Here is a 72,089-nt window from a genome sequence, read left to right as displayed (position 1 = left end):
CAAAAGGCTGGACTCGATGATCCTTGTGGGTCCATTTCAACCCAGGATATTCTATAATTCCTATAAAATTCCAGAAATCCTGTGCTTACAGAGACTCCCTATATTGCACATCCAGAAACTAAAACACATTATGTAGAGGTAATAAACAGATTTGTAACGGGTGTCACTTATCCCTGCCACCAGCACTGACAAATAACACTGTTAACATGGATCAGATCACCCACCAACCACAACCACAGGCTCTCCCTGCCCAACAGCCAGGCAACTTCTCCAATTAACCACTCACAACTAATTGTCAGATGCAATTTTCAGCCAGCAGTTTCTTCTCTCCCCATCCTTGATGTGCTCTGATTTTTTTGCAGGTACTGCTCACAGCACCAGCCTTGCTCAGCCACATCCCTTCCCTTCCCTTCCTTTCCATGTCCCAGCCCTAATCTGTGCTCACAGCTCTTCTTCCAGGCTGCTGACATTTAAATAAGCTCTGTATTGACTTTCCCCTGCTGTACCTCCAGTCCTCCTTGTGTTTTCCTTGTGTTCATATTCCAACTCTGCTGCTCTGCAGCTCCTTCTGAAGGTAACAGGAGTGGAGCTGGACTGATAATCAATAAATACCTTCACCCTGCAATTCCTCAGAGGTTCAGGAGGAGATTTCCCTTCTCTTCCCATGCATATTTTCACTATATTTTGGATAAACTTTTAAAAGGAAAAAAAAAAAAAAGGGTTCTTTCCCAAATCTGCAGCGTGTTCTCAGACGAGGCTAAGCCTGTGAACTTTCCTTTTAAAACTCGCGTTAAACCGATACAACTTTTAATTAAAAAAGTAATTTTGAGAAATTGCTCGTGCGCTGCGGAAGGTGATGTTCAGACAGCATCACTGATCCCTGGAGTTCTGCAGCCTTGAGTTTAATAAACTGAATTTTCAAAGGTAAACACAGCTTGCATCAGCACCAACCTTCTATTTTAGCCTTGTATTTTCCATCTTTTCCTTGCTTAGCCAGAGGAGGATGTTTTTAGAGCATTGAACACTGTTATGGGTGTCACTGGACTGGAAAAGGAGAAAATTCCACCTGCCAGGTGAGGAAAGATGGAGCAAAGGAGGAGGGTGGGACATCTCCTCCCCAGCCCAGAGATGAGGAATGGACTCACAGCCCAAATTCTTTGGTGAAGGAAATCCCAGACACAAGGACTGCCCCTAAAATTCACACCTGAGCCTTTGTAATGTTACCCTCACTCCCACCTGGGAGCCCCAAAATAGCCCCAAAATGTGCCAAAAATATCCCAAAAAAATTCCCACCTGAGAAGCCAAAATGTCCCAAAATTTCCCCGAAATGTCCCCAAAAAATTTCACCTGGAAACTCCAAAATAGTCCCAAAATGTCCCCAAAATATCCCCGAAATAGCCCCAAAATTCTCACCTGGAAACCCAAAATTTCTGCCAAAACACCCCAAAAATTTCCACCTGAGAACCCAAAACATCCCAAAATTTCCCCAAAACATCCCCAAAAATTTCCCCTGGAAACCCCAAAATAGCCCCAAATGTCCCCAAAATATCCCTGAAATTCACATCTGGAAACCCAAAATTTCCCCCAAAATACCTAAAAATTTCCACCTGAGAACCCAAAACGTCCCAAAATTTCCCCAAAATGTCCCCAAAAATTCCACCTGAGAACCCAAAATAGCCCCAAATGTCCTCAAAATATCTCCAAAATTCTCACCTGGAAACTCAAAATTTCCCCCAAAATACCCAAAAATTTCCACCTGAGAAGCCAAAACATCCCAAAATTTCCCTGAAATGTCCCCAAGAAATTTCACCTGGAAACCCCAAAATAGCCCCAAATGTCCCCAAAATATCCCCAAAAATGTCCCAAAAATTCCACCTGGGAACCCAAAATTTCCCCCAAAATACTCCAAAAAATTTCCACCTGAGAACCCAAAATGCCCCTGAAATGTGCCCAAAAATTTCACCCGAGAATCCAAAAATATCCCAAAAAATTCCCCACCTGGAAACCCCCAAATTTCCATGCAGCATCACCTGCCTCCTGCAACTGTAATTCAGGATTTATTTTGCCTAATTTGCCATTTCCTGCAGCAGGTAATCCAGCAAAGGGGGAGGAGCAAAGGGCAGAACAAAAACAAAATAAAAAACCAACCCAAAATGTCTTGCCTTAGGCAGAAACAAGTTAAAAACACTCTCAGGTTTCATTCTGTTTGTTTTTATAACCATTCACCTGATGGGGTTGTTGCTTTTTTTTTTTTTTTTCAAGTTCTTTTAGAAGAATTATTTAAATTATCTTTACTCCACAACTTCAAAAAGATGCTCTATGAGAGTGGGGGGCATTTCTCCTTTTTCTCTCCTTTTTTCCCCTTTATCAATTTATCCCAATTATCCCATTGCTCAACCCAAATAAGGGCTGAGAAGTCAAAATTCTTGGGTTTATTTATGCTCAAATAAGGGCTGGGAAGCCAAAATTCTTGAATTTATTTCCCAAGTGCATTAATTTCCCTGGGAGCTGCTTTGCCCCTCTGCAGGACAGGGAGAGATGGGTTGTGCAGCTTCATCCCTGTTTATAAAACAAAATACTCAGAGAATCCAGGCAACACTGTGCTGCTCTGAAACACCAGGCATTCACTCATTACACATAAATAAATATAAATATAAATACAAGCAGCTACCATTTCCACTCTTATTTGCATTTCTACTATTTTAGAGCTTCTGATGTTCTTAGAAATGCCAAAAAGGAGATGATTTCATGTTCTCATGCCTATTCCACCAGGAAATGGTGGGCTTGAATGCATTATTTATTTTTTTTTCCTGTACTTCTAAACTCAGTATTTTCTGAGTCAATAAAAATAACACAGTATTTTCCTCAGTCAAAGCTTCCTAAGAAAAGCAACTTTAAAGGTGTTGGTTGCAGCTGCAGTGAAATAAACACTTAAACATTCAGTGCTGAGTGAGGTATTTCATCTTTTTCAGCACCCACCAGTGATTATCCCTCAAAACTTAATTCTGGAGAGCCTTTTATTAAATATTCATTTAGATTTGGTCTCAAATCCATAAAATATTTAATCACCACGTGCCTAAACACGACATACCCCACCAAGTGTGGATTTTTTGGCTGTTTGGTAACACACAACAATAATTTCCAGAAGATAAAATACACATTTATCCTTTATCTGAAGAGCTGCACTCTGTGCAGATCAGCCTTTCAGAGATGTGCCAGCTCCAGCTCTAACCAGCTCTTCACACTTTATTTTTTTTTTTAAAGACTAATAGGCTCCACATATTCATCTCCAAAGGGTATAAATTCCCTTCCTCTCTCTCTTTTAAATATGTCAGGCAACATTACCAAAAAAATAAAATAAATAAAATAACATCTGTGCCACAGTTATGCAACAAGCAGCATGAAAACCATTAAACTGCAGTTTATAGAGAGTGGGTTGAATTTAAAAAAATAAAAACAACAAAAAGGAAATGGGTGAAATAAAGTTTAAAAGTTCACCTTTAAAGCTTGGGATCAGGGAGGGTTTCAGCACCTTTGCTTATTCCAAACTCCTTATTTTTCTGTCCTTCTCCACTGATGCCTCGTGGCTATTAATGGCAGCTGGAATATCCAAGCCATGAACTGCAAAAATGGATTTAATGGGGCTGGAAAGGGCTTTAAACACTCAGTAAGAAGATGAAGAATCCCAAAATGTGTGTACATTTTGTCAGTGTACACCAACAGCACTATATTATTCTTTTCTTGCAACACTTAGCAAAGCCTTCTCTTTTCATAAATATAGGTCAACAGAGCTAAACTCTGGTTTTGCCTCAACTCCCACTTTAAATGCATAAAAAATTAGATTTTTAGGGAGCAGAATGAAAGGAATGGTGTATTTCATGCTATTATATATCCAGCCAAGGATCCCAAAGGGTTTGTTTGGGCTTTAAAAACAAAACAAAAACCCTTGGCATTTGTCAGACTAAAACCATTTTTCTTTGGTCTTTGCACAACCGTCCTTCCCAGATTTGAATAAATAACATCAAACAAACTACTCTGACTTCCATTTACCGTGCAATGCACAGAAGTTGTTCAAGGACAGACAGAGCAGAGTGTGAAACATTTGGGGACTCTGAGGAGGACCCTGCAAAACCCATATCAGACCTGGAAATCCTCATTACAACTCCCCTCCTCTTATTTAGATTTAAGCAGTTTTGTACCCAACCCTGGAAAATGTAGGAGTGATTTAACTCAGCCCCTTCAGCCAATGCCTAGGCCTGAATAATAAAATATAATACAGGATAACACCTTTAAATATAATAATTTATTATATAGATACAATATGTTATTTATATATTATGTAAATATTGCAAATATCCTTAAACTGCCTTTTGTTTTAACATCAGCCCAGGAATGCAGAGTGAGAACTCACAAATTATATTGTCAGCTGCAGATTTCAGGTATTTTATGTTTGTTGCTCATAACCCTTGTGCTTTCACCTGAGGTTTAAGGCACAGGACAGTCATTAGGGCATTTCTGATACAATATTTGGACTCCACCATGCACAAACCCATTGATCACAATGCAGATAAAGACTTTCCTACACCACATCAGCCCAAAAAGCTTCAAAACACAATTTAAGCAGCATTTTCTGAGATGTCCCACCAGCAATCCCTTCCTAGGAGGGATTCACCTTCCTCCAGTCCTGCTCTTGGCTCTTTACTGGCACTGAGGTTGTTTTTAGTCTCAAATCACTCATTTCACCCAACAACTCCTCCAGGCCACCTGCAGTGGTTGAAAAGTTAATCCAAGATGTTTCCAAAGCTCCCCCTGAACCAACTTTTATAGGAAGTCTTGGACTCATCCTGGTGAGGAATCCAGCACACAGACCATGCACACAGAGGGGGACACAGGAGGATTTAGTTCATAAGGAAAATAAACCAGAGATTGTGCACAGAGAGGTGAACACCATGAACAAGGGAGGAATGGAGTTCATAGGGAAAAATAAAACAGTGATTGTGCATAGAGGTGAATACCATGAACAAAGGAGGAATGTGGTTCATAGGGAAAAATAAAACAGAGATTATCCATAGAGAGGTGATCACCAGGAACAAGGGAGGGTGTAGTTCATAGGGAAAAATAAACCAGATATTGTGCATTAAAAGGTGAACACCATGAGCAAGGGAGGATGTAATTCATAGGAAAAATAAAACAGTGATTGTGCATAGAGAGGTGAACAACAAGGGAGGATGTGGTTCATAGGAAAAATAAACCAGAGAGAACCTGAGACACCAGGCTTTGCTTAACACATGAATTAGAACCTGTAATTCCATTCCCAAAGGAATTCCACACAAAAGCAGCCACATCAGGGCCATCAGTCACTGAGGAGCTCCAGCTCTGCCTCACAACCAAAGCCCATCCTTCCTGCAAAGCCAGAAATGCTTCCAAAGGGTGAAATCAGCGCTAGACCCTGTTGATGATTAAACACCAGATTTTAAACAACCTTTGCAGAAGAAGAAAGAACTGTAAATAGCACGTAGTTCTAAACTCCACACTGTACAGGGACATAAACTATAACCTGAAAGTAAATCCTGAAAAACAACTTGGCGCTGCCTAAAACAGCCATAAATTGTGATGCAATCAAAAATTCACCCTCCCAAACCAGAAACTCCTTGAGAACACAGTGCCAAAGCCCAGCCTCCCATCCACCTCCCAAAATTAATGATGAGGCAACTTTCAAACCCATCAAGCAAGGAATGAGCACAAATTAAACAAAGGAAGAGCCACAATAAACAAAACTCCTCTTCCTGCAGCACAAACTCTCTCCATCATCAAACCATAAGTTAACCAGACAAATAATAAGTGAAATTACAATTAAGTAAGTGGAGGTTACTGGGTTAGGAGAAATTATTTGTTTTGCAGGTTTGGGTTGAGAGGTTCCTTTGCATTTTCTGTGCCTGGCTGGGCTAAAAACACATCAACCCATGGGTGGGAATGGTCCTAAACTCCTAAATTCACTGAATTCCTGCAGCAGCTGGCAGGAAATGCTCCATCTCCTTCAAAATGAGTCTCCCTCACACACACAAGTCACTGCATGGACAGGAGATTTTGATAAAGGAGATTTTCTTACAGGCAGCAAAAACAAACCATGGGAAATTATTGTGTGCCAGCAGTGCCAGGGAGATTTGGGGTTTGGTTGGTTGGTTCAACAGGAGCTGAGGAATTTGTGGTCTGCAGCACTTTCCCTTCTGATTTTCCAAAAAATTCTGCCCGTTTTTCCACATTAAAGGCACAGCTGTCAGTGAAGTTGACCTGTCCATGTAACATTAGCAGTAACATTAAACAAAACAAAACAAAATCACAACTTTTTGCAGCTAAAACCATCCCACTCCCCAACAGTTTTCTTCATACAAATTAGAACAGTGACCACCCTGAAAAAAAGGCAATTTTTATTTTCCCCCTCGAGCTTCATATAGAGCCAAGATTACTAATTGCTCCTTTCCCTGGAGCAAGATGAAGTAAGACCCAAAATCCATCTGTATCTCCACTGAAATACCAGCATTGACCCTTCAATTCATATTCAGAAATTCATTAAAACACAACCTTGTGAGGCTACCAGAAAAAATAAAATAAAATAAAATAAAAATAAAATAAAATAAAAATTAAAAAAAATTAAAAAAATTAATAAAATAAAATAAAATAAAATAAATAAAATAAAATAAAATGCTGCTTGCTGGCCAAACAGACAGCAGGTTCCCTCTGCACTGGTTAAATTCCCAGCCACCTGCCCACGAAGCAGTTAAGGATTTCTCTGAAGTTATTCAACAACTGTGAAGGTCAAGTATTGTCCTGACTGGCCGGTCACAAACAAATCCACCTTTCACATCCATCTGTGCTCCAGGCACTGAGTAAAACCCCAACCAGAGGAGGAAAAGGACAGAAATTTTGTAGTAAAGAATCCACAGTTGATGTTTGCAGAGGGTTTAGCTGACCCAACCAGGGACCTGAAAATTTGGGCCAATACAGTGGATGGGAAAGAACTATTTTATTTTTTTTTTCATGTGTAAAACTCATAGTTTCAGCTAAAATACAAAATTTTCTTTAAAAAAAAGAGCTTCAGTGGCACTTCTGAAGAATAAAAAAAAAAAAAAAAAGGCTTTGGAAGCTTTAGATTTGAAGCTTCACAAGCTTCTTATGAAAAATGCAAGCTTTGAAAAACTTCTGAAGAATTAATATTCTTACTTTGGGCTCTTCTGCTGCCAACGGACTAGGGCTGCTGTAACTAATAAAAAATAATTAATGCCAATAAACAGGCCCTTCATGAGGCTTCAGCTTCTCTCCTCCATCAAAGCCTCAGCTCATTCACTGGGACATTGCACAGGAAATAAAATTCACCCACAGAACTTGTCTTTTCTACCTTGGGTTCCTCTGTGATGTAGCTCACAATTAAAATCCTCCTGAGTGTGAGGAAGGGAATCTGATTTTTCTTTTTTAAATAGAGAAATGGAACATAGAATAGAATAGAACAAGAATAGAATAGAACAAGAATAGAATAAAATAGAAGTAGAATAGAAGGAAAAATAGAAGGAAAAATAGAAGGAAAAATAGAAGGAAAAATAGAAGGAAAAATAGAAGGAAAAATAGAAGGAAAAATAGAAGGAAAAATAGAAGGAAAAATAGAAGGAAAAATAGAAGGAAAAATAGAAGGAAAAATAGAAGGAAAAATAGAAGGAAAAATAGAAGGAAAAATTAGAAAGAAAAATTAGAAAGAAAAATTAGAAAGAAAAATTAGAAAGAAAAATAGAAAGAAAAATAGAAAGAAAAATAGAAAGAAAAATAGAGCTCGTGGCAGAGACCTCACCTGGAATGGAACTTGGAAAGAGCTGGGATTTTGTGCCCCAGCCTCGTGCAGGGAGCAAAACAACCAAGAATTTTCTCAGGAGAGCTCCAAGCACCCCACACACTCCACCAAGGCACTGCTGAGGGTCTGGCCATGTCCTACAAGATTCACAAGAGCTCATTTTCCTGATAAGCTCCATCTGAGTGCCCAAACACCCTCAAAATGTGACAGCGTCACCTTGTCACCAGTTTGGGCAGGTCAGGAAAAGGACAGTGACAATGTTGGGGTTTAGTACATGAGGAGCTACTTACCCTGGGGCAGAGCAGAGGCAGAAAACCAAAAACAAGAAAGTTATTTTAGGAATCCTGACATTCCTCTCTCCAAAAGCCTCAGTGGAGCAGCGTGAAACAGCTCCAGACACCAGCAGGGAACAGCACAAGGCAGGAAAGGACCTTCACACCAAACCCACCATGAGAAATCCCTTTCTGCAAGACAGAAACCTCACAGAAGGAAGAGGAGGAAGCCGATAAATTGGCAACAAAACCCTTCCTGGTGTCAAGGGCAGGGCAACAACCTCTGCTGGCCCTGCCAGCCCTGGGGACACACCAGTGGCACTGCAACACCACTCAAGGTGACAGCACAAGTCACACCTCCAGCTCTCTCTTGAGACAGTGGTTTGATGCTTAAAGAAAACAACAGCTACCAGAGACAGAGATCACAGTCCTTCCTGACTGTGTTAAAGGTGTTAAACTGATGGGGTGAATGAATTAGTGGGGTCCAAGCAGGAGAAATGTTGTTGGGACACCAGACTGTGGTTCCACCTTCCCAGTAAGGAGCAACACCAGTAAATCAAGATGAGGAGACTGATCAGAAACCTCCAGTGAAACATCCACCCAGATCCTGGGGATGCAGCACAAAACAAAGATGTATGAGATCAGTGAGAGGCAACAATTAACCAGCAGAATTTTCCATCATGGGAGAGACTATCGAGACGAGAGCTTGGATAAATTAAACCAAAATCAGTTATCTCGGAGTTAAAAATCTTTTTAAAGGCAAACAAGGCTGCAAAACACGAGCTCGGATTTATCGGATGGGGATAAATCACATTGTGATTTATGGAAGGAAACTCTTTTATTTAAGGAAACTCTGCATGGGGACAACACCCCCAGCAGTGCCCACTCCCAGGTCTGGGCAGTTCCTCACTGAGCTGGGACAGACCCTGCTGGGACTGGAGGTCACATCCCTGGATTGTCCCCAGAGCTGACGTAGCAATGCAGACATCACCCCTGTCACTCTTTGGAGGCTGCATAATCATAGCTCAGCCCATGCCAGAGCAACATGAGGAACACCTTCTGTACAGGAGAAATTCTCAAGGTTTAAAGTTTTTAACACGAGCTAACAAACGCCAGGGATGAAAGAAATCCTGGGATGAAAGATCTCCGTGACACCTGCTTTGAATAAAAAGACATTGCTACAGAAATATCACAGACCTGCTGGTCTAGAGCCTTTGCTTCATGTCATTCCCCAGACATCAATTTGCAATAGAGGCACACAAAAGCAGCATTACACAGATTACATGCTACTCCCCTGAACTGCAAACAAAATCCACCCAGCGCTACCAGCACAGTCCAAAGCAGCACAGCACCAAAGCCACTTCCCCTTGGCTGCTCCCAGGATGAATTTGCTGAGGATAAAGGTTCAACACTCATTTGGAGAAGTGACAGCTCCTCCTGCAAACTCCTCTCTGGCTCAGCTTTCCCAAACACTCTCCTGGTGTCTGCAGGCAGGTCAGCAGTGCTACAGGGCAGGTTTTATCCTCAATTTGTGCATCCTTCAGGCAAATCCCCACACCTGGAAACTCAAACCTTCAACATCTGTAACTTCACTGCTTTCTACACAACACAATGTCTGGCAATTATTTATTTAATGTTTGGTTGTAAAGGCACCCAGGAGCTCTCAAATAAAATAAAAAAAAAAACAAAATGCTGAGATCCCACCACATCCAGGTAATAAATCAGGTGTGTCTCTGCTCTAGGACAGCCCAGATCCCTGCACAGGTGCCAGGTGACACTAGGGGTGTGCACGACCAGCTCAGAGAAAAGAGGGAAGAGCAAAGCACCAACAAAACATGGTTTGCTCAGTTTTATGCCACATGGCTCATTTACTCACTGCTGGCAGCTTCCAACAAAATCAGCCTCGTCAAGCACCTGACTGTACACACAGGTAATGATTATAAAGCCAACTCAAGCGGGGCTAAAAGTACACAAAGATCTAGCAGAAAAATAAAAAAAAAAAAAAAAAAAAAAAAAAAAAAAAAAAAAAAAACAAGTGCAGTCCTCTCCCAGGTGGAAAACAGGACTTTGAACGTAACAGGTGGATTACATAACAATTATTTTGCTCCCAATTCTCAAAATATTTTATTTTTAAATACCCTCGCAGACCGAAAGCTGTCATTACTGAGCAGCAATAGCAATTTTCCTCTGGTAAACACTCAGGCTGCCCACCTCTCTCAGGGCCAAACACAAATTCAGCATCAAAGAGCCCCCACAACAAGGAGCAGGGCAAGGCCTGGAGCATCCGTGGCTCTCCTCCCCTGGATTTTGCCCACAAGGAAAAGATTATTTCCTAATGCTGCTCTTTTTTTTTGTTTGTTTGCAACGGGGCATAAACTTCAAGGGGACGGGTCAGTGCAGTGCTGGGGGAAAGCAGCACGGTTGGGTGGCTGCTCCAATGGAAAATGGAAAAGTACGGAAAATAATTTAATATCCAAAAAAATGCACCTCAGAAATACTGAGATGTTGTTGGGATTGGGGTCCCACACCCAGCATCCAACCTGAGCCAGACCTCTTTGTTTTTGGGAACACTTTTTCCCCAAGCCTGGGGCCTTCTTGGAGCTCTGAAAGCACATTTGAGACTTTTCATGCGTTTCTTTGCAGGGCCAGGAAAAAGATACACAAATGAGGCATCACAAAAACATCCACCAGGCCTCAGCACCTCAAAAGAGAAGGACACCAGCAAACCAACTGCCCCACACAGACACACTCCCTGTCCCAGCTACAGAAGTTAAAACCCACTGGCCACAACCTTTTTTCTTTTATTTTTTTTTTTTTTTTTTTTCCAATCTGAAAGAGACTCCTCAGCATTCAGAGAGCTCAACGCTCAAGTGGGGCTGCCAGAGCCTCGCCTCCAAAAGGGAACAGCAAACACACACAAAAAAAAAATAAAAAATTTAAAAAAAAAAAAAAAAAATGGAAAAATAAATGCACAAAAATACAAAAATCCCCCCCTCCCTGCCCTGCCCCCAAGGCTGAGCAGAAGGGGAAAGAGGGGACGAGGCACACGGGGAAGGCTCCCCTTTTCTGCCTCCCTTTTATTCCTGCTGAGTGTAGTAACACTTGAACTGGCTCTCTTTCTTTGCAGCCGGATACGCGCTTTCAAAGATACTGTACCACTGTGCAGGCCAAGCAGGGACTCTCTTTCTTCCCTTGGTCAGGGCTTTTGGGAAAATAATTATTCACCAGAACTGCCATCGTGAACAGAGCAAGCTAAATCAATGTAGCTTTGTATGGGCCATTGCCACTGCAAAGCAAATACTCCATCAAGACATGGATCAGTGAGGATTTTATCACTAGGAATCCTTATGCACATCTTTGTGTGTTTTTAATATCCACCTCATCCCTCCCCACTCTCCTGCACCCCACCCTCCCCACGGATTTGTCTTGTGCCATGAGACTCACATCAGTAAAAACGTCTCAAATGCACAGGTTTATTCTCCTTAAAAAAAAAAAATAATATTTTATAATAAAGCATTGGTGCAGAGCAGATTTATTCACTGAACAGGTTGATTTATTTAACAGACTTGACATACATCAAAACCTACTATAGGCTTACATAATTGTTATCCATTTAGCAGCTCTGCTTCTTTTGTCAAGTATTTGTTTTTGTGGTTTTTTTTTTTTTTTTTTTCCCCAAAAGTGATTCACTGAATGCTGCTGCTGCTGCTGCCTCCTGCACAGCTGCTCACATACCTCAACAAATGCAGCTTTGCATGGGGTATTAGCTGGAGTGACTTTAAATTGCATCCTACCTGCTCCAGCGCTGCTGCCGCTATTTATTAATTAACCCTCCGTGTTATTCCTTCGCTAAACCGCAAGGCACCAAAAAAAAAAAATTTAAAAAAATAAAAAAATAATTTAAAAAATTATTTAAAAATAAAAAAATTATTTAAAAATTTTTAAAAAATTTTTAAAAAATTGTTAAAAATTTTAAAAAATAAACATAAAAAAAATTTAAAAATTTAAAAAATTAGAATTTTTAAAAATTGAAAAATTTTAAAAATTAAAAAATAAAAAATAATTTAAATTTTTTTAAAAAAAATTTAAAAAATTAAAAAAATTAAAAAATAAAAATTAAAAAAAATTAAAAAATTTAAAAACAAATCTAAAAAATTTTAAAAAATTTTTAAAAATTTAAAAAAAAAATTATAAAAATTTTTTTAAAAATTAAAAAAAAAAAATTTAAAAAAATCAAGCAAGCAAAGCAGAGAGGCAGGAGCGTGTGTAGAGGCAGAGGGAGCAGCGTGTTACCGCAGTACACGCCGCTCCAGCGATGCCAGCAGGTACCTCCGGCACAGCACAGCCCAGTTACCAGGATGTTGATGGCTGCACACACAGAGGTTTTTCGGGGGGCAAAGAAAAAGGGAGGACTGGCAGAAAAAAAAAAAAAAAAAAAAAAAAAAAAAAATTAAAAAAAAAAAAAAAAAATCTCCGGGAGGATTTTTAAGGAGAGCCGTTTTGTTTTCTCCTCATTGGGAGGCCTGGGCCTCCTCTCTCCAACCAACCTCCCGCATCCGCCCCCGGCCGCGCATCCCCCAAAACGCGCCCCAAACGCGCCCCAAACGCGCCCCCCGTGCGCGGCTCCCCCGCGGGAGGGACAGAGAGAGAGAGAGGCGGAACATCGCCCCGAGCATCGCCCCGGCCTCGCCGCTTGTTTGGGTTCATCCATCACCCCGGAGGAAGGATTTCGCTTCCTTTCCCCCCTCCCCTGGCTCCATCCTGCTCCTCCCGGCCCCGGCACCGGCACATCCCGGGCTGGGGATGGAGGGATGGAGGGAGGGATGGAGGGATGGAGGGAGGGATGGAGGGATGGAGGGATGGGGGGATGGAGGGAGGGAGGGAAGGATGGAGGGATGGAGGGATGGAGCGATGGCAGCGCCCCGGTGCCCCGCCAGACAGATGGTTAATTACATTCACAGCCGCATTTTTTCGCGCTGGGGATAGAGTTTCAGACAATGAGGCAGTTTTTATTTGATTAGCCAGTTCTCTAGTTTAATGCGCGCGGTGACAGCTACTCCCAACGCTAGGGCGCTTTTTTTTTTTCCTTAAATAAAAATAAAAAAAAAAAATCCCATCCCCCCCCCCTCCTCCTCTCCTTTTCCTTCACGGTGTTTTTGTTCTGGCCGCGGCTGGAGGGGAGCGGGGGGCCCGGTGGGGCGGCGCCCCGGCCTGGGCTGCACCTGCCCGGGCTGAGGGAGGGATGGGGATGGGGATGGAGGGGGGATACACACACAACACACAACACACACACACACACAGAGCACACGGCGCCGCGTTGCCGCCCCCCGTCACCTCAGAGCACCCTGGAATAGACACACAGACACACACAGAGCCCGCAAGTTCCCCGCGAGGCCTCCCCGCGCACAGGCCGGCGCTGCCACCACCATCAGCATCCCCATCATCATCATCATCACCATCAGCATCCCCTCCTCCTCCTCCTCCCCGCGGTGTTACCAGCCCGGCAGGAGGGCTGTGTGTGTGTGTATGGCCGGGCTCGGCTCGGCTCGGCCCGGCGGGGACTCACCTCTGGGGGCCCGCGGTGGAGCGGGGGGTCCCCCCGCCCGCCCTGGGGGCGCTGCCGGTGCTGCGGCTCGGCTTTGGCGCTGCCGCTCCACGCGCCCGGGCCCGGCGCTCGCAGGTGGGGACGCGCCCGCCCCCGGCCCCCGCCTCCCGCCGGCCCCCGCCCCTTCCCCCTTCCTTCCCTCCTTCCCTTCCCTTCCCTCCCTTCCCCCGCCGCCGCCCCACGGCCGGGCCCCGCTCCCCGCGCAGGGAGGATGGCTGGGGGGATGGATGGATTGGGGGGGGGCTCCCGCCGAGCCCCGCCGCTGTTTCTGCCTCCTCCTCCTCCTCCTCCCCCTCCCCAGGCCTTGCCCATTCAGGAGGTGCCGGGCAGCGCCGCCGCCGCCGCTGCTGCTGCTGCTGCCATTGTTCGCCGGGAGCGGGGCCGCTCTGCCGGAGCGCCGGGACACGGCTGGGCCCGGCTCGGCTCAGCACAGCTCGGCCCGGCCCTGTTCGGCTCTGCCCGGCCCAGCCCGGCACTGCCCGGCTCTGCCCGGCTGGGCTTGGCTCGGCTCGGCTCTGCCCAGCTCGGCCTGGCTCGGCTCTGCCCGGCCCAGCTCGGCTCATTTCGGTCCGGCTCGGCTCTGCCCGGCCCTGTTCGGCTCTGCCCGGCTCGGCTCGGCACTACTCGGCTCTGCTCGGCCCAGCTCGGGCAGGTGCCGGTACCGAACCCTCCCCAGGGCTGCGGCACCAACGCGGGCAAAGGGAAGGGTCAGGAGGAAGGACAGACAGACAGACAGACAGACAGGAGGACAGGCCAGGCCAGCGCGGAGGGGACAATGATGCCCAGCCCCCCCCAGCAGTGGAACCCCCTCCCAGCGCTGCCCACCCGCCTTGATCCTCCACAGCGCCCATGGGAACCCCCTTAGGGCTTTGCAGCAGCTTCTCTGATTTATTCCCTGACCGCGTTATCGATAACGGCGTGTAAAGTGTGTGTGTGTGTGCTTTACCTTCAGCCGCCCGTGGCCGGGAGGAGCTGCCTCATCTCAGCAGGGCCGGGGCACACAGAGGGATGCACCAGGCGCTGCTTTTTTTGCCAATAAACAGTCCAGGCAGGAGGAAACATCTCCAGAGTGTGCGAGCTGGTGAAATCCTCTCCTTCTCGCAGGATCCCCAGCCCAGCCCCGGCTCTCTGTGACACCCTCCTGTGAAAAGGAGTTTTCTCTGTTATTTCATCTCCTGAATCAAACCAGACACACCTGGCAGCCTTTAGGTTTATTTAAGTTCACTGTGATATTTAAAAGAGGTTTCTAGTCTTAAGTTATGGCTTGAGTTTACTGCTTTTTCATCGTAAACAGCGTGTGCAGAGTAAAAATCGATGAGCTAATTCTGTGGCTAAAATGCTGAAGCATCCAGCACTTTTAGTCCTTGTTCCCACAGCATCAGGGACCCTCATCCGTGCAGAAATAAAACAGGAACATATGACAACATATGGAACGCTCTCTGAATTCAGAGCACTTCATACACGAACCTTGATCACTGCAAAATAAAGAACTAATCTCATTTTTTTCGTCATTAACAGCAGTACCCAGGACCAGGACATGCCATACATCACACGTGAATGAATTATTCATTCCCACTGTGGCAGGGCACACACTTGAAGGGGTGTAGGAAGTGAGACCAGCAGAAAATGATTTGGTGAAGGTCACAGAGTGAGGTGGTGTCACAGGGAAGCAGCACTCCCCAGTCCTGTCCCAAGTGATGGTTTTCCTCTCCAGCCTCACCCCATTGCTGTGGGAATCACACACTCCAGTCCCTGAACCTTTGCACGTTCCTAAAGCTGAGTTTTGTTTCGCTACCCTGTCATTTTCTTGGCAGAAAGATTGGAGTAATATAAATAGGTAATTAATCAGGGTCAGGTGAGATGGTGACAGCACACCTGGCAGCGCTCACTAAAATAAACACACAGGTGCATGGTGGTCATGAACTGCTTTCAGAATGAGCTGGGGGGCAGGTTTTGCCCTCAGCAACCTCACACAGGGGCTGTGCCCTTCAAAAGTGCCACCAAAGGCACACGAGGAGATTTGGCAGCTCTTGTGGCAGGAATAAAGTGGCCAGAAGCAGCTGGTCAGACCCACCCAAGTGCTGCCCCTGCCTTTGGGAAGGTGCCACAGTGCAGCTGTGTGCTGGAGGTGATGGCAATCACCTGGGTATAACCACCAAGATAAGATTAGAGGCAAACCTGGGGAGGGCCTTGGTGGAGATTAAAAGACACATTCAATTAAGTGAGCCTTGCACCTGGATCCAGTTTAGAAAGACAAGGCAGGTATTTATTTAAGTGCTGTATTTTAAAGGGAACACAAACATAAGGCTCAAAGATTATCCTTGGGGCTGTGAAACAGTATAATACCTTTAGTTCCACTCATCCACACTGCTCATTGAAGGCCCTTCAATTACAGAACCACCACAATAGTGATCGATAGGCAGCACAAAGTTCTGCACAGCATCTCGGGCAATCTGAAAAATTATCACTCTGTGCACTGTGATTTTTTCATGTACTGCCACAGACAGATGTGGAAGGGGCACTGATGTGATGGAAGCAGAGCCACCCACCTTGGCAGGGTGTTCATTTTCCAGGCTGTCGAGTTGAGGCTCACAGGTGTGAGAACAAGGTGCTAAGAAATCTCCTTCTGGCAGGAAGGGATGGGCAGCCCCTGAGCCAGGGGTGCTTGTGATGCCAGCCCAGCCCTGCCCCACAGCCCTGCTGTTCTCCTGCCCCCCCAAAGCAGCTCCACTGCTGCAGGCAGCAGCCTGATCACTCACTGCAGCCTGTACCGTGGAGCAGATCAGACATTTACATCTGTCCCAGCCTTCCAGCTGTCTTCACACAGAATCCGTGTGCCCAGACATGGATACATGCCAGGAGCCTCTGCCTGCTGGTCTCTCTCAGAAGCAGGAGTCAGTCTAAGAAAAAAGAACCTGGATTATGACAAGAGGCCAATGCCATGGTGGTTTCCAGCTCTCCAAGTGCCCATTTTCCATTGTTTCTTCTTTTCTTCATCATTCCTTTTTTTACAGATTCATGGGAGCCTCACTGCAGCACACCTGATACAGGTCAAATCCTTATTTTTCTGTGGCCCAACTAATTTCTCCCACAGAAAAATAATTTCTGCTAAACCATACCAGAGGTAGGGGCTCACCAGAGGATTCTGGTTTGCCCATGGCACAAGTAGAACACAAATGGGATTTTCAGAAGATCTCAAATCCTACATTCCTGGGTGAGCCTGGTAAAGCACGGTTGAAGCAGAAAGCTACCCAGATGTTATGAACTTTATAAACTCAGAGAGAAAGGCAGCAGGGTGGCAGGAGACATCACCCTCCTGTCCCACTCTACCACAAACAGCTGGACTGGATTTATTCCCCACTCTCTCAGACTTCAAGGACCAACTTGCAGGACCACTGGCAGAATCAGAAGCACTCCAGGAGGCAGGATGGGGTTTTGACTCATGAGGGTGAAGGACTCTCCCTCTCTCCTTCCCAGGTTCTGGTGTGCAGTTCAAAACCACCCGTGTGCTGTGGGAAATGAGGCTGAGCTGCAAACAGTGAGTCCTGACTGAGGCTGAAGCAATTCCTGAAGAGGAAACAAAGCTGGAAGCATGAACTGCACACACTGAATTTCTCCTTTCCTCTCTGGCACACCTGACAAGCCTCACAGCTTTGTCAGAAAACCATCCCAACCCACCCGAGCAGCAGTCCCCAGCTGCACACAGACTCCCCCAGCGCCCCTGGCTGTTTCCATCCTCTCCCTCAGTGCTGGCTCAGAGCAGCTGCACGAGCAGAGCTGGTGTTTAGTCCACACCTTCTCTTTGCCCCGATGTTCCAGACACACCCAGTGGATGCTCAAGGCTGTCACTCACCTGGTGGGGAAAGACAAATTTCCAACGTGCCTGACAGAGCTGTGGAAGGACAGAACACGGGGAAGGTCCCAGAGGAGTTTCCAGGCTGCTCCATTCCTTGACAGGCTCCCTGCTCCACCAAACACCCAAAGGACACCCAACCCTGCCCCACAAGGCTAAAAACCTCCCCATTCAAGTCAGGCAGTTCCAGCAGGGTCACGGCCTCTGAGGCTCCCTGGCCCCATCCAACTGTGCTGCCAATGAGCCCCCAAATGTGTCCCTGACTATTCCTTAGTTTCTCCCCCCACCTTCCTCCCAACATTTCAATTTTATATTGTAAATCTGCCTTAAATTGTGCATTTCTCTTACCAGTTTCCATGGCCCAACCCCTCATCATTGGTGCCTTCTGAGCAGGAGGAAAGAAAAGCTCCCATTTGTGCCCAGGCCAAGGCTCTGTGCACAGAAGGCTCTGTGTGCCCTCGTTCCCTTGGCAGGAAACACAACCTCGGCCACTTCAGGGGAGGTGACTGGATTAGCAGGGGACAAAGAGAAAGAAAGGGAAGAAGAAAAGCAACCAGTAACAACCAGAAAGTCTCAAGCATGGCCTGGTGTATTTGCAGTGAGCCAGAGCACAGGTTGGAACAAAACCTGGAGAAGGCAAAGGGATCAGGACATGAGAGAGTCACAAACTGCTCTGGATTCACTGCAGGTTTGATCTTCTCACAGGCAGAAAATCCATGACCTGGGTAAAGATGAAGTGCAGAGGTGCAGGGGCAGTTTCTGGTATCAAAGCTGGCTGGCACCTGGGACTGCTGGGTGAAGATGGCAGAGCCCAAGGGCTGACCAGGACTCTTTGGTAACAGCTGGAAACTCAAATTTTTTGCAATTCCATCCTTCCCATTGCACTGCGGCTCTCCTGGGGCAGCTGCACTGACCAGCAGAGCCAAGCCCTGTTTATTGTGGATGGAGCTGTTACTTGTACTATTCTATAATAAATTATTTCCTTTCTTTAGCAAACATGAAACTCTTTGTGCTCGGAGGCACCTTGTGCTTTTCACTCTTGTTTCAAGTGCAGGGGATGCTGCAGTGGTGAGCAGAGGCCCCACAGAGCAGAGCTGGTGGAAGGGGTTGATTTTAATGCCAACAGAGCTCTTGCCATCCCCAGAGCTCCTTGGCCAGACTTCAAAAAAAAAAAAAAAAAAAAAAAAAAAAAAAAAAAAAATAAAACTAGTCTTATAGAAATCATAAAGATAAATTCTTCTGTTCTCTGAAAGGAACTTCAGGAAATGCCTGCTTGCCTTGAACTCAAACATCCTGGAAGTGTTTTCCTGAAGCACCCACAGCTCAGTGAGTTCCCTGAGTTGGTTTGCAGCTCACCTGGGTGTATTCCATGAGCCGATTCACCTCGCTGAATTCCCTGAGCTGGTCTCACCTCTGCCTCAGCCTGCACAATCACTGAGTTCAGCTCTCTTTAAGCCCCATCTAATTGTGCAATTTAACTGCAGCAAGAACAACAGCTTTGCTGAATATGCAACAGTCTCCTCATTGTATTTTGGATGGGGGGAGAGTGGAGGAAAAGGCAATTTCCTTTAAAGTTCAGGCATTTCTATGGGGCATGTCCGATGTGGAAAAGACAGAGGGTGAATCTGGAGTCCAAGACATTTTCCTGGAGTGTCCTGGGTGCAGCCACAGCCACCTGAACACAGTGGCACAAACCCCAGCGTTTTTCCTGCTCATTTTTCTTAAGGACTGTAGTTCATTAACTCCAGTAACGCAGTTTCATTAATGTGCATTAACCAATGACTTTCCCATTACTGCTGCTGTCTCCAATCAAAGACTCATTTATGGAAAACAAGGGCAGAGAGAACAACATGCTTTGGCAGCTGTAAGATCATACGCCCAGAGCTTTATACCCTCTGTCTTATATTTTTTTACGTTAAAGTATCACGAGCTATTACCATATTTTTCATTATTATTTGTGGCACTAAATACTGCAGCTCCCAGTGCCAGATGGCGAATATTCAGAATAAAAATAATGCAAGGCCAATCTTAGAAAGACTCAAATGTGAGTGTAACAGCATGTATTCATCCTCCTTGCCTAATGCACATGGTTAAAATATTAGCAGACTTAAAATCTGGTTTTCCAATTTAGAGGAGTCACATATTACAGAGTGATATGCATGCATATATACATATATTTAAATATGTACATATAAAATTTTTTAATTTCTTTCCATTTTATTTGCATGTTTCAAGGGTCTTAACATAATACCTGGGGCACATCTCCTTTCACTCTTCAGGAGGTTATTTTAACCAGGAAAGAAAACGAAATAGTTTCAAAATGGAACATAAGCAAAACCCTTTTTCTAGAAATTGTTATTGGTACAAAATACTTTTTTTTTTTTTTAATATATAAACAGCTTGAGTCCTAAACTTAACCAGATGGAAACGTGCCTACAAAGCGTTGGATTTAATTCAGGAGAGACTGACAGCCAACAGATGAGCCAATTTAGCCCATCCCATGCCAAAAATGGTCAATCATGTTATCTTATGTGTGACTCGACTCTGGCAGATGCCAACTCTATCCAAACAACTTCAAGGATCTTTTTGGAAGACTGGATTATTTTACACACACTTTAAAAAAAAAAAAAAAATCATAATAATGTTCGATTTTTCTGGAAACCTTCCACTTCGCTTCAGCATTTTCACAAGAGATTTTTGATTAATTTATTTTAAGGATAAATCCTTTTATTTTGTAGCTTAACAGAAGAAATGCTTTCCAACCCAACAAAGCCTGGTTAAAAAAAAAAAAAAATTACTAAATTGCAGTTCAGTGACAGACCCCCATTTGTTTAAATATTCATACAAGGAAAGCTTCACACCTGTGCAAATCTTCCTTAAGCCAAATGTTTGCTTTCAAAAACACAAAGAAACATGACAGGAAGTACAAATTAAAGGTACTTCCTGCATCCCTCACCACCTTCCCCAAAACGAAGAGTAAAATTAAAACTTAGGGAGTTTTTTACATGCTGAGTGATTACAACCGAAGCTTTTTTAAACATTTGTAATTCATAATCTCTCTATGAATTTTCTTTTGTTGCTTTTCAGAAGACCCATCAATCATCTGCCTCCACCTTCACCAGGACGGGATTTCCACCTGAAATCCACACACTCTGGGCAGCATAGAGCTGCTATACTGATTTTTTTCTTGCCCCTAATTTGAATAATAGAAAGGGAAAAAAAACCCCAAAATATTTATTCAGTGATTACTCCATCACTGACAAGCACAGGACCATTCAATCCCTCTCACATCCCCTGTAGCTAAGCCCTGTATCTGCTGTCAGCTTGGGCTCTGCTTCAACTCAGTCTGAATTTGAGCTTCCCTGGGAGCTCTGAGGTGATGAGAGTTCTCTGTGAGACTGAAAGCTGCAGAAACCCACTGTAAACACTCAGCAGCTCATCATCTTTCACTGGACACCTTGAAAGGGCACACTTGAAAAGATGGACGTTTTCAAATCCGTTGTTTCCAGGGAGAACAGTGCCAGCTTTCCTGCCACGCAGAGGGCAGAGGTTCTGCTCATAGCCAGCACTTGGGGTTGTCTTCTTGGCAATCACACACAAGGTTGCAATTTCATTTTCCATTTGTCCAGGAGGTAATTGCAGCGCCTGTGTGAAGTGACCTTCCCGTGCACAGCACACGGAGCCAGGCAATTATCCACGGGACTTGCAGCAGCCTCTCCATTTCCAACCTTTTTATTGAGTCCTTTGTGATGGCAGTCTCAAGATTCTGAGATCCACAGACATTCATCTAGGCTGGTCTGGACATTTTTAGAGATCTCCCTTTCTAGGACAAACAGATATTCCTCAGTTGTGTGAGCGTTTCCTTACCTTGTTCCTGCTCCTCAGTGATAAGATGGTGTCAAGGTGTGTGTGACCAATGGACTTGGCTGCAAGGTGTTCACAGTGGACTTGAGACAACTCTTACAGAAAAGGTCACACACATTTAAAGGATTCTGCACTTCCCAAGTATAAAAACACTCAGTTTTCAGTGGATTGAAACACCAGGGTTCAGGTAAACACATCCTGCTTGCATCAAACTTGTCCCTAGTTTGCCCTAGCTAGTTTATAGATTATAAAAGCATGGAATCATGGAAGTGTTTAGGTGGGAGAAAACCTTCAAGATTTATAGAGGATTTATAGATAATATTGTTCTCATACCTTGTCAGCCCCAAGGTACAGAGGCCTTGGAAAGAATCACAGACTGCTGGAGAAGCCTTTGGAAAAAACGGGAAAGTTAGATTTTATTGTCTAGGTGGGTGTGAGTTTTTTAAATAACAATTATTTCATTTCCTCTGTTTATGGATATTTAGCCAGAGGGTAACCAAATACTTCAATCAGCCTCAGCCAGGCTGATCCCAGCCTGTCATTGGCCCAGATAACCCCTGGCTGAACAGCAGCTCAGCACTCAGACAGTGCCAAGGGCTTCCCTTTGTACTCATTACACACTCACAGCCACTGCCCACCTCTGCTGCACAGTCTGCAGTGCAAAAACCGGGCCTGGGATTCAAAAACTGTGTTGGCAACAGTTGGGTGATCCAGCAAGTACAGCTTTTTCTACAGCCATGGTGCAGCTTTTCTGCACCTTTTAAAGAGCAGCACTGATTGAGTTGGCTGTGCTGCCATTACCTGCTAAACCAATGTTTGCTTCAGTTCACTCCCACAGGTCTTACAGCAGGTTCAGTGAGAAGTTTGGGCCAAAAATGTATTAAAACAAGTAGATGGTTGAACAAAACAAATCATAAACTTTGCTGCACTGCAAGGAACCCAATATTCAGCCACAGGGCACAACTGACTTATCCAGGGAGTCTTCTTTAGAAAGACACAGCTCTTCTTGGCTGCTCATGTGTGTGCTCCTCAGATGACACTGGTGCACCTGTGAGTTTACAGCTCTCCTGCCACTGCCCATTTCAGCTTAACTCAGGGCTGAGTTCCTTTGAACCATGAAGCCATTAGTGAGTGTTCACTGCCCACACAGCCAGCACTGGGCACCCCAAAGCACTCAGAGCCAGGGCTTCACCATCTCCTGCTCCTGCAGAGTTCACAGGCCACTGCTGCACTTCATTACCTCCTGTCCTGCAGTCAAGGAGGGACAATCCGTTGAGAAACTTCTTTTTAATCTGGCTCAAATATTGGGATGTGGTCATTTGTATAGGAATTCACCTGGATGAGGCTGTTGGCTCCTGCTTTGGAACACGACCACTCCTTTTCCATGAAATATTGTTCGATCTTGCTGCAGTCAGTGGGAATAAAAACAAGTGTGCTTAACAGATGTCACAAACCATTCCCAGGCTGTCACAGCTTTCCAACATTTTCCAGTGGATTGTTATTACCAGATCCCTGCAAGTCAGCAGCAAGCAATGCTGCCTCTGACTCTGCTCATCCCATCCCGACTGATGACGTGAGCTGTCAGACTGTAAACTCAGAGTTGTCAAGTTGCTGTAATTTGCAGATTTAGTAAAAGAGCTTAACATTCCTTTGAGTAAAGTACTTAAGAGATGTATTCCATGGGATTTATGGGCTGTGAAAGTCTGTGTGGTTTGCAGCTAGAGCGGGATCTCCATAGGATGGCTCGAGTGTCAGTAAAGCAGCTTTGGCCTAAATCAGAGGCTGCCATTAGATGTGAGCTTATATCCCACTGAAGGAATTTCCACAGAGACTCTGATATCAAGTCTGAAAACAGCCACTTGGAGGATTTGCTTTTCTAGATACCTACTGAAATCACATAGGCATTTATTTGCTGGAATTTGACTGCTTCCCAGCAGGCTAAAAAAATGTTAGAAAGTTTAAGGCCTTCAATTAAATTAAACAAATCCCACAAAATAATCGACAAAACCCACTTTTTTTTTCAGCTTCCAGAGCTGATCATCCACTAAAAAGTAATTTTTCATGTTTCCCTTTTGTTTTCACAAGTGTTACTTGCATTTGACTTGCTGTCAATGATTCCTGGACCATTTCCATCAGGAAATCATTTCAGTACTGCAGCTCAGCTTCTGTTCCAGTTTCACTGGACACACTCAGTACATTTATACCTACATTGATGGTGTGGCATTTCCTGTATGAATTAGGAGCTGAGTTAGGGTGAATTACTCACCTGTGAATCACACACACATCTCCTGAGAGAAGATATCAAGTGTTGGAACCATCCCATACCAGCACATGCAAGACACATGGCTGTTGTGCCAATAAATTCTTCCCAGCTTGATGCCATTGATTCATGGAAATATCCAGCCAAATCTGGCAGAATTAAAGTAACTCATATACAAACCTAGGACAGAAGTTGCACAAAGTCTTAGGAATATTTAAGCAACTTTCAGCCAATTTTTGGTACAACGTATTTTGATTTGAGAATTCACTAACTGCTGGAAATTCCAACCACCAGTTTTGCTGGGAGCATAGCTCAGGCAACAGCAACTATTAAAAAACCCACTTAATGGGCTAAATCTTGCTTGTGCTGTTCTTCAGGAGGTAACATTTTAGCCATGGTGTTCTACATTTGGTGACAGAAGGTTTCTGTGGTCAGCTGGAGATTTCTAACATCAAAAATTGCAGGGACTGATAAGAAAGCAGAAGACAGAATGCAATTGCTCCACATCTTGCAGCAGCACAGCACCCAAACACACCTTCAGCAGCCAGGTTTGCTGCACCAAGCAGGTTCTGGTAAACACTGATTTTTAGTGGATGTGGCACTCAAATGGATCTTTCCATACTGTGGGAATCCTTTGCACAGGCTGCTGCCTGCAAAGCTCCCTGAGCATTTTGGAAGCACAGCTACCTCAGGCAGACATTGCTGCTGAAAATGAGACACCTGGAGGAGCCCAGGAACACCTGAGCCCCAGCAGACAAGAACCACCTGCTGTTTCAGGTGACCTGAAGCCCAAACTGGAATATGCAGAGGTTGTGACAGAGTTCCCCAAGCAGCATTTCACTGAACAAACCTCCCTGCAAGATTGTGGCAACAAAGAGGAGCCTTCACAGTGTCCCACTCCACTGAGGTCACCTTTGGAGGCAGCAGATGTGGGATACCCCACAGAACATGTGGGATAAAGCCCAGCCCTAAAAGCTGCTAATGCTTCCTCCAGTTTATAGACAGGAAACATTTTAGGGAGAATTATGGAATTACAGCCCCAATAAGGGCAGAGGGAGGAAGAGGAGGCACAAGGTCATGTCTAGGGAGGAGAGATCAGCTCACACAGAAAGCTCAAGGGGCCCCTGCATGTGGCCCCAGTAAATGCAGGGCCCAGATTTGCACTCACAGTTTGGATTAGTTTGGATTGAATAGAGAAAATCTTCCTTCTCCACTAACCCAAGCTCACCACTCTGCATTTCTCTTTCTCTGACATTTAACTACTGTAAAATAAAATATTGGTTTTTATAAAATAAAAAGTCACTGTACTGTACAACATCAGGTCATTGATTTTTACCCCACAGACTTCAGAAACATTGTGTGTGTGTGTGTGTGTTACCAGCACAGTCCTTGTGTGGGCTTTGAAGTGAAGCAATTTCCACAAGGCAGAAGGAACAACTCCAGCCTAAAATACTTGTGCCTTGTGCTCTTCCCCCTCCCTTGGATCCTGCCAAGTATCCTACGTTCCTGCAATCACAAGTAGCAGCTTCGACACGCGATATCACTCATCACCTTTTACAGATTCTGCAAACACTGTTTTCCCCAGAGAACATTCCCTGGTTTTAATTGTAAATAAGCTGAATCTTTTATCTGTTTTCTTCAAAAGCCAGGAAGATTTTCAATTCACTGAAGAAATAAAGATTTTTACACCTCTGTGAGCAAACACATGAACATGTATTTCCATGCTTTTAAAAGCTCACGGCCCATTCCATAATTCCTCCATTGCTGTTCCTGAATGGTTCCCTCCCAATTACAGACTGACCCTCACAGTCCATCTTCTCTAACAAGTGTAATATGGAATTTTTTCATCTATTCAACCTGCACTTTTCTAAATATTTGTTGGTGTGTGCACGAGGGCAGTGAAATCTTCAGCTGACACTTGCAGAGCCCTGCACAAGGCACTCAAAGACACCCCACCACCTGCTCTATTCTGCTCCAGGCTCTTTATTCCTCTCCATAATGGAAGAACTTCTCCTTTTCCCTCTCCAGCACAAGGCTGAGAGCTTTACAAGTTTATGTTGGTGTGACTTAACGTGCTTTACTTGACAGTTTTATAAAGGGCATTAGAAACTGGAAATTAATGTGGGGGAGCTGAAATGTTACACAATTCTTTCAGCTTTGGGGATACTGTTTTAAATTCTGCACAAAGACACCAGTGAAGCATTTTGGCTCTTTTAACTAATAAATCCACTGTGCAATTTAGTACAACTGACACTCCCTGACTGAAGGAGATCCCACCCCCCAGCCTGCAGACCTGCCTCTGGAGAAGTCCTCTCTCAAGGTTTCTGCTGCTTTTCCAGGCTGGGTAAGGCTGTTCCCTGAGTTTAGTCCCAACATCTGCAGAAGCTGGTCAAAAGTCACCTGGGAGGAATTTAAAAAATAGTTTTCAAGAACTAACCATTTAAGGATTCTCTTATAAAGACATCAGATTTATTCACTAAAGTCAAGAAGTAGATGAATTCTATTTGTTCTATATATTATTATTATATATCTATCTACAGTTTTCCTCTTCTGCACTTCAATTCTTGATGTGGCCATTCCATTCATATCAATAACACTTATGGAGCACTCCTGCACTGCACCATTACAGGATTTAAAGGTAGAACAAATGAACACTTAGAAACAGCAGCTGAAAATTCATCCAGTCAGACCTGAAACACCCCAGGCTGCTCTAGGATCTCCCATCCATCCATCCATCCATCCATCCATCCATCCATCCATCCATCCATCCATCCATCCATCCAACCCCATGCCCTGTGCACATCCACACGGAGCTCAGTGACAGCAGGACAGTGGATGTTGTGCCTCAGATCAATATAGAGTGGTGCAGTAATAATAATAATTATTATTAATAATAATGTTTCCTGCATTCTGCTTTGATAATGAGCTACAGCTGCAAGTAGAAATCCAGTGATTACAATGTCAAGGGCTCAAGCAGAGTCTTAAAGCTGCTCTACTTTGACTGAGCACACGTTAAGAGTTTACATTTATAGAAATACAAGAGTTTTAAGGCAAGGAACAGTCAGGCTTCTCACAAGCACGTTCATTCCCATCAGGGGGATGCAGCCAACTTGGGCTCCTCACCTGGTTTTGCAGCTCCACACACAAATGCAGGGGGTGTGAAAGCTGAGTGGGGGCAGGATCCAGGTGTGATCCATGAACTTACCTGATGGATCACCTGGAATTCAGTCACCTTATCTCAACCCACAGCCCGGGACTGGTTACCTGCTCCTCTGGCACCACCAAGCACCACAAACAATTGCTGAATTAAGGCTCACATTCCATGGCAGTGACTGTTCCCTCTGGGAATCGCTGCAAAGCTGCAAGAGCCATTGTGACAGGACAGCCATTTCTATTCACAAAGATAAATCCTTTATTTAGTAAGAATTATCTACACACAGATGAAGGACAAGAGTCGGGGTAAGGAGAGTCTTCCAGGGGAAAGGTTACACAATCTCATCTCGACAGAGCTTTCTGTGTTGTTCTGGAACACGTCACCTTCCTGTACATTTACATTTCCATTCTGAAAAGAAACTTGAACAAAATCTCAAGTGTTGAGAGATGTAGGTAACTATAACTCCATGGAACAGAAGAGCTGAGATAACCTGAGGCATCATCTGCAAGGAGTAAGCTTTGAACATCCACTTGGAAAAAGCTCAACCTCCCTGCCAGTAACTCATGAAGTTTCCTAACTTGGAGGTTAAAATAACCCAAGTTTTGTGTGTTGTGACTTGATATCCTGAGCCTAAAAAGTTTTTACATGGGAATTAGGATTGATTTCTGTAAGTTCACTACACACTGTGAGCAGCAGCCCCTTTTAAATGTCCATTTTCTACAAACACATTTCCTCTAAAAACAGAAAATGAAGGAAAAAAAAATTAAATGTCTTTTTCTACTCTAAAATTGCAGGCAAAGATTTTATAATGGGAGTAGATAACTTGAATTTTGAAAAACAACCAGCTACAAGTCCAGAATATGAAAAGCTGCTGTTTAGAAAAGGGATGTTTCAGTTTGCAGCAGAGCAGAATTACAAAGATTCACTGAGATAAAGCCCCCAGATCAATGTTTCTGTGAGAATTGTAAGGCTTTTCTGAGAGGTGCCAGGCAGACTGTCCTAAGGGTCACTGAGTCTCTCCAAAGCCACCACTCTCCCATTCAGTGCTTTAAGCATCTGCTTCACTGGTGGCACTCTGGAGTCACAGTATAGGAATAAAACATCAAGATTTAAATGGGAAAAAAAAAAAGAAAAAAAAGGAAAGAGCACAAGTGTGACTTTGCAGCAGACAGGAGACTCACCCAGTATTGCCGCTGCTTCTCCACAGCAATTCAAACCAACACAGCCTCCACTAAGCCAGAAATGTTTATCCAGCAATTCCATGACGTGGGAGAGTTTTCAGTCATCTCCAGAAAATCGCTGCAGTTCTTTAAAACACAGATTGTACTGTATGAGTGGCCTCTTGTTTTAGGAACTCCCTTTGTCCAGAGTTCCCTCCTGCCATTCCATTTAAAGTTGGACAGAGCTGCAGCACATCCACTGGCACCAAAAGGATGGCAGAGACAGGTAATGCCTTAGAGCTGCACCAAACCCTAAAGATTTAAACAATTATTGCTCATTCCTGGCATTTACCACCTGAAAACCATCCTCATTCCAAACCTACAGTGCCCAAGACACTCAGTCCTTGAAAAGCCATCCCCAATGATAAAATCCATCAGCTTTCATCTGAAATTGTCCCTCACAAACACAATCAAACTTGGCATTAAAATGGGTTTTGATTCCAGACATTTTGCAGACAATTCCCAATTCTGCACACCCTGTCAGGACTTCTGGGATGTCCAAACCCTGGAACATGGGAAACTTTTCATTTAGAAAACCCCTTTCCCTCCACATTCCAGACCAGAGTAATTTCTCATCTCTGTGCCAAAAGGAAAACAATCTTAGGATTGAAATATTACTATTTACAGCCTTTGCCTGTTACCTGCTACCACATGAACAGCAGACAGATTTATTCCAAAAATCAGCTCTTGCAGAGCAGGGGAAGAGCCACAGTTTGGGGTTTGTCATGATGCAGGAAAGAGAGATTCCTCATAAATAAGTTTTTCAATAAACCTTTGCAATTTCTGGCAACTGGAAGATAACTGCACCATTGCAGTCCCCTCACTGCTGTCAGCAGCTCAACCAGGACACAATTAGGGAAAATAAAGGGACAGCTGTAAGCTGGAATTCTGCACTGCCACTACATTAACTGGACTTCACTTTGCTTCTGCACTCCAAGGATGAAAATTAAAATGCTTTTAAAATCATTTTTAAGTGGAGATTGATGGCAGGTTGTTTTTTCACCCGTCATTTTAAGACAGAGAAAATAAGTAACTAGCAAAGGTTTCACTCCTTTTAAGTTATGTTCCTATTTTTAGTTGTAGGGGAGGGTATAACAAAAAAAAAAATAAACGCTATTTGCAATTAAATTTCCAGAAGCACCAAATTCAGCCCTTCCCTAGTGCCCACACTGAGAAATCTTGCATCTGATTTACAAACGTAATTATATCAGTGTAATTATACCGGTGTAATTCCCCAGAAATAACAAAGTTATTTTTTCAGCATCCAAGAGAAAGATTTTAATTCTTGAATTCAACGTGAAAAAATAACACCAGGATAGCTCATGCTAAAGAGATGGTGAAATTTCCCTGGAGAGACAAGGCCTAAAAATACAAGGCTGTTGTGGTGGGATGACCCTGGGTGCCCAGCCAGCCTCTCCCTCCCAGCTGGGCAGGGGAGAAAAAACCCTAAAAGGCTCCTGGGATGAGGCAGGGACAGGCAGAGACCATTCAATTACTGTCATGGGCAAAACAGGCTCCACTTGGGGAAATTAACTTCATTTACTGCGAATTAGAAGTGTGAGTTGGGTAATGAGAAAATGAAACAAAATCTTACAAACACCTTCCTCCCATCCCTTCCTTCTTCCCAGGCTCAACTTCACTTCAGAATTCCCCCCCTCCTTCCAGGCAGTGCAGGGGGTGGGGAATGGACTGTGGTCAGTTCATTATGTTATCTCTGCTGCTCCTTCCTCCTCATTCTCTTCCCTTGCCCCAGGGTGTGTTTTCCATTTGTCCTCTTGCCACAGGGTGCAGTCCTTCAGAAAAAGGCTGCTCCAGCATGGGTTCTCTATGGGGTCACAGCAAACCTGCTCCACCACAGGCTCCTCTCTCCACAGGTCCTGCCAAGAGCCTGATCCAGTGTGGGCTTCCCCAGGGTCAGAGACTCCTCTGGGAACATCCTCTGGCTCCATCCAGGGCTCCTTCCTGGGCTGCAGGAGGATCTTTGCTCCATCGTAGACTCCCATGGGCTGCAGGGAATCTCAGCTCCAGCACCTGGAGCTCCTCCTGCCTCTCCTCCTTCTCTGCCCTCGTGTCTGCAGGGCTGTAGCTCTCCTATGTTGCCACTCCTGTCTCTGGCTGCAGTTGCTCTTACTCTTACAAGGCTTTTCCTCCCTTCCCAAATCCGTGATCCCAGCAGTGCATTGCCCTGTGGGTGACGTGCTCAGCCTTGGCTCTGTTGGATTTCTGTCCCCTTGTCCCAGACGTGACCCCTGCAGCCCCCACCCAAACCTGACACACCCACAGTGTCCTGCAGATCCCAAAGACTCAGGTTTCCTCCCACTGGAGAAGTTTAGGCTGTTGAAATGAGGAGATTATTATAGCAATGCTTTCAGCATTATCCAGGTCATTTTCTCATACATTAATGAGATAATAGAAATTTATGGAAGTCTTTATTGAATCTTAATTGCTCCCTAAGACCATGACTGAACTAGAAAGAGTGACTGCATTCTGCTTTGACTACTACAGCAGATGCTGATGATACAGACTCCTGAACTCGGATTTGTTCATTTTTCACTTAAAAATACTGTTAGTTTTTCTTTAGAATAATACCAATCCATTTCCTGATAGTGCAGTATGAAAGGTGCTTCTGAAAGGTGAGAGGGGTGATTCCAATATTTAGTTTGCTACTAGAAGCCTAATATTTTTTGAGGCTATTCTTACTCTTTACAAGGAAGAAGATTTTTAAACCAGAACACCACTGTAGAATTTAAAAGGCATCTTCCTCACTGGCAAATGAGCTCAAATTAGCCCAATTACAATTAAAACATGACGCATTTATCAGCCATCAATGATGAGAAATAATGTAAATCAAGGACAAGTCTGTCTACAATTTAATAATCCACATCAGGCGACTACCAGGAGAATTTACCAATGCCTAAAAATTGCCATAAATTACACCCTTGGTTGAGAAGTTTAAAGTTTTTGAAAAAGCTCAGCTGTTGTTGATGCCACTGAATATTAGAGATTCCTAAAGATGTAAAAATAGAACTCCTTTGGTTGAAATTATGTCCCTCTGTGAAACTGTAAAATCCAAAAAATTGCAAAACCCAGAAGTTTTTGAATGCTGACTTAAAAACAAAGAGCTGCATTTCACTGCATTCTTGTGCATTTTGAACCTGCTATACAAGATCCAGGATCCTATTCAGCATGAACAGTTCCCACAGCCTTTTACACTGTTGATAATTTCTTCTTCCAGCTTCTTCCTTTCCTCCTCTTTGGATGTGTGGTTGTTTCTCTCCTCCCAGGTTGGGTGGTTGTGAGAGTGGAGCACTTTGCTGCTCTGTGTGTGCCACATCTCATAGTAGAGATTGCTGGGATTTGCCAGGAGCTCTGCGTGGGTTCCACGTTCTGCCACTTTACCCTGCAAAACAAGGGCAGGAAGTCAGGAATGCACATTCCCACACCTTTAGGAACAGACCAGCCTAGGGACCACAGTTCCACAGTATGGATTAGAGCAGTTATTAATGAGGAGGAGCTTGAAAAAGCAAGGATTGACTTGTGTGGGCACTGCCAGCTGCAAACAAGGAGCTGTGCTCTATTCAGACTGCAAGTGCCTTTTGTTCATCTGGACAAAATCTAAAGCTCACCAGCATGGAAAGTTTTACTGTCTAAACTTGAGGAGTTATCTAAAGCAAATGTGGACCTCTAAGAAGAGCAAAGTGTTCAACTACTCCTGCAAAGTCACACGAATAGACCAAAATAAACACGTATTTGTTTTTGCTCAGTAACAGACACACATGAAGAGGCTAAAAGAGAAGAGCAGACAGAGAGGGGTTTGTATTAGACAAGCAAAGCACATCCAAATCCTGAAAACAATTAGTGCAAACTGTGTTTTTATGGGTGCTCTGCAGCCTGTGTCACTGCAATCACCACCAAGAAAATTGTGTGAGCAGTTCAGTTCTCTGGGCTGGTCTCAGGAGCAGAGATGATTTATTGACTCTTAGCATGGAAAGGAAGAGTCAGAGAGGAGAATTCCATGAGAATTCCAGCCCTCCACTCTTCAAAAAACCAAACTCATTTTTTACTTTGAGAGACACATTCACTGATTCAAATTAAACTAATATATTAACTCATTCTGTGGCTACTTTTCTTTCTGGGAAAGGAGGGCATGACACAGACAACCACATGGATTTGGTATCAGTTAGAATTTTTGATCTACAATTAAATCTACCTCTTGTGACATCTGCTGATGGACAGGCTGGGAAGAAATTTGGGTCTTGGCACTCCTATTAGTAGTTGTGCCAGTGGAATCTGAACAAACATACACTTGATCAACAGAACTGCAGCATTTACTTAAATCCTTTAAGTGATTAATTTGGACTAGAGATCAGGTTTTGAATCATGGCTTTTTTTTTTTTTTTTAGTAACTCTTGATCAATCCTCAAAAATGAAACTTCTCTGCTCAGCATTAGGGTCTGCATCATTACTCCAACGTTTACTCAGGAATGATTGTGATTTCACGTCAGCAAAGGTGCTGGAATTGTGACTCCATGATTACCATTGCTAAGCAAAACCAGCCACAATCCCAGCCTGTCTCATCCCTGCTCCTGAGCCTTGTTAATCTGGCTGCTAACACACCAATCCTGCTGGGAATGCTGCAGCACTGCCTCCCTCATCCACAATTCCATCCTTCAGCAAAGGGAGCACCCTGGCTCCCCTTCACAGTTCGAGGCTGTGCTTTTATTTTTAATTTAACAGTTACACTACAACACAAAACACGCTCTTAGGAAGCTGTGAAAACTTGCATGGAAAACAAAAAGCTGCCAATTGCCTTGTGACACGTTACAAAATGTTTGTGAGAGGTTTTAACGTGCACTTGTAAGGAGGATACACCTTAGGAGAGAGTTTTTCAGCAAAAGCTGAAAAAAACAAAGCAGATCAAAAACAAATAAAAACTCCATGGAGCACTGCAAGTGATTTATTCCACTACTTCATCCTGAGATTCATATAAAGCTGAGTTTTGTGTAGCAAATGTCACTATTTCATAAAGTATGGGTCTAATTGTCCATGAAATCATTGAATGTAGTGTAAAAATAATTTATTTGCTTTTAGATGTGTATTTTTAAGTCACTAAAGACACCTATGAGCACAGGCTTATAAATAGCAACTGATAAAAATGAATGCAGAGATAAATTTAACATCTATTATCAGCAGATTTGAGCACTGTACTTTCAGCATTAACAGTTAAAAGGATAATTATGAAGTTATAAGGACATTTGTTTATTTTAAAATCTCTTCCAGATATGGATAATAGATAAAAAAATGGACTTTGGATGAGCATGAGGTAACAGCTGAATGCTGATATTAGGGAATCAAATGTTGAAACATGTTGGCTTTTTCTTAGAAAAGAAGCCTACAGAAAGGGAACAATCACACTTTTCTACAGGTACAACAGAGAATGGTGCTTAGATTTTTAACATAATTAGGTTGAACAATCCTGCAATAGTTCTATCTGCATGGAAACAGAACACGCTGTCCTTTCCACTGAGAGGAAAAAATGGATGTATGTGAAAAACAGACACTGAGCAATGAGAGTGAAGTGTAAATTGGGGGAACACATTAGGAAACTGGACAGAAGCATGCAAAAAATTAGATTAAAAACATGCAACAGTAAGGTGTAAAAATAACAACATACAAGACAGACACACGTGCCAAGCTTGGGCTGGAATTTTCAAACACGGTTCATTTACAAAGAAAAATCTTCCAGCAGCTTGGTGGGAGTGTCACAATTCAAACTGGACACACAGAGTCCCTAAACTAAACTGTGACATATGTGAAAGTCACTCAGCAGCACCTCACCTGATCCAGCACAATGATCTCATCTGCATCCACCACCGTGGACAATCTGTGGGCAATGAAAATCGACGTCCGGTGCTTCACCATGTCCCTCATGGCTTTGAGAATGTTCTGCAAGATTGGAAGAGACACAAAGTCTTACATGCTCCTGAGTGAGATGAGGAGAAATAAAACGCTGCTGGAAATATGCAAATTGCTGTAAATAAGTTTTGAAAATCATCTCTGGTACTGCTACAGCTTCCCAATAACAAACAGTATGTACAGGAGAAACAGAAGAGTCCCAAACATGAAATATCTGTGGTTTTGCTAAAGCCTCAAACTTAAAAAAAAAAAAAAAAAAAGCTTGTATTCACAGAAAAAACACAGCTATCCCCAGGGACAAAGGAAGAGACGTGTCATTTCATTTCAGGGAAAACTTCCCCACGGAACCATGCTACACAAGCAGCAAACAGCAGTAAAACATCTGAAAATAAGAACTCCTCATGGTGGTAATATTAATGCTTTCCCATGATTGTTAAAGGAAAAAAAACTCTCAGAGTTATGCCAATGTGGAACAAAGGCAGAGCAATTCTGGGAATTATCTATGCAGGGTTTCCTTTGTGAGCCCTATGCCACCATCCCTCTGCAAGCAGCACTGACTGGGAATTTGTGCCCTCACTACTGTAAAGTGAAGTGTCCACTTTATTTCCCTGAATTTTTTTGTCAGAAAACATTTCCATTCCCAGGCATAGTCTTGTGGAAAAACCTCATTTTCATTTGCTGTCTTCCAAGTGCATTTCTACTCTGAAACTTTCTGCTTTGCTTAAGACTCTTGCATAGATTCAGCAAAACAAGAGAGGAAAAATCTGAGAGCTGAGTGTGATAAGGACATTTCTGGCCCATGAGGAAGCTGTGCTACATTTCAGTGCTGTGCTGTATGGATTTACAGTTCATCCTCTGAATTCTCTGCACCTGGAAAATGAAAGTAATTTAGTGATTACAGGTCAATAAATTCACTCAATCATCTGCATAAGTGAACAGAGCCATAGCTTAGCTCATTTTTGATGACATTAGTTTGGGAAATTACTGCTGGTGCTGAGAGCTTTGTGTTTAAGCAAAGATGTTGTTCTGAAGGCTGATGCAGCTCTTCTCACAGTGTCACCACATCCATGTCACTGAGGAATGAACACAAATGAACACCAGCACTGCAGGTCACACCTACCCCACGACAAACAAGGAGGGTCTATCCTGTATTATGTCCCAACTATTCAGAAGGTTTTTTTGATGGATGTTAGATGGCATCTAAACACCTTCTGAGGTGGACAAGCTTCACACTTCATGGTCACTTGCACCAGCTTCAAGGGAAGAATGTGTCAAGGTGAATGAGATTTCCAGAGTGGAAAGAGAAAATATGCCAGAGACAGCTGATATCCCTCACTATCTCCAGGGAGATGGACTGAACATCTCTGCTCTGCTCTTCAGGACAACAGCAGCTCTTAATAATACTGAGACACTTGTTAAAGAACAGAATTCTGAGAGGAAAAGAACATGGAAAAGCATCAGAATCAAACAACATTGCATCACTTAAATTTTAGAATTTTTAATCTCAATTTACCTCTTCTGTAATTGAATCTAAAGATGATGTGGCTTCATCATAGAGAAAAATAAGAGGCTCCTTTAACATTGCTCTGGCAATTGCAACTCTTTGCTTTTCTCCTCCTGAATGAGGGGGAAAGAGGAAAAAAAAAAGAAAAAAAATTAAGTTACAATTGTGATAATCTAAATTCAACAGCAGACATGATTTTTGAGGGTTGGTTGTTGGTTTTTTTTTTTTTTTCCTTTTTTTAATAGACATCATAGTCATTGCTGACAAATGTCTGACATGTTACATAAGATAGCACACAAGTTCCTGCTCCCTGGTAAATTTAGTGATTCAAGATTACTCATCCTTTTGGAAAAGGACAGAACTATTTTGTATCTGCTCCAAGGCAAGTCTGACACAGGTGAGTAACAATGGTGTACAGTTACTCACTCTGTACACCTGGGAGTAGGAGCCCATTCACTTGGCCTAAGCTCTGCTCCATCCAGTAACTCTGCACACACAAATGCACTTTTCTTTCATCACTGCTCTGTCCACATCTGCTGTATTGGATTTCAGGCATCTTGCTCACACATTGTGTCTTTCAGGTCTCTCCTTGATATTCATCCAACTTCCCACCCCATAATGCTGAATTTCACTCAAGAACAGTCAATATTGTACTGAAAACCACCTTCAGCCTGCAAGCTACAGCCTGGTGCTTTCTGATATAACCCAGTTTCAGACTAGTTTCTTTCCTAAACAATTCTTACAGCCAACATCTACTCAAGAATAACTCAGGGCAACTTTTACAGACAGGAAAACAGGTGCATTTGAGAACTTAAAATCTGCTAAACATTTGGTACGCGACGCAAACACGTCACATTTCTGCACTTGTCCTCCTTTGTTTTATCCAAGACTTCAAAACATTCCATTTAATACTATTATATTCTTGTTAATATTCCATTTCTATCAGGAGAGAACATGCTTTCCTAAACCATTTAAAAGGCTGGTGGTAATGCTGCAGTTCACATTTTAAACTGTCTTTGGCAGAACTCAGGAGCAATTAGAACTGTGTGATTTACTCAGCCTGTTTCAGTGTGCTCTCCCTCCCTCCCTCCCTCCCCTGTACAGCATCTTCAGAACTCACAGCTTGACAATATCCACGTTTGAAAGACATATTTCAGTAACCAGATCCCTCATATTTGTCTCATCTTGTTTCCCATTCATGTTCAGGGCAGCAGCACAGAAACTGTTCCATTCACAAATCAGGGATTTGGGGCTGCCACAGCTCTGCCTATTACACATCTATTAGACAACACTGAGGTGGGTTCTACTTGGAACAACCCAAACAACTTGTTTTTCATTCTTTATTCTTGATGAATCAATCCTTGAGAACAGTAAGAACTGCTGCATCACCATTTAAATTGGCAAATCTGTCATTGCAGCTGAAATTTTGTTTTTCCATTGTGCACACAAACCCCTGGATTTTAAAGAGAACCACTTCAATTCACACAGCTTTTGCTCACCCTATTCCTGCCACAAAATAACAGAACAAATCAGGACTTTGTGCTCTCCTTAGACATGAAGAAGCCTAACCCAACTTAAAAAAACCCACAAACTGATTCTGAAATGAATCCAATACATATCTTTGTAAGAATTTAGGGAGCCAATTTACTATCGAGAGGACAGTAGATTCCAATTAGCAGTAGCTTTTTACAGAGGCACTGAAGGGACTCAGAGCCTTCCATTTGATATCTCCAGTCCTTTGAACAATGACACCATTTCTGAGAGCACTGGCCTGAGACTCCTGTACCATTCCTGAAGCTTGTTTACTACTGATATTTGTCAATATTCACTTAATTGTTGAAAATAAGAAACTGAAGCTGTTCTTTCAGTGGCAGACGCCTACTCAGAGCTCAAAAGAATTTCATTGTCTTTCTCCTGAATATTTTACATACTCTTTCTTCTTTAAATACAAACAAAGCAGGAAAAGAACAGAATTCCCTTCCCTTTCCCAACACCACCTTTGTGGAAGCACTGGCAGGTGGGTGCTTATGACCATCCCAGTGGCAGCACAGACTGAAGGATGGAGGAAAGGCAGAACCCATTTTCAGAAAGGTTCTGTTACAGGACTCTTGAAGGATGGAGGAAAGGCAGAACCCATTTCCAGAAAGGTTCTGTTACAGGACTCTTGAGGTCAGAAGGGAACTCCAGCACACCCACACACAATGCTCCAGACTCAGAAGGGGACACAGAATCATTCAGGTTGGAAAAGCCCCACCAGATCATGGAGCCCAACTGTTCCACCACTGCCCCATGTCCCCAAGTGCCACATCCTCACAGCTCTTAAATCCCTCCAGGCATGAGGAGTCCACCACTGCCCTGAGCAGCCTGATCAAACCTTTGGCTGAAGAAATTTTTCCTAAAATCCAATCTAAACCTCAACATAAGGTTAAGGCTTTGAGCAGCCTGGTCTAGTGAAAGATGCCCCTGCTCGCAGCAGGAGGGTTGGTTTAGATGATTTTTAGAAGGTTCCCTCCAACTGAAACTATTCTATTCTTTTATAAACACCAAGACATTTCAAACCTATTGTCAGTCAAATCCTCTTTCTAGCAATTACTAGTGTGGGGAGACAGGCAAGACAAGTCTTTCATTGTTAGCACGATTCTCTTCAGTTCTGCCAGTACCTATTTAGCACCTTCTATTCCCTCACCCAGATCTGTGCTTCACATATTTTATTTTCCTTCTAGGTCTCTGCATAATCCCCGTTTGCAGCATGCACACTTTCTCCTGCACATTCTGGGTACAGGCTGCACCCTCTGATCCCCTGTTTCAAAGGCACCAGGACTCCTGACTGCAGCAGCTGCAGAGAAAGAAATCCCCCTCAAAAGTGTCTCTGCAACAGGCAGCACCTCTGTCTGCACCCACTGCACCCCTCAGCACAAGCAGGGCCCAAAGCACACAGAAAGTTCCCAATTCTAGTCCACTACCCAAAGAGATAATGGGAAAAATCATTTTTGCTTAGATGTACCTCCAGCCTCACTTATAATCTCATTTAACACTACCCCCTGAAAATACATTCTTTTGAATATCTTGCAGACTACAGCTGCCTTAAACTGCAGACCTTCATATAAATATTCAGCCTTTACAGGTAGGTATTTTGGGCTCCTCTCTACAAGAACAATGAGGGGCTGGAGTGTGTCCAGAGATGGGAACAGAGCTGGGGAAGGGTCTGGAACATAACTCTAGGAGGAGCAGCTGAGGGAACTGTGGGGGAGGGCTCAGCCTGGAGGAGGCTCAGGTGGGCTCTGCACAACTCCCTGACAGGAGGGGACAGCCAGGTGGGGCTCAGGCTCTGCTCCAGAGAACAAGGGACAGGATGAGAGGAAATGATCTCAATGTGTTCCATGGGAGGTTCAAGTTGGATGATAGGAAGGATTTCTTCACTGAAGGGTCATGCACTGGAACATGCTGCCCGTTGCTCTATTTCTCTAGGGAATGGTTTTCCCCTCGGGACTCCTGAAATCTGTAACCAGGTAGTTTGACCCTTCCTTCCTTTCTTGACCTCATTGGCTGAGGTCTAGTTATCTTTTCCTGAGCAGACTAGAAAAGGCCCTGTTCCTCCTTATCCACTCTCCTTTTCCCCTGGAAGCCTTTGAGAATAAACACCTTGGAATAATCCTGGGGAAGAGCCTCTTTTGAAATCTTTTGTTTTGTCCCTGAGATATTCCCCCAAAGCCTGTCAAGGAACTGAGCTAGCAAAGGAGCCTTGGGAGACAGGGAGAGGAATATATCAGCCCAGGACAGTGGTGGAGTCATCATCCCTGGAAGTGTTCCAAAAAGGAGTGGATGTGGCCTTTGGTGATGTTGTTTAGTGGGCATGGTGAGATTTACTCAAAGGTTAGATTTGATCTTGGAAATCCTCTCCCACCTTAATGATTCTGTGTTATAAACTCAACGAGCTAAAAGAAAACCTAAACACTAAACTGCACAACACTTTGAGGCAGCAAAAGGGACACAAGGAAGCTGAAAAGGAGCCAACCTGAGAGCTTGAGTCCTCTCTCCCCAACCTGGGTGTTGTACCCGTTGGGCATCCTGAGGATGGCGTCGTGGATCCCGGCCAGCCTGGCCACCCCGTACACCTGCTCCGCCGTGGCCGCCGTGTTCCCGTACTGCAGGTTGTAGTAGATGGTGTTGTGGAACAGAACAGCATCCTGCAGTTGTGGAAGAACATTTCAAATAAGAAACCATGAACAACAGCTTCAAAATTGTCCCCAGCCAGTGAAAAAAAAACCCACAAAAATACAGAATGGCTTGTATTTTTCTTCACGAAGCCTGAAGGTAAAAAGTGTTTGGGGAAATTTCTTTTCCCAAAAAAGGGATTAATATATTTTGTGTCCTAAATATGTATGTCATGCATACTTTCACCATTTTGCTAACTCATTACAGTGGTAATCAACTATAAAGCTAAATCACTTAAAGCTGGAGGCACTTTCTCATGGGGAGGTTTAAACACATTTCAGAAATTGGATCTATATGATGATGCATATAAAAACATAATATTTCCTGGGGGGAAAAAAGTCTAGTTCCTTTGAAAGTCACCATGCAACACCCCTGCATTAGGACTGGCCTTCACTGAATCAGTGCCAGATACTGAGAATTACTATTACAATAGACCAGAATTACTGTTACAATGCACTGTCTGGGGAGAAGGAAACATGGAATACCTGAGGCACAACTCCTATTGCCTTTCTCAGACTTTCCAAACTGACATCTTGGATATTCCGTCCAGCAACATAAATATTTCCTTTCTGAGGTTCATAGAAACGAAATAATAACCTCACAATGGTGCTTTTCCTGGAATTGAAAACAATTTAAGTTAATGTTACATCCTGGTTTGCCATTTACAATCTCCAATCGGAACTGATGTACAAACAAAATTAATAAAAAGCAAACACAAGCAGCACAACATTTAAGAAACTAAATTCTGCATTGATTGGCATATTTAGTCCATTTACCCACCCTGACCCACTACCTCCTACAATGGCCACTTTCTTTCCTGCAGGGACTTCAAAGGACACTCCAGCAAGGACTTTCTGCCCTTCCAGGTATTCAAAATGCACATTGTCAAAGGCGATGGAAGCAGTCTGAGGGGTGATCTGCAGGGGTGGAGCCAGCTCTTTGTCCTATGAAAAGAAGAATTCCACTTTATCTGCTGCCCTGAAATTATCTCCAACACTTGAACAAGCTCAACAGTCCCTTTCCCACCTCAGAAAAAGGCAAATAGACACTCTGGCTCAGATATGTGGAAAATAACCATAATTTGCTGCACAAGTGACATTGGTTTGCTCCTCCTTTTCCCCAAAGGAGGTAAAAATTCCTGCTGTAAACACTCTGCCTCATAACTTCTTTTGCAATATATTCTGCATCATTAATTACCAATAAAAATTCAAGCACGAGGCATGAATACTTAAATTAAAAAATCTCAATATAAACACAGCTTCCGTTAAGCAATTTTTGCTTCTCTGCAAGAAAAAAAAAATCAACTGCTATTGCAGTAACTGCACTTAAAGAGGAGGCAGAACAGCAACACTTTCATGAATAGAAATTAAACCTGCAAGATCAGAACATGGTGAAATGATGGCATTGCCACAAACAGCCCTGTTAAATGCCCAGATGCTTTAAGGAAAATAAGCTACTACTTACTTTAATTTTGGTATCTACACTGAGAAGTGTAAACAAGGTGTTCATATCTATCAGGGCTTGTCTTGTCTCTCTGTACACTGTTCCCAGGAAGTTCAGGGGCAGAGAAAGCTGGAACAGCAATCCATTCACCATTACCAGATCTCCAACAGAAAGGCTGCCTTAAGACAAAAGGGGTGTCAGAGAATAAGGAGACTTGAAGGGTTTTCCTTTTTAGGATGCACCAAAAGAAAGAATCAAGTCAATCAAACATAATTTCTTTTATCCCATTTCTACACCCAGATGTTTAAATAGCAAACAAAACCCCAGAACCCATTCCCAGATTTTACAGAGAGGTGCCTGAAAGGAATGGCAATGTTTGTGTGGATTTCACTTTTTAAAAGATATAACAGCACTGGCAAGTAGGGCAAGCAGCATATACAATAACAGATTGTAAAATCCACAGAGAAGCCTAAGAAAGTTAAAGGGGGAGGAAATAATATATGGAAGCCCAAATCAGGAAAGACAATCTTAAGTACAATTACAGACAAATCCAAATGATAGAATTTGCCATGATCAAGAGGGAGCTTTCATACTGCATGTACCACAGAGCTGCTAAAACACACTGAGAACCTCTGGGCAGCTCGGTATCAAACAGGCTGATCAAGGGAAAACTCAGGATGTCACAGCAGCTAAAGGTAAGTGGCAGGTCAGTTCAGCTGAAACAGGCCCAGAAAGATGATTTAAAGCCATATTTCTACCATCCTGCTTCAAGCTATTCTAAATCTTCCTAAGAACAGCCATAAACTGCACTGACTGACTGATCTGTTCAGAGTAACCCTTCCCTGCCCTGGCAGCTTGAAAAAGGGCAAAGCAGATGCAAGAAAGAGCACATGGTATAAAGGTCTGCCCTTCAAACACTTCTGGATGTTAACACTCTTTAAAGCATCATTATTTTTACTCTAAAAGCACCTTGCTTTAGCAGAGCTATCCCAATTCTGCATTTGAAGCTTGCACTGTGTCTTCCTAATCAAGCAGGCTTTACTTTGTGTAGTAAATTAGACAAGCATAGAACAGATGGAAGCAATTCTTTTAATAATGTGCCCTTATTAAGGGAAGGAAAGTGAATTATTGGTAACAAAACTACTGGAGACGAAGCACAGGTCTATATACAGAGTCTTGCCAACATGGCAAGGGAGAAGGGCAAAAAGAAAAGATCTTTGTAAAATGTCCACAGAAATATTTTTATCTATAGAAGCGCCTTTCAAAAACCTTAAAGAAAAAACTTCCTGAAGTGACATTTTCTTGGGATCTTTCTTTAACTGCTAAACTTTTATAATGTTTTTTTGATAAAATTATAGTATGATTGAAAGAGTCATTGAGAGAGAGATATAATGGAATTAATCATACTCCAAGAAGAAGAAATACGGACAAAACTTAAGCAAAAAACTCTCAACCAAAACCTCTCAAAATGAACTCTCAGATCAATCCTCAGTTAATTAAAACTAACACCTCTGCTATGGATGAACTGAGGTAAAGGAGATTCATTTCAGGCTTACAGACAGGTGAGTTACCTGCAACAATGCCCTGGCTGGCGAGCACCATGATGGCTGTTAAACCCACACTGAATATGGCACTCTGGCCAAAGTTGAGGAGAGCTAAGGTGGAGGTAGTCTTCAGGGAGGCATTTTCATAGGTCTTCAAGAACTCATCATACCGTTGGGCTTCGTATTTTTCATTATTGAAATACTACAACATAAACAAAAGTGGTAAATGTGACAGGGACAAACATGTTGGGACTGTTTAAGTGGCTGTAAAATACAATATGAACAGACTGAGTGCACTCTCACACACACACACAACTCCTCTCCAACAGTTCTAACAACTGAAGGAAACAATCACAGAGTATCTTGGGTTGGAAGGGACTCAGAAGGATCATCCAAGTCCAGCTCCTGCCCAGGACACCCCAACAATCCCACCCTGTGCCTGAGAGCAATGTCTGAACACTCCTGGAGCTCTGGCAGCCTCAGAGCTGTGCCCGTTCCCTGGGAGGCTGTTCCGTGCCCCACAACCTTTTGGGAGGAAAAGAACCTTTCCCCAACATCCAACCTAAACCTCCTCTTCAAGACTAAGTTTACTTAGAAATTGATGGTCAAGGTGATTCAGCCATGAAAGAAACTTCTCACTCTTTATTAAGAAAGAGACTTTTTTCCAGCCCCCGCTAACAACCTTCCTGCTACTCTGTCAAAGCCACGCACTACTCTTCAAATGAATAATGCTTAAAAATATGCTATTGCTCCAAATATGCAGCCCTTTAAAGATGAATCATATGACTCACTTCCCTAAGGCTGACAGAAACAAGACAAAGAGCCTGGTAGTAAAGACTGGCCTTACCTTCACAGTCTCATAATTCAGGAGCGAGTCAATGGCAGCGTTACCGGCATCGTTGTCAGCTTTGTTCATTTCTATCCGAAACTTAGTCCTGGGAAAGGAAGGTTTGATCAGGTCACTGATGCCTCAGATTTTAGCTTTTATATTTTTCAAATACTGCATTAGTGTATAACTCTAAACTCCATAGAAAGTGTTAGTTAACTGTCCTCACATTTTGGTCAGACAGAACAATTCCTCCAGGCCTGAAATCCAAGGACACCCTCTACCTCAGGCCCCAAAAAGTATCAACAAAAGTGAATTGGGGGGAGCAAACTAGGGGAATGTGACTTCATTGCCTGAAGCTGTAATTGGAGGGTTAACCCCTGATATGTAAATAGACCAAACCTGTAACTGTCTGAAAAACTTGTGACCATTGTCAGTGTTGGGTGTAGCCTCAGAAGCCCAAGGTGATCCTACCGAAGGCCTTTAATAAATGCCTGCTTTATTCTCTTAATCTTGTCTAGCCTCTGTTCTAGATTAGGACAATAAAGTGGGCATTTATTAAAGCCTTCAACAGGTTCCACTGTGCCACTGCAAGGCACCATCACAAGCTCAGGCTGAGGAGTGTGAGGGCAGGGCCTGCCTTACCTCCACTGGGTGACTCCTATCGTGAACGCGGCGTAGGCTCCCAGGGTCCCCAGAGTGACCAAAGCAAACTCCGCACCACATTTGTAATACTGTAAGATTTTAAATCAAATTTAAAAAAAAAAAATTATAATCATCATCATCATCAAAACTTCACTGTTGTCTCCAGCTAAGCTACCCTAATTTTAAGACAAGAATTGATGGTCCCTCCCAATATAATCCCTGCTCTGAACAGCTTAAGGCTAAATAAAAAGCTTAAACTCAAAAGGAAAGCAGCAAGAAGGATTTAGATGAAAAGATTGGAGGCAATAACCAAGAGCTAGTGTATATAATACTGCAAAGTTATTTTTCACATTATAAAACGTAAATGCTGCTGATGCTTGTGCTGTTTTCGCAAATAAGTATTTGTTTCCATGCTTTTTCAATGGATTTTGGGAGAAAGCTGAAGACTGTAGAAGAAGAAATAAATGGCCTTGAAAAACAACTTAGGAAGCATTTTCTGTACTTCAGGGCACATCAGGAGAGAAAAGCCCTAAGGAGGGTTGGCTGACAGCCAGCCTGGTCTGCAACTTCCAGTGGTTAGAAACTGTTACCCAACATCAACAGGCATTTCACTGTTCCATTCAAACCTGATTAAGTCTTTCTAAAAAGGCAAATAACCAGAACAAGATTCTTGTTTTTAATTTAGTCTGAGATACATAATCAAGATTCAGACTTTTGCACCCAAGTAATACCCAAAGATCTTGACTTCAAAGGCAGAACATGTGATTTATTTCATAGAAGTTTAAATTTCAGGGTATTAAGCTTAAAACCTGCCAGGAGAAGCCTATTTTCCAAAAGCTAATTTTCACTTTTAAGTTCTGGTTAAGTCCGGATCAATGTTCAGGAAGGAGCCAATAATCACTCCCTCCTCTATCCTGAATACACTAAACCACAACATTTTTATTCTGTTTCCTCACTAATCACCTGGGTATATTTGATACTTGTGTGTAGAATTTTCTAGTTTCATTTTCCAGCAATTCTAAAGAAAAACACCAAAAACTGTCCACATAAAGCAACTGGCTGAAGAGAGGCCTTAAACGTAAAAATAATTTCAAATAAGCTTAATTAAAGTAACTGAAATTTGAAAACTATGGATTGCTCTCTTTTACAGTAGTTGCTACCACCTTGTAAATACAATTATTATTATTTATATTGAGTAGACTTTGGTGAGAGCATCATCCTTCAATGAGACAATTCCAACTTACCAGAATTCCACTGACCAGAGCCACCTCAAACATTGTGGGTCCCAGGTTAAACACTAAAGCACTGAGAACAAAGCTGATGCCCCTGGTGCCCCTGTCGATGGTTTTTGACAGTGCCCCTGTTTGCCTGCTCAGATGAAAAGCCAGATCCAGGTTGTGAAGGTGCAGGAAAACATTCTTGGCAATCCTCCTGATTGAATTTTGAGCTACTTTCCCAAATACTGCATTTCTTGCTTCATTAAATAAGGCTGCCCCAGCTCTTGAGATACCATCTAAAAAGGGATGAAAAAGTTTACAAAATGAAAATAATTATATTTTCAACTTCCCTTCATGCATGAAATTACACTAGACTCATTCTTTATATATTTTCAACAATTTTCGTTCAAAGGTAATTTATACTTAATTGGCCCAAGCTTTATGCCATTTTTCATTTATAAACCATTGTGCACACATTTAAATCAGTTTCTTCTGCAGCTGGTTATAAGAAAGGGCAGGATTTATAATCAAGAATAATTTCTATGAGCATTATTTCATTTTTTAATTGGAATACCAGAAGCAAGGTCAGAGAATATTGGGAAGAGACATAACACAGAGTAACTATGAAATAGTTTGAACACTCTGAGGGCTGGAGCCCCTTTGCTCTGGGGGCTTTGGCAGAGCTGGGGGTGTTCACCTGGACAAGGGGAGGCTTCGGGGAGACCTTCCAGGGCCTAAAGGGGCGCCAAGAGAGCTGGAGAGGGACTGGGGACAAGGGATGGAGGGACAGGACACAGGGAATGGATTCCCACTGCCAGAGGGCAGGGCTGGATGGGAGATTGGGCAGGAATTGTTCCCTGGGAGGGTGGGGGTGCCCGGAGCAGCTGTGGCTGCCCCTGGATCCCTGAGAGTGTCCAAGGCCAGGCTGGACAGGGATCCCACCCTGGGACAGTGGAAGGTGCTCCTGCCCATGGATCACCATTAAGGTCCCTTCCAGCCCAAACCACTCTGCGATTCTCTGATTCCCAGGCAGCTGTGATGCTCAGCAGTGCAGAGGGCAGGAGCTGTGCTGAGCCCTCCCTCCCTGCAGGCCCTGACCCCCCATGCACCCTCTGGGATCACTCACAGCCCACAAGGACAGCAGTCGCCAGGGTGGCCGCAGTGCTCGGGGCGTCGCCGAGGTTGAGCACGTTCCCAGACATCTGGTTGAGGTTGTCCACTGCATATTTAAACATGAAGGGAACCAATATGTTCATGGCCTGAAAGCAGGAGCACACCAATTAGACCATTTGCATTAAAATATGTATGGAGCATGACTACTCTTTTATGAAATTGCTCTGTTGTTACATTTAGTCCTTTAGCACTTAGTGCAGGTGAGTTGGCTCTTTATTGCAAGCACAATGTTAAATCCTGGCTGCTGGGACTGCAGGGTTACTTTGTCTCTCTCACTATCTCCTTTTAAATACAGATTTCTATCCTCAAGAAACTACACTGCAAGGCCCTTGAAGTGAGCATGGCAGGCCCAGGAAATGAGTCAAGCAGCAGCCACTGCACGGCACACACAGTGCTACTGAATTGTGTCATCATTTGGAGCTCTTCGCTCTTTGTGCTGATGTAAAGAAGTTCTGTTACACAGGAAACCATTCACCTGCACTTTGCTAACACTGGGATGGATTAAACCAAAGCTTCTGGGAAGTCAAAGAAAATAAACCAACCCCTTCTTTGTCTCTGTTAATACACCCCTAAAATTTAAATAATGTTTCCCATTTGCAGCATCACCCCAAACATTAACTTGGTATCAGCACAAAAGATTTTCTGTACAGTAAAACATTACGAATTACTGTACAAATATGAGTTTTCAAACAAAAAAGTCACATCCACCACCTATCACCCAGTGTGTCAACGGTGGTGGCCCCTCTAGATGTGAAACCCCAAACAAATGGATATGTAAACACACTAATTTCAGCAGTTTCTTATTTGCACAATTGTAGCACAAGAAAAAATGGAAAAACTCAGAGAAAACGTAAAATTCTTAAGTCTTGTTAAGGCACCATTGTTACATTGCTCACTTACACCAACAAGACAGACAATTTACAGACAAACTTCCTAAAATTAATAGAATTTCTTATTTCAAACTGCTCCTAACTGTTGAGATTTGAAAATACGGACACAACTTTTTTAGCAGTTGAACAAATACGCCCTACAATCTTACAATCATAGCAGATGTTTCAATACTTTACAGCAAGTTGACTTTGCTTAAAGTTGGGCTTTTTTTTTTTTTTCAGTAGTTGGAAAAAAATTTGGGTAGATGACAAATTATTTTACATGAGAAGAAACAAAAAACAGAAACCAGATTGATACAGATATTTCAGCTCTCTCCACCAAATGTTTTGGATACCCACTTAGATCTCAATTGTATTTAGGGACATCTGTCAGAGCTGAAAGCCCAGGGAAAAAACTGTAAATTAACTGGATAAAAGCAGATTTTGAGAGAAAAGAGTGATAAAGTCATTCTTAAGTTCAGCCCCAATTCAAGAGGGAAGACAGACTTCCAGAAGTTCTCAATTATTATCCCAGTATCTAATATTCCTAGTTTTACAAAATACGGCAAATAGTGGAAGGCACAAACTTCATCAAGCAGAGTAATTGGAGTTTTGAAAATATTTTTGTAAACCACACATTTAAAGAAAAAAATGTAGGGTTCCAATTTTTTTTGAATCTATGCTGTTAATTTTTTTACACAGCGTTTTAGGCTGAAAATTTAAATGCAAATGAGGAAGGAATTAATTTTCTCCTCTTCCCCCACACGTACCCTATGAAACACATTATAAAAAACACCTCGGAATTCTCAACACAGCAGAATTTAGGTAACTCCTGACAGGTGATACATGAGATTTGAGTTTGTTAGAGACTGAAAACAGCTAAAAGATCAGGTCCTACTTCAAACATTCCTCTGGAACTTGTCCAGTGCAGGCTGAGAGTCCTTTAGCCACAGCTCCCCTTCTAACAAATGGGAATTATGGAGACCTCAAATCCTTCCCCAGGATAACCAAACAACTCCACTTTGCTTTCAGAGATACTGCAACTCCATTTTGGGGTGGCATTTTGTTCTTAATAAAGATGAATTTACTGCCGTGTGTGTTCCAGTGACAAGCAACATGACAAAGTGCAAGTTTTCCTGGGAGAGACCTCTCAGGAGAAAATAAGAATATTGTCATGCAGATGGTCTTCATTTGCTGCAGATTCTCACGAATCTCTCTGCAGGGATTTTATTCCTCACTAGACTGTGCTACACTACAGGTAGTTTTGAAATAGAACTACAGATATATTTAAAGTCCATTTAAAGAAAAAAAAAATGTATTCTTTGAACTGCTGTTCTCCACTCACAATTAATTTAACTGGTAACAGTCTACAATTTTGCAGAAATGTCTTCTTTTACATCAATATAATTCTTCCCAATAGAGTTTTAAATGAAATTTAAAGCCTGGTCTCAGGTTATAGTTGTTCTGACTCCTGGAGGGTAAAGCTTGAATAAGAAGAAGGCAGCATGGTATTGCATTTCATTAGCAATCAAGACAGTCTGCTTTCCAGTAATTTAAAAAGAAAAAAAGTTAATCTTACAAAGTTTATAGCAAGAGATGAGACGCCATTATTAGAAACAGGCCTTTCCTACTCAATTTGTTAAGTCAATGAGATCACGTTCATAGTAATGGTAACAAAATTTCATCCTTCTGCAGAAATTCACAGTTCTCTCTTTGTATTTGCTGGCACAGAACAAAAAGCTTTAAGCACACCTTGGTAGACCATGAAAATCTACCATGAAAAACAATTGTCTTACACAATATATCTGTACAGGCTTCCCTCCTCTGCCTAATGCCTGAAAGCTTGATAACAATTCCCATTAAAAAAGACTCTTTTAATATGAATTTGTACATTTTTCTATTTCTGGGTTTGAATTAATAGCTTATCCTTGCTTGAATTTATTGGAAAGCAAATACAGCATCCCATGAAATCATCCCAACTCAATTGCCCACATTTAACAGCAGGCTGCCCTAGAATGAATCATGAGTAAATGAGTTTAAACATTTTTTTAATGACTGCACTGTTTTAAGCTGACAGTGCAATATCATCTTTATTCCCCCATGGGACTACACCACTTTTAAGGCAAACAGCCTTATCTTTCATTTTGCTCTTCCCAGCATTTTTTGCTTAATAAAGATGATGAATTCATGACAGGCTGAGCCCCAACAAGATAAAACCGGTCCATGGCGAACTGTTCTTTTGCCAATAATTCAGTGAGAAACGCTGGCACGGAGATGTCTGAATTTATCTCTGGACCAATATAAACACACACACCCAACAGCTCCATTTGTGGAGATACACACAGAAATCTCCATCCCTTGTGGAGGCAAGAAGCTCCAAAATGTGCTCCACATGAGAGAAGAAGCACCTGGCTTTGTGGCTTCTTCAAATTTAATGATGACCTGAACTACACTTTTTCCAGTAGGGAAAAAAACCCAAATCGATTTTAAATATTTTTCACCTGAAACTCCTCAAAAAGCCAATGACTGCTAAAGGTTTATTGCAATTATCTAACTCCATCTGAGCCCCCAGAAAGAGCTCAAACACCGAGATCACAGGAACATGCTCCACTGATCACACAGATATCGTTATCTTCGCGTGCAGGCAGAATTTGCAATTCAACCCTTGTGTCCTGCCTCCTCAGCCAACCATTCCTGTTCTGAAACTTAGGAATTAGCAGTCAGTGGAAATGCAGAGAGTCTGAAAGAATTCTTTGGCTCATGAATAACACATGCCTGGTCTGTGACCAGGAGGCCAAAACCCATTGCAGGCTGACAGAGGTGACAAGTGATTTTGTCATATTCATGTGTTTAATCCAGCTCCCCAGAAGCCTGAGCACTTTCTTCCTTGTGCCACAGAAGGAAAAGGGATGAAACAGAAAAGTAAGGCAGCATTTGCTATACATTCACCAGTAGAGAAGCCAAAAAAAAAGTGGAGAGAACATAGAAAAAGAAAATCCAGATATGCAGAACCTGAGCAGGCTGAGCTGTGTGTCAGAAAACACAGAAAATGCCCTGTCACTCTTCTCACCTGCCTTCCTCTTGTGTCCTTCAGATTGGGCACACACATCTAGATAGGCTATAAATATTTAAGGTGAAAATTTAAAGTGTGTCATAATAATACAACAGATCTTGCAAAGAAGAAAAGACCTCACTAGCCCTGGAGCAGACTCCATCCTGTCATAAAAAGCCATACTAACAGCTCCCTTTGAAGGCTCACAATACCACTGGCAGTTATGTGGAGACAAAAAAGAACCAAAAATCACAATAATTTGTTCAATGACAGGCAACTGGGCCCCACAAAAGGCATCAAGACAGATTGTAACTGCAGGCTCTTCAGTACTGCACACAAACTGCCTTTTGTTTTCAAAGTGTGTTTTACTGAACTGGAAGATTCAAAGAGACAAATTATTTCTCAAGCAGCAGGACAAGGAGAAATGAACTCCAGCTGTTTTGTGGCTAAGTAATCAAATTAAACTGGGGGTGTATTCCTTATATTTTTCTCCCCAGAGTTGAGAATTTCATAACCTACCTGTCCTCTGTGATTCCTTGGAGTTTTCAGAGTAAAACTGAAGCCACTTTACAGCCTCTGTAGTTTAACTGGAAACCTAATGTTGTAAATTCAGAGCTTTAAAACCTGAAAATCTTTTGTCAAACTCAGAGGGAATTGGCCAAAAGGCTTACAGAAGTGTTTCTTTGTGGGGAAGGTGACTTGCAGCAGCCATCATGACCATACAGTTCTCTATGCAAACCCCCTTTAGACAAAATCCACAATAAGAATGTAAATCCTTCAGACACAGAATTCACTTTGTTCCATAGTGAACAAAGAAATCAGGCCAGGACTGCAGTGAGGAGAAAAACATGCTGGTGGCTCCTGTGCTGACACAATTATATAGCAGAAAAACTTTAACAAACAGCTTGTGTGGTCTGTGGAGTGCACTGTAATTAACCTCACAAGGAACCAGAACAAAGGGCTCCCAAATGGGGTAATGAGGAAACCACACACAATTACACATGGTCCAGGAAAGACACAGGTAAACCACTTTGTAGTGCATTTTCTCCAGGACAAAGTGATCTTTTCAGGGCTCAAAGATGTGACAGACCCACTACAGCTCTGGAATAAACTATTGCACATCACTTGTGTCACACTGACACACATACTTAGGATGTGTAAAGTATGAAGCAATTTAAGGAAATGTTCTTCCCAAAAAGTAAAAGAGAGCACAGCTCTTAAGATGAGGGGTAACTCCTTAATTTGCAGTTATCCAACACAGCTTTGTAATGACAGAACAAAACAAAGAACAGTAGCAAAGGACAGCTAGAAGACATCCACAAAATTTTCCTCCCTTGCCAGTTGTAACAGATATTTTTCCATAGAGAGCTTGCTGTGTGTTTTCCCAAAGAAATCTTTGTCTGCCCAAAAAAACATTCTCACAAAACACTTCTGCTTTTAACAAGCATCTCCTAAAGCCTGGGCAAAGCTCAACAGGTTTTCTGCTTTTCTTCTGAGAGTCTGCTCTGGACATCAGGGCTTCTGGGCTGCCTTGTACAAATGTAAAAGTGTAAGAGAACACTTAAGAGATCCAAATACCCAGTTACTTCCCCAAAGAGCAGTTCAATGATTTTCTGATGGGGGCAAACATCTCTCTCTCTCAGTAGAAATATAATAGCTCTTTTTTACACCACATACAGGGCTATTTGTAAGAATCAAGGCATCTTGGTCATCAATTCTGTTTTCTTAACCCCCCAGAAAGCTGCTTGAAATATTAATAAGACTTTTTATAGGCAGGGTACAGTGCTGCCACATGCAGGATTAGAGGCTGGATTCACATTCTCCATCATATTCATATAACACTACAAATTAGGGAATAGGGAAGTGGGGAGGAGAAAAAATTGCCTCAAACATTTAAAAATTGACTTCAGATTATTATTAACATTACTAATAAGAGTCTTTAGAATAATTTTCACATCCACCTGGTAGATCTACATTACAAAACCTTAAGGCATCTGCATTTTGAGCAGAGTTTCCCCCAGAGATTTGAAATGCAGTGGAAAGCATTGCTGTGTGTTTTGCCCAGGCACACAAAAAGAGGGGGGAGCTCAGTTGCACAGCCGAGCCACATTCTGCATGTCATCACCTGCACTATCAGCAGCATCCTGAACTGCAGCACAACCCAAATATCTGCTGGAGACAGTACCCACGAGTACCTGAGAGATAAAAACCTCCTGAGAAAGCACTGTAGACCAGCAATTCCTCTTCAGCTCACAGAAATGAGCACATTTCTCTCCCAAGCACTCCTCTTTTAACACCTACAGAGCTGAAATTTGTCTCTTCTCTCTTTTCAAAACATGGCAATGGTGCTGAGCGCTAATATTAGCTTTATGTTTGGTTAAAATTGCTGTACTTAAAAGCAACCCAGCTGAGCTGTATGTCTCAATGGAATTCACAAAACTTCCTCTCAGTATTTTGCAATCAAATTTTTCTTTTCTTTTTTTAATTTAAAGGAAAAGGAAGCTAACATTTGCTCTTCTGAATTATTTCTACAAGGTTTGCACAGAATTTGAATTATATCCCCTTTTTAATCTGCAGAACACTTTTGCAAGCCAAATTCTTTGAAAGAACAAATAAACACTAATGTTGCTGCAGGTAAGAATAGAGGATCCTTTCACATAATGAAATAAAAGTAAAAGCAATCCTCCATTTCATAATCCAAGACTACATGAAAAATCATTATAATGAAAGCAGGGTTGTTAAATACAAAAGGTTATACAGTTCTCTCATATTAAGACACTAGAGGAGTCCCCAAAACAATTAATTCCTCTGTTATCTCATAGAGAAATACCAACAGAGTGGAGCTCAAATCTCCTTCCTACAGCACAGCAAGACTTGTGAACAGGCACCACCACACTGATCAAGTTCAGGGTTGAGAGTGGGCACAGAGCCTTGGAGAAATCCTGTCTGACAGCACCACACAAGAAGAGAAGAGTCTTTAACTCCCATTTCCTGTCATTTCTGAGGTAAACAATTAACCAGCAATGGAAAATCTTGGGCTAAAATAATGGGATCAAGGGAAACAAAAATTCTGATTGTCATCATTAATTTCCTAAATGTGCACAGGGGCATTACCTGCAGTACACCCTGTTCCAAAACCCAAGCTATTATTTCTCATATATACTCCTGTGAAAAAAACAGACATCTTAAGAGTATAAAACCCCTTAAATCCTAGAAATGAACATCATTCCTTGTAGAGATGAAGAGCAGCTGTGTAAATGCCTGCTGTTACCTTGGCACTGGCCAGGAAGCCCAGGGAGATGGCGACCCTGGCGCGCAGGTCCGGCCGGTCCTTGGGCCACACGTAGGACAGCATGGCCCTGATGATCTTCCTGGCATCCACCTCCTTCAGCTGTGGGGAAGGACAAACAGGTACTGCCTTAAAACAGACCTTGGCAAAGACAACAACTATAAATAACAACAGATTTTATACATTTGGATCACTTCTGTAATTGATATTTTGCCAATATTTACTTCGGTAATTGAGTCTTATTTGATAGGAAAGAGATAGTTGACAATATCTGAGACTACGACTGCCTATGAGCATTTCAAGCTGAAAGTTTTTAGCTTTATACCTATGATATGCCTTTAAAATGTTCCATGTTCTCCAGAGTGCAGGTCTGGCTGGCTGCAATTCAAACATAGAAAGCCACAATTCCCCATCTTGAAACACTTGACAGAACAAACAAACTGACCCTTCTTTTTTACCTCCTCAAGATTGCTGTACAAAATTCAAGGGTTTACTACTCATTTTTTGGGAGATGTTTTAAAATAGCTTAGAAACAACAGGAGATAAATGCAAAAAAATTAACAAATTAACAAAACAGCTAAGGCAAGAAGGAAGCCTGAATGGTCCACAATAAACCTAAACAGTTTGGAGAATATTTCCTGACACTGGACAATGAGGTTTCCACAAGGCAGAAGATGTACACAGGTGCTGCCTTAACTGATTCTATCAATTTTAACTGAATTCTTAAAATAGGTTATTCCCCAAATTTATCTTAAATTTTGCTCTAAGAGAACAATCCATTTAACAAGTCAGCTTGAAAGACATTACTTTTTCTGTTTGGGTTTATTTTAAGTTTTGCTTTGGGATTATTTTTCTGTTGTTGGGTTTGGCTGCTGTATATTTTTAGAGCAATGTAGGTTATTTTCCAGATGGATGGATGTCTATCACTGACACTTCTGATTATCCCACTGAACTCTCAAGCTGAATTATCTGCAGCTTAAACCACATTTCCTAATTGAGAACAAGGGGATGTGCAGCAACATAGAGCACAAGTATCAACAACTCATTTTTCTGTGTTGGCTGCACTGGGGTTAACTTGAAAGACACGAGGGTTATCTAGGACAGAAAGGAGGGCAGCAAGGGCAGCTAATCTCTCCCTTTCAGGCAATATTTTGTAGTGGGGAGGAGGGAGGGAAACAAAATTTACTGCACACCTTTTAAAGATGACTCTGCTGACAGAAGTCAGTAGGAAGGGGGAGTATTATAATAAATCTTACTGTTTGAGGATAAACCAAATTAGAAAATAAATTCTCTGTTAAGGTCTGGGGTGAATAAGCAAGAAAGGAGAGATCTGTTAAAAGGTAAAATTGCTGAGGCAACCAGGGAAGCCAATCCTATAAAAGGGAAGCTTTTAAAAGCACCAGGAAATTCATCTCAGTTTTTTCTAGTCACAGCTTCAAGCAAAACCAAGACATTTTGTCATCGACTGCAAATGTATTGGAACATTACACAGGATAAGCACATTTCAAACTGCTTTTAAAGAATGGATATATGGAAGATTTGTCAGTAAAGAAAGGATGCAAAAGTGCCTCTGTTGTGCCCTACCCACTTAAAAGAAGGAGATATCTGCTGCAGTATATACAAGAATCTTTCCATTTGAGCCAAGGATATGCATAAAAAGCAGTTCAAACACGTGGAAAATATCTTTGATCACCACTTACAGGTTAAAAGGAAGTAAAAAAAAAAATTGGTACCACATTAACACAAAAGATACAAAAGTGCAATCAGAGCAGTTCTAATTATATGTTGCTATTGGCTAGGCAGACTTTGCACAGAAAAGCTATTAAAAGGAACAAAATACACTGGCTGCAAACAAGGAATCTATTTCCTTTTTTCATGGCTCTGAACTGTGACAGAAGTAAATCCATTTAGAAAAAAAGTCAGGAGGCAGCCACTCATTTGCCAAAGGCCTTGCAAAGGAACAAGAAGAAATATCAAAGGATGCAAAATGCACACATATTACATCAAAGTTTACCATGAAATAAATGTTACTGTTGTACAGAAACATGAGTTAAAAATTGTTTAAATATGCAAGTGGCAACATTAAGAATTAAAATGAGCAATCTGTTCAATGGACTCAGGCCCTTTTTTGATTCTCTGAGGTACATAAAAAGGTTAAGAGATGAATTTATTTTACCTCCTTTTAAATGGCAGTAATGTTTCACATTTTCTTTCAAGGTCTATTCCTACAGAAATGCAAGGAATGGAAGGAAAAATATTATAAATCAAATGCAGCAGGGAGCAAAGAATGAAAGCCTTCTCCTCTTTTTGAATGCAGCATGTTTTTAAAACACACTGTGCAATGCTGAAGACTATTTGCAAAAGAATGACCACTGACCAACTTCCTGTCCCTTCTACCCATCCCATCCAGGTTTTGGACTTTTTAAAACACCTAAAGAAGGAGAAAAAAAGAGGAAACCATAATTCCTCTTCACAATCTCCATGGTTATTGAGCACTGCAAGGCACTCACTGGGCTGACCCTGTCACTTGGTGGATAAAGCCTGTGCCAGGATGATGAGCTGTCACAAGTGGGATGCAAGAAAGTGGTAGTTTGACTTGAATTTAAGCTGTCACTGCTGATGAAGAGAGAAAGACACAATTCTGGCTCCCTGTGTGCTCCCTCAGGGAGCTCTATCATCCCTTTTATTGGACCAGCACAAGCTTTTCCCCCTGCATGAGGTTATTCTCCCAACCACCACCAAAAAAATCCCCAAAGCTGGTAAAGACCAGTTCTGATCTCACTACTCAGCACAGCAGCCACTGCTGCAAGTAAAAGTTATTTTGGAATTTAAAAAAATGTAAGCTTCTCTAGTAGTTACATGTGAGATGAAGGTAATGTGCCCTTCACTCTGTGCTCATCCTCAGGATTCAGCTCTGTACCTGCAGAAGCTGCTATAAAAAGGGCAATTTAAAATGTCACTCCCAAAGTCAGAATGAACAGCCTCGTTTGTCAGAAAAAAATCTGGAATAGGGGAAGGTGTAATAGAGCTGACAGGTATCTCACCTGCAGTTCTCCTAAATGTATAATCCTAAGGGGGGAAAAAATGTGGTAAATGGGGTGCCGGTATTTTCACACACTGAATACAAGTGCATGTAAATGTGAGATAAAGGAGCAGCACTTGGGGCAGCAGAGTATTTCCTTCCCTTCAGTTTTGCTGAGAAATTCCTGGCAAACCAAATGTTACCCTGGTTTTTTTCCCCTCTTCACACATTTCACTTTTTCCACAGCTGGTTCTTGCTGCTTTCTCCTGGACAGCTGGTATTTGTTTAATTAGACAACAGCCTTAACTGACCATGCCCTGTATTAACCACCTTACAGCTGTATTTATTGGAATAAAGAATTTAAGAGATTGATTTATACAGGAATAGCTGCAAGTAGTGGCTGAAGGGAGAATGCCAATGGAATTTTACACTGCCAGCAAATTAAAAAAAAATATCATCTGGCATCAAAATCTTTGGATAACATATTGCTAGTGAGTTAAGCAACATCCAATATCCCTTAAGGCTACTTGTGTTGTAGTAAACAGAACCTTCCATTTCCTTTCTGACCAGAGAAAAGCCTGGAATTTAAATATGTGAAACAGAGAAGGAGAATCAGTTTGGTTTGAAGTAAGTTTTGCCCAGGAAATCTCTGGAAAGAGCTTACACCTGTTGCAAGGAGGGTCTTAAAATGAATCTGAAGTTAATGTTACATGCAGAGCCGCTGGTATCACTGACTGGAGATGGCCAATTATTTTGTTTCCCCCTGTGCCTCATGCAGAAAAGATCACAGATGTTTACTAAAACAAGCTTGCAGCACCTCAGGTTATGAAATTTCCCCTTACTATAAAACAAACACCTCTCCTGACTTCTGCCTGTAGCACAAACAGGTCTGGACTCAATGAAGGGACAACTCTCAGATGAAAACTTGAAAGAAAATCCTAAGTTGAACTCTTCAATTTCTTTACAGCTGAGGCTGTAGGAGAGACATCCTCAAACAGTTAAAGTAGCCCTGAAAGACCTGGATTCTCAAACTGAAAATTCAGTTTGTCATCAATTTTTATTCACTAATTTTAGGGAAGATTCCACTGAAGTCTGAAGAAGTTATAACCATTCACAGAGAACGATTCTGCAAATACACCAAGCATCAGAAATAAGTGCCCAGGAAATGAGAAGATGCAAGTTCTGTACCCTCAAGAGCTTTGATTTGGCAATTTTAATCACACAGTTGATACTGTCCTGTTTTAACCAAAAGTTTGCCTCATTTTCTGATTGTAATCAATTGGTCTAATAAAAGATCCTTCTTCTCCTCATACACCATCATCATTACTTTAATGTGCTTCCTGAATAGAAATACAGTCAAAATACACCAGATGTATTACCATTAATTCCAAGTAAAAATACACACAGTTTAATTGCTTTTCTCCCCTCCCATTTCAAGTGTGATTTTACCAGCTGATGCAATAAGCCACAAGCTGATGTCTGCTATCCTGTCTGCCAAGTCACAGGGAAGTATCAGTCACAAACAAGAGCAACAAACCAGTGAATGATGAGAAAACATATTTTCCATCCAAAGAACCTAATCCAAGCCAACTTCAAGGGAGTGTGTAACAGTAAAATGGCATTTTTTAATAAAATAAATAAAGCCCTTCAACACCATTATCACAAACAGTTGGTGATTTAAGAGCTAGCAAGTCTACACTGACAATTTAACAGTTATCACCTATTTATATATCCACCAAGAGAATTTTGGACAAAATGTTGCTTGAGGTCTTCAGTTTTTAGGTTTAGTTATTTTGGGGAAGCTGGTAACATTTTTTATTTTAAAAGAAGTAATAATTGAGCAAGTTTTACCCCTTCCTTTGGATCTGTGTGAAGGCCTCCACCAGCATGGCCATGCCAACACATCCTCTTCTCTATCAGTTGCCACCTGGGCAGGATCTGTGTGAAAATGAAAAGTCAATTTGCAAGAACCTCAGGAAACAGGCACACAAAAGCCAGCAGAAAGAACTACTGGCCTGTTTTGCATCCCTCATCATCAAACAGTTTAAATTTGTCCTAATAAAAGATCTTACCTCCCCTAAAAACCTTGCCTTGCTTAAGAAAATAATAATAAAAAAGAGATATAATAATCCTAGCAGCAAAGAGCATGTTCCAAGCAGCCAGGAGGGAAAGATAACAGATCCTTAAATAATGAAAATGACCTGAAGAACACAGAAAAAACCTTGAGGTTTTGGAGGATAACCATACTCAGGCACATTAATAAGTAAAGTGGAACACATTTAAGCAACACTCTTTCCATGTGTGTAAGAGTAACTTTACTTGAGGGCAAAATAAACAGATAAATCTGCTCCACACTTGTCTTTTCCTCCCAGGATGGGAATGGGCACAAGTCCCCCCATTCCTGCTGCAATCCATGTAGAGGGGCAGTTGGGAAAAGAACCTGCTTGGTAAAAACAAATGCTCACTTCTCTTAGCATGTAGCCAAGATTCCCTGGAGAAAATGTCTGAATTTATTTATTTATGCATGCAGATGTACTAAAAAATAACTACTCACTACCAACCAGGCATTTTTCCAAGTTCAAAGTGCCTGCCACAGACAATGGACGTGTTAAAGCTTTTCCAAAAAGAATTTGCTTTTTGTTTCAAAGATTTGCTAGGTGTTGACAATTTCCAGGTTCAAGTTATGTAAAAGCTCATTAGCAATCTTATTTTAAGTATGTTGATTGATAGCAGACCACAGGGTTTCCCAGATCAAAATGTCACTTTTAACATTTTAAAGAAAAACATTATTAAAAAAAACAATCTAAGTAGGTGTCATACTTTGAAGTCACAATGACCCTCAAAAGATTTCAGCTACTTAAGTCACTTATGAGTGGTTATTATTTTTATAATTAAAAACAAAAAAGAAAAGCAAGACAAATACATTTCTCAGCTCCAGTCAAACAAGTGTGTTACTCAGAAATGTGTAATAATTCTGCCATGAACAGGAAAAAAATGCATTTTCCCTGTGTTTACACTGGTTTTAAGGCAAGCAGATCTCACAGGAGTAAGAGTTTGACATCCTGGCACTCAGTTATGAGAATATTCTACAATTTAAGCAGAATTTTGAAGGAATAGAGCCCTACATATTGAAGAAAAACCAGAGTTTCCCACCTGGCTGCTCCTTATCTGGGTATTTTCTGTGCTTAATAAATGAATCTAAACATCACCACACAAACCCCACACTTCTAAGAACTCTTTTTTGAAGTTAATGTGTTATCATTAGTTTGCAGATATTCAAAAAGACTTCAGAAATGTAAGTTGCCATTTAACTTCAGGAGTGTAAATAGTGAAATTAAAAGAAATTAAAGTAACAGCAGTTGAGACTGAAAGGTGCTCCAAGGGCTTAAGTTTCTCTTAAGTTTCTCTCTTCCAACTTGACCTGCAAGTTGAAGAAGAACAATTTATACTCACCTCTGAATGCTCCAGTAATGGCCTTGAATAATTCCCTCCCAGACTGTGCCATGATCTTTGCCTGCAGAATGGTGGAATCTACAGAAAACAGGAGAAAAAAAAAAAAGTAAAAAAAAGGAAGAAAAAAGATAGAGAAGTGAAAACAGAGTCATGCAGAACATGCACTTCATATTCAGAGAATATTCATCCAGTTTATGTAAACAAGCATAACATGAAAAGAAGGCAGATGGCTTTGTTTTTTAACAAGTGACCACAGAAAAAGAAAATTGGTGGGGAGCAGCTGTAAAATAAATTACATTCACACATCAGAAATGCTCAGTGACAATGAACTGAATTTCCCTGAATCCCCACTCTCATCAGACTTTGTTTCTTCTGTACAACAAAAGACCAGTTCTCCCTTTCCTCTCATTTTAATTTTCTCCCAGGTTGTCTTCTGAATTCTTTCAAATAATCTTTTGTCCTGTTTTTCATTAAGAAACGTTATTTTTATGCTTATGGCTTCTGCCATTCCCAATTCCTCTCAGCTCAGCTTGTCTCCAGAAGGCAAATCAAAGCTCCAGCTTTTCCCTGGGAACACTGGGACTGTGAGAAAGTGGAGCAGGGCTGGCAGCAGGTTTTAGGTTATCAGGACACAAAATATGGAAAATTCACAGATCCTTCAATGCACCTTAACCTGTAACACACAGATGGAACCAACTGTACCACGCTCTACGTGTTACCTTGCAAAGCAATCCGTGTTTTGATATTTTAAAGGATCAAAATAGTTTAAAAGGACCATTTATTCTCCTCAGAGGGACTGGCTGGCAGGGCTTCCCCGTGGTAAAACACAGGGATCTCTCCTGGTCAGCACTGATGGTGCCACAGCAGCTCTGACACTCAATGTTCAGGTTTTCACTGCTCTGTTCCAGTATTAACCACACACATAAATATTAAACATACATAGAACAATCACACCAAGAGCAAAAGAGCCAAAGAGCTGCTCACCAGCCCATCCATGGCAAAGGACAAACAGAAAAAAACCAACCAAACAAAAAACCCCACAAAACACAACAAAAACCAAACCAAAAAACCAAACCAAACCAAAAACAAAACAAAACAAAACAAAACAAAACAAAAAAAAAAAAAAAAAAAAAAAAAGAAAACAAAACAACCAACAAAAAAACCCCTAAACCAAACCAAACAAAAAAAAAAAAAATCAAAACAAAACACCCCCCAAAAAGAAACCCCCTCAATTATAAAAAAGGGTAATTTTTACCTTGACAAACAGCACCACTATCATATATTTTATACCTTGCCTTAAACATCCTTTTCTTTCCAAGACACGTATCTCAAGTAATAATTTCATGAGTCATTTCAAAGAAAATTAAAACCATTTCTCCACAAGTCATCACACGGGCCTGCTATTCCAAACATTTCTATTATATGACATTACATACAGAGAAAGAGTGAACATCATAACTATAAATTTTGCATTTAGTAGAACTAACTGGTCTAAGTGAACCATCCTGATATTTCCAAGACTTGGGTTAAACAAAGCAGTTGCATTTCTAAAGCAGTTCCTTATTGATGCACTCAGAGCTTTGTCTCAGCACAGAGGATTCCAACTAAAGCAAGACACTTTCCATAGGAATGATGACAGTGTCATAAACAGAAAATATAATGGAATATTTATGATGCTTCAGCAGTATTGGAAAGTAGCTAATTACTGTTTTCTAGGGTGTACCCACAGGACATCGTAAAAATGTTTTATTAAAAATTTATCTCCTTTGACCTCAAAGTTCTCAGAGTTCATGTCTGACTGAAATATGAAGCAAACAACACCACAGCAACAACTTCTACTGAAACACCAGCAGATTTGCTCTCAATTACTGCATTACACATTGACTGAAACTATGAACTGTCATGGGGTTAAGACAGCAAAAACATTAAAGGTTTTGCACAAGATACACAGAAAAACTTGTTCTTATTTTCAGCCTTGAGCCTGGACGACTGGAGTATTCAATCCTCTCTCAAGCTCCTGCAAAAAAACAAATCCGGGCAAAGAAACAAAGAGTTAAATTTCCTTCACTTGGTAATTCCTCTGACCAAACTGCCCAAAGGAGAGGGGCTGAAGCTTTCCCTGCCACTCTCCACATCCTGCAGGAAGATTCAGAACTCCACTTTCCCCCACCTGTACTCCCAAGAGCTTTAAGACTACAAAAAAAAAGCCACACTTAAATCTAATCACAACACAAAAAAGAAGCAGGTTATTGCTTTAAAGAACCAGGAGCAAGTCCTGCTTATTTCAGAATTTAAGAAATAATGCAAGGAGCTCAAATTCTGGCATTTCCTATCTCCTGAACGCCTGACTCTGCACCATTATGTTCTTTTAATGTATTTTTGGATATGATTCTATAAACTCTAAAGGATGAAGCAGATGTCTAGTACTGATTGCACATAAAAGTCATGTTGTTAAAGTGTCATGACTGTGGGTAGTAGTTTAAATACTACAAATGCAAACAAACAACAGGGATTAAACACATTTGTGCAAGGTCAAACCCACACTTAGAAGCTTCTCTCTGGAATATGATACGTTGTGTTCCAGACATGGTGGGGATTTTTTTTTTTTAACTGTAGCAGAAAAGAGAACTGAAGGTGGGATTCAAGTTCCTCTGCAGCATTTAAGTGCCACAGTTAATCCTGCCGAGTTTACAAGGCAAGGAAAGAAATGATGAATGGAAAGAGTGGAGGAAAATGAGAGAAAAAGGTGAAAATAGTCTGGTATAAAGACAGGCTAAACTGTCACCAGTATGAACAAAATAAACTGAACTGGAGCTACATTTAACAGTGGCCAATGTGCTCTGGACATTTGATGGATGTGGACTAAAAAGAAGAGATTTAAAAGCTGTTCCAGTGTCACCCTCTGCCATGGGCAGGGACACTTTCCATGACACCAGACTGCTCCAAGCCCATCCAAAGGGATTTTTGAAAACTGAGGGAATTTCAAACAGTCCCTTCCAAAGCAGTGAGGATTGCTGACTGCCAGAGACCGTCCAACTGCACCCTCAGAGTCCAGAGAAGAGAATTTATCAATGCACACAAACCCATGAAATGTCTGGACAATAAACATCAGTGCCATTTTACAAAACAGACCAAGCTTCAGGTGAAAATAAATAAAAACCTGAGGTAAAATAGAAATAAATGTAACAAAAATACCTGTAACTTCTCTTGCAACCCTTTCCAGAGCAAGGGATATTATTAAGTTATGCAGAAGAACGAGCTCTTTATCACTGGCAGCTGGAAGGGTGAGATAATGGAAGGAAAGTCTCTATTTTGTACCGTTACAGTTACAATAATTTACACGGCCCTGCTTTCTACAACTGCCAAAGTTCTCTCTCAAAGAAACTCCTCAGTGTATTCCTTTGCTTAGAAAGATTCCTGGCAAAATAATTATCCTTAGTTAAGGGCTGTTAGACCCTTCCAGTCAAAAGCTCTTTTCTTTCCATTTAACTAATTTAACTAATTTTTAGATTAATTTCATTTCCCTATTTACAATGAATAGACTTTGCCATTGCTTTTATTTTAGATACAGGCAAACTTCTACCAAAAAAACCAAAACAAAGCAAAAAACAAACCCACAAGTTTTCCTAGGAAAAAAAAAAAAAAATCCAACAACAATTGTTCAGTTACTCATGAAAGTTTATCATGCCAACGTGCCAGTTCTCCCCTCAGCAGAGATCCAAAATTCCAAACACAAGTTTGGACACGATGAAGCCCTGCCTGCTCCAACCACAGGAGGGTGAACTGCAGGAGTTGTGGTTATGGAAATACATACTGATCTCAACAGCAAAAAAAATAAGCAGGTTATTGCTGATCCCAGTTCCACAATATTTATGAAATTTGGTTTTCCCCTCCATAAATTCAGCTTTTTTCCTCTCCAGGATACAAATGTTACATGCCTCAGAGTTCAGAAAAGTAAGATTCTAATCAAAACTAATGAAAAATGTAAGTGTGAGGGGTAAAAAAGATTTGAATCTGTAATACAACAGCACCCAAACAACTCTAATGTATTTGACTCTCATGGTACTAAGTGCCATAGAAAATACATATACTGTTTTATAACACAACTAGGCTTAAAATTAATTGTAAGCTTAAAAAAAAATTTACAATGGACATGAAACTATGAAGAGAGGAGATCAAGACATGAATGGAAAGCAGAGTAGAAAGACCAAAAAGAATGGTTACAACTTTGCTCTTACCATCATTTTACCAGAGCTTCTTCCTTCCTTCAATCCCATTTTTGCTCAGGATTTAAGCTGTGGCTGTACTGCTCACAGGCACAACTCTCTGCTGCCACAAACCTCTGTGATTTGTGTAGTTACATCAATTAAGGCAGAACTGGGGCTCTGGAATTCACATCAATTGGGGTTTTACCCCAGATTTAATGTTTGAAAAACCATGTCCTAAAATTTTGAAAGGCGTTATAATCATAAAGTCCAGAACATTGAATTTTGAGCCTCCTGTTAGAAGTTTTGTTTAATAAAATAAATGCTCGTGCATTTCATGAATTCTAATTTTCAGCCAAACAGAGCTCAATGCAAAAGTAAAAATTCATTACCAGACCATAAAAAAATGCATTAATTGACCACTTTCTAACACAGAAATGCCAAAGAGATGAACATATATATATATATCCCACAGATGTAGTATCAGCTTTCTAGTTCAGCAAATCCACATTTAGTGACATGTGGCAATTAAAACTGATCAGCAGGGACTGGCATTTCTCACAGGAAAATAAAGTCATTCAAAAGGAGAGCAGGAATAGAATTAATACTCCTATTCATCACCATGATAGCATTGCTGTTTGTTCCCTAACAGCTGAAATTCCTCTCCAGGAACACCAGACAATACTGAGCATTCAGGTACAGTTTAATGGATGCAAATACACGGGTAAAATATTTGATCTCAGCCTCTTGCACAAGTTCCAACACTAAAACCTCCAAAATTTACCCTTTCAGTCCTGCTCTGTCTCATCTTAGTGACATAAAGTTGATTCTGTGGTCCCTGACAGAATTCTGCCTGTCAGGAAAAACTAATCAAGGCGGGTGACAAAGGAGTTACTCATAAACGGCAGTAATGTGAGGGGATAAAAAAGTTTATTATCCAAGAGAATTACAAGCTGAGAGTTTATGAAAGTTCATTCCCTCAAGTCTTTGGGATATGCCTCCTTAAGCCACTTTGAAAAGTACACTCAAAGCTGGGCTTAGTTTGAGATAAAGTACTCAATACTTTACTTCTAATAAATAATAATTCACTAGGACATATTACAGCCTTCCACAGCTAACAGAAAACATTCCAACTCCAACTCTCTTCCTGCACATAACGGCAGAATCCGCTGTCAGCACAAGTTACTCACTACACACGCATCCTGCATCCGTTCAAAGACACTGAAGGGGTTTATGCTCATCCCCAAAGAGGCTTCACGACACCCCTGCGGGCGAGTGTCCCCGAATGTCCCCGAGTGTCCCCGCGGGTCCAAGCCCCGGGGAGTCCCCGGTCCCTCCCGCGTCCCCCGATACCGGCAAGGCAAGGACGAACCGGGCGGTGCTGGCAGAGCCGGCGGAACAGCGCCCACCGCCCGCCCCTCAGCCCTCTCAGTCCCCGGTGCCCCCTCGCCCGCCCGCCCCGGCGCCCCCACACACCTGTGCGCCCCCCGGGGCGGCTCGGAAGCGTCGCCGCCAGTTCCCCACCGTCCCCCCGGAGAAGCAAGCGAGGGCGGCGGCGGGCGGCGGGCGCAGCAGGGCCAGGGCGAGCAGCAGCCGCCGCTTGCGGGAGGCTGCGGCCGCCAGGCCCCGCGGTGCCCCCAGCACCGCCATCTTGCCAGGGCCGCGGCGCGGGGGATTGTGGGACGGCGGCGGACCCGGGGAGGGGCGGGGAGGGGCGGGGAGGGTCCGGCCGCCCTGAGGGGAAGGTGGCGCCTGGCGCCATGGCGGAAACCCGGTGTGGGTGCGCTCCGAGTCACCATGGCGGGACCCCCACAGGGGCTGCCCTTAGACCTGTCGTGGCGGACAGAGAGAGGCTGCCCTGTGCCTCCCCGTGGCATTTTGTGAGAAGGGCTGTTCTCCACCATGGTGCCCCGAGATGGGCAGTTTGGAGCACCACCACAGGACTTTGACACGGGCTGCCCTCAGCTCCACCATGGCGCCCAGAGAGGGGCAGCCCTCAGCTCCACCATGGCACCCAGAGAGGAGCAGCCTTCAACCCTGCCATGGTGCGTTGTATATGGTGCAGAGAGGGGCAGTCCTCAGCCCCACCATGGTGCCCCTCTCTGGGCACACCACTGAGCTCAGGGAGGAGCAGTCCTCAGTCCTGCCATTGCACTCTCAGAGGGGCTGCCCTGTGGCCCATCGTGGAGCCCAGGGATGAGCAGTTGTTGTGGTGTCTCAAGAGAGGCTGCCCTGAGTGCCACCATGGCAACTCCCAGAGGAGCAGCCCCACCAAAGTGTGAAGAGAGGGGCTGCCCGCAGTCCCACTGCAGCATCCAGAAAGGGGCTGCTCTCAGTCTTGCCATGGCACCCTGAAGGGGACAGGCACAGCCCTGCCAAGCTGGGAATTACCCAGGCCCTTCTGAGCCAGAACGAACTAGGCTGTTCTGAGTCATGCCCCTCTCAGAAGGCTTTCTGTTTTGATTGTGCAGATAAAAGACTTCTCTTTGAGGCACTGCACTGTTGGAATATGGGTGTCCTCAGCACAAACCACACAGCTGCATTGCTCATATTGGTCAGCAGCTCTGTCAGTACCTCATACAGGGTGCTCATTCCAAGCTGCTGGTGGCACTCCCACGCTTTGTCCTGATGCAGCTGGACACTGACACCACTGCAGACAGAAAGAGGTGCCCGAGTTGGCACACAGTCCCTCTGGATTTTTGGGTCCCACCCAGAGCAGCAGCCCAGGCAGTTTCCTTGTGCAGAAAAGCTCTGGCCTGGAGCATCATGAGAGAGCCCATGCCAAAGGGGAAGGTGTAGATGGCATGTGGGATGATACATTTCTGCACAGACCTAATCCTGTATTCCACACCCCTCCCAGGGCTAAGTTCAGAGCTACCTCAGAGGCCTCCTCCAGCCCACACAACTCAGCCGTGGTTCCTTTGAGCCAGAATAATGCAGCAATAGTACGGTTCCTAATTAAACACCCACTTAGGAAGATAGAGCTATGCCATGGATTACATTTCCAATGGCCTATATACTCCCATGTGATCGGCATGCAGAGCTGTCAGAAGGCTCTAACTCTGTGTGGCATTTCTAATCACACAAAGATTGCTTCAAAGCTACCAGAGCTTGACTGCTGATTCTCTTGCCTTGAGGGAGAGTTGTAAGCTCATTTACAGGGGAGAAAGACAGACAGACAGACAGAAAAGAAGAGGACAATTGGCTTAAAGTCGATTTTTAATGAGGCAGGATTTCTCTAGTCTGTACTTTGATACGCAACTTTGCTCCTGACCAGGATCCACTTCAAACGACAGAGGCGACATTTTTTCTGGCACTAATCTAATTCTTCATCATAATTGCATTTGTCAGAGCTGGGTCTGAACAGTGCCGCCCCGTGGCATCATTCAGAGGGATAAACAGGAATTCTGGGCTTTGACTTCCATACTCCTGCTTCCTTCCCTATGCTCTCCTCTACATGGAAGTTTGACCAGGCAAAATGAGATAATCAGAACTCTGGGATAGCCAGGCTGGCCAACATGGCAGCATCTTCTGAATGATTTCAAATGTTCCTGCAGTTTCCCCACATGCACCATTGTGATGGTTTCATGCACAATGTTTGTGTGCACACAAGGTGCTTTATGGGTTGATCCAACCTGCAGCACAGGCTCTCAGCACAGTGAAATGCGTCCAGTGTTTTGACTGTGTTGAGCTCTTTGGACGCCTGCTACATGGAATATCCTGCACATGGATAACAGAACCCTGTGCTGTGGTATCACAGGATCTCACAGCTCCAATGCCTCTAACTGAGACTTAAAAATCACTTGGCAAATGTTTATGGTCAAACCTCACGACCCCTGCATCATCTCAGCCTTGTCATTGTTAGACAATGTACCATTTTATTTTTTCCACGTGTAATATATTTGATAAGAGTATTCTCCCTGCAAATTTTACTTTAGCTGCTTTTCCTTCTTTAATAACTCTGCCATGGTAGTGGCTTTATTTCCTCCTGCTAATATTTCAGTCTTGTTTCCAGTTCTGATCTTCTCTTTCCCCTTTTGATACCACTTTATTTATGTGATCCCAGATTTATGTGATCCCAGATTATTTATATTATCCCAGATTGATACCTGTACAAGGCACTGCACAAACCCTGAGAGATACCCAGGGTGAAAAGAGCCCACATTCCTGTAGTAGTTACAACCTCTATCCCAGAGTGACTGAACCAGGAGAACAGAGCTCATGATAGACACAGAAAGCCAACAGAGGAGTTTTATGAACTTACACTGTTTAAAGTATCTCACCACAAAATAAATAACTATTTCTCTTCAGATTTAGCTGTGGAAGCAGAGGATCTCCTTGGAGACAGACAAATCAATGCCTGCTCCAGAGCTGGCACTCTGGAAAAATGACAGAAGGAATTCAGTTGAAGAAATAGAAGCTCTGGGAATGGAAATAACTCACCACAAAGGAGATTTGTGAATAGAATCCTAAAAGATACCTAATCTGGCCTTTTTCCAGGACCTGTGTAGACAACAAACCAGGGCTTGAGAACAAGGTCAGTGTACTGAATGAGAACATGTTTGTTTTTCGGCTAGAAAAGTTTACAGAAGCAGCTCAGCAACTGAAACACAACACCCATCTTGTGGAGGTGAAATAACGTTTTATTTGAGTTTCTTGAAGTTCTTAGCTTCTTTCTCATGAAAGGTGCTTAATATGACTCTAGCACTGTAATGAATTTCACTTCTAGCAACAAGTACTTTCTTCTTCCAGCTGTAAAAAGCAGAGTACAATTTCATGAAGACTACTTATAGAAATAAGATTTATAATTAATAACTTTCCTATAAAATTGGAAAAAGAATCAACACTGAATTCCAGATAATCAGTATGCCAAAGGAAGACTGAAGCCTCTATTCTGTATGGTAACATTGACAGTTCCAGCTGTGGAAGGCATCAGCCTAAAAGAAAGTCCCTCAGGGCTGTAGGAATCAAAATCAATTCAGGAGACAAGTAAAAGGGGAAAAAAAGTGTCAATATTCAAACATCAGTTTGAATCAATGGTGTTGGAAGGGTGTGAACACAAGGAGGGGAATGCTTCAAGGAAGTATGTGATGTAGGAGAGAAAATTAATGAGAAGAAAGTAATGCAAAGAAAATAAAAATAGAAAAACAGGACAAGGTTGGGGACAGATAGATGCCCTTGTTCAGAGGTGTAAAATAATTTTGGCAACTAGAATGTGTGCTGAAAGGCACAGTGCTTTTTTGGAGATAGCAACTCTTGCATTTATTCCTAGAAAAATATGAACTATTAATCCTCAGACCCTGCATTTGAGAACTGAGCAGCTGCACACACTTTGGAAATTCAGTGTGAATTATATATCACAGTCAATCAAATAAGTAGCATTAAAGACCTGTATTTTAAAATGTGTTTGATTGTGTTACAAAAATGACATGTCCAGTTGTCTTGACTGAAAATATGGTCAGGCTTTGGAAGGGGTCACACAGGATAGTGGTGGAGTTATAATCTGTTGAAATGTTCAAGAAACAACTGAATGTACCACATCAGCCCAGCACAGAGCAGAGGCATCCAGCCTTGCCCAGGTCATGGATTTTCTGCCTGTGAGAAGATCAAACCTGCAGTGAATCCAGAGCAGTTTGTGACTCTCTCATGTCCTGATCCCTTTGCCTTCTCCAGGTTTTGTTCCAACCTGTGCTCTGGCTCACTGCAAATACACCAGGCCATGCTTGAGACTTTCTGGTTGTTACTGGTTGCTTTTCTTCTTCCCTTTCTTTTTCTTTGTCCCCTGCTAATCCAGTCACCTCCCCTGAAGTGGCCGAGGTTGTTGTTCCTGCCAAGGGAACGAGGGCACACAGAGCCTTCTGTGCACAGAGCCTTGGCCTGGGCACAAATGGGAGCTTTTCTTTCCTCCTGCTCAGAAGGCACCAATAGTGAGGGCTTGGGCCATGGAAAGCGGTAAGAGAAATGCACAATTTAAGGCAGATTTACAATATAAAACTGAAATGTTGGGAGGAAGGTGGGGGGAGAAACTAAGGAATAGTCAGGGACACATTTGGGGGCTCATTGGCAGCACAGCTGGATGGGGCCAGGGAGCCTCAGAGGCCGTGACCCTGCTGGAACTGCCTGACTTGAATGGGGAGGTTTTTAGCCTTGTGGGGCAGGGTTGGGTGTCCTTTGGGTGTTTGGTGGAGCAGGGAGCCTGTCAAGGAATGGAGCAGCCTGCAAACTCCTCTGGGACCTTCCCCGTGTTCTGTCCTTCCACAGCTCTGTCAGGCACGTTGGAAATTTGTCTTTCCCCTCCAGGTGAGTGACAGCCTTGAGCATCCACTGGGTGTGTCTGGAACATCGGGGCAAAGAGAAGGTGTGGACTAAACACCAGCTCTGCTCGTGCAGCTGCTCTGAGCCAGCACTGAGGGAGAGGATGGAAACAGCCAGGGGCGCTGGGGGAGTCTGTGTGCAGCTGGGGACTGCTGCTCGGGTGGGTTGGGATGGTTTTCTGACAAAGCTGTGAGGCTTGTCAGGTGTGCCAGAGAGGAAGGGAGAAATTCAGTGTGTGCAATTCGTGCTTCCAGTTTTGTTTCCTCTTCAGGAATTGTTTCAGCCTCAGTCAGGAGGACTCACTGTTTGCAGCTCAGCGTCATTTCCCACAGCACATGGACGGTTTTGAATTGCACACCAGAACCTGGGAAGGAAAGAAGGAAGAGGAGAGAGTGAGTCCTTGCCTTTCTTTTCTCATTCACTTTCTCTTTCTTAAAGGCACTTTTCTGAAAAGAAAGGCTTTTTTATATACATTACTGCTACATGTCTGTATGCCTCTCTCATTTTAGACAACCTGTGCAGAAAGCTGCATGGATGAATTGAGCTTTACACCTTTCAGAATTGCTGCCACTACATTTCTTAATTTCCTCCTTAAAAAAAAAAAAAAAATTAAAATTAAGGATTCAGAAACAACACAAACATTTCCCTACCTGGACCTTCCTGGTGATCAAAATTGTAGAGGATTTTCCAAACCTGAGTTCTGACACAAACATCCATTAGGATTTTCCAAACCTGAGTTCTGACACAAACATCCATTAGGGTTTTTTGTACATCCTCTTGTTCCTTTCTAGAGTTGTCCTGTGCATGGAGAGTTCTAACCAAGTGTGGGGTTCATTGGGCCCTGTATAAACAAACAGGCAGGGCTGAGGTGCTGCTGGTGTTTGCAAAGGAGTAAAGTAGCACAGAACTCCCAGCTCTAGTTGCCTTGGCAGAACGAGCTCCTGCCTCTGTGCCCCATTTACCTGTGGTACCGACCTTAAAACAATTCCAAAACTCTGAAATTTACTTCTCCTCAGCCCACAGGAGGGTTTGAGTGGGAACAGAGCCCTCGGTTCTGTTCCCTTCCGGCCACTGAGGGGAGCTGCTCGTTGCCAAATTCGGTTGTGTCACCCGGGGGTTTCAAAGCCCCCAAAACTGATCGTGCTCTTTGTGTTACAACCACCGTGTGCTGCACAAATGCTGATTTCAACTTTGCTTTTGTCCTCCAGGGTGAATAACTGCATTGGATTTTCTAACTACAAATTCTTTCTACTGTTCTTAGCCTATTCTTTGTTGTATTGCTTGTATATTGCTGCAACAGTCTTCAAGTATTTCATTAAGTATTGGACAGTAA

At 42.6% G+C, this 72,089-nt stretch overlaps 1 protein-coding gene across 1 annotated transcript; it reads right to left on the bottom strand.

Moving 5' to 3' along the window:
* Nucleotides 1–30,911: 30,911 nt before the first annotated feature.
* Nucleotides 30,912–66,098, bottom strand: ABCB7 (ATP binding cassette subfamily B member 7). Its single transcript, XM_083876460.1, has 16 exons — nucleotides 65,918–66,098; nucleotides 60,237–60,314; nucleotides 58,635–58,721; nucleotides 53,744–53,863; nucleotides 46,505–46,637; nucleotides 45,406–45,674; nucleotides 44,162–44,250; nucleotides 43,538–43,625; nucleotides 42,718–42,892; nucleotides 41,168–41,325; nucleotides 40,484–40,647; nucleotides 40,189–40,318; nucleotides 39,504–39,675; nucleotides 35,498–35,601; nucleotides 33,907–34,014; nucleotides 30,912–31,468 (listed from the first exon to the last, which is right to left on the bottom strand). Exons 1-16 carry the CDS (start codon nucleotides 66,089–66,091, stop codon nucleotides 31,250–31,252), a joined length of 2,268 nt encoding a protein of 755 aa, XP_083732586.1. The 5' UTR covers nucleotides 66,092–66,098; the 3' UTR covers nucleotides 30,912–31,249.
* Nucleotides 66,099–72,089: the final 5,991 nt, after the last annotated feature.

This window comes from Zosterops lateralis (genome assembly GCF_965231275.1).
Source record: "Zosterops lateralis genome assembly, chromosome: 21".
NCBI classification, from domain to species: Eukaryota; Metazoa; Chordata; class Aves; order Passeriformes; family Zosteropidae; genus Zosterops; species Zosterops lateralis.
The sequence above is the reverse complement of the archived record's forward strand: the minus strand, read 5'-3'. Positions and strand labels throughout refer to the sequence as shown.

Coding starts and splice junctions, on each gene's coding strand:
- ABCB7 (XM_083876460.1), bottom strand. CDS start 66,091: ATGGCGGTGCTGGGGGCACCGCGGGGCCTGGCGGCCGCAGCCTCCCGC. Junction 60,315..65,917: donor CCGCCCCGGGGGGCGCACAG/GTGTGTGGGGGC, acceptor TGTTTTCTGTAG/ATTCCACCATTCTGCAGGCA. Junction 31,469..33,906: donor AGATCATTGTGCTGGATCAG/GTGAGGTGCTGC, acceptor CTTGTTTTGCAG/GGTAAAGTGGCAGAACGTGG.